Source organism: Centropristis striata, chromosome 18 (genome assembly GCF_030273125.1).
Source record: "Centropristis striata isolate RG_2023a ecotype Rhode Island chromosome 18, C.striata_1.0, whole genome shotgun sequence".
In the NCBI taxonomy this organism is placed as follows: Eukaryota; Metazoa; Chordata; class Actinopteri; order Perciformes; family Serranidae; genus Centropristis; species Centropristis striata.
The window spans coordinates 1,285,487-1,357,500 of record NC_081534.1 but is presented as its reverse complement, the minus strand read 5'-3'; the positions used below and the strand labels follow the sequence as shown (position 1 = coordinate 1,357,500).

Below are 72,014 nucleotides of genomic sequence, written 5' to 3'. Positions count from 1 at the left end.
AAAAAACATATAAAGTGCATAAAAAACACATAAAGTGCATAATGACGGTATGTAATGAACCAGGCTATTTGTTATTGTACAGTGTGATGGCATGTGGCAGGAAAGACTTTTTATTTTTATTTTATTATTATTATTTTTTTATAATATATATTATAAGATATATATATATATAATATATATATTATATTATATAATATATATTTATAATATAATTTTTTTTAATATGCATTGCTCAACCGTCTCACGACTGCAAATATCTATATTTTTATTTATATTTTAGCAGCGAGGTTGTAAGAATGTTGGTTATTTCAACTGGTGCGTGGGCTTATTTAATTTTGGACACACTCTTCACATGTTGGCTTTGCTCCCTTATATTAAGTATGAAGTGTGAGATAAAATAAAAGTAGGAACAATAGTGTGAATTAGTAGTTGAAATTAGTGGGCTGGCAAGCATAATTATGGCACAGGTTTCAAGAGATGGATTGTCTTTGAGTAGGCTCTATGAAGCCTGGCGAAGCTTCATAGAGCTGATTAGTCGTTCAACAGAAAAAATATTGCCAAATATTTAAGCAGAATATGATGTTTTTAGCCTCTCAAATATGGAGATTTTCTGATTTTCTCTGTTTCATATCACATCAAACTTAACATCTTTGGGGTTTGGACTGAATAAACAAGACATTTAAAGTGGACTTTGACTATATACCAAACAATTTATTGAGAAAAAAATGTAGCATAATTAAAATTTAATTTAAATTAAAATACTTTTTTTCTGTGCAGCCTTAGTTTTGTAGGTGTTGCAAGATTTGTTTATCGGTACTAAGTCTTCACACCATTTCTTTTTCTGAGCAATAATTTTATTTATTATTTAATTATTTATAGAATTTCAGCAGAATTCTAAAGTTATTAATATATTTTTGTTTATCATATCATAAAATCGCTGCAAGCTGTGATTAAAAATGACCAAACATAGCTGGTTAATTGTAAATCTTGAATGAAGTCAAGATCTTTTTTGCAAGAGACACATCTGAGAATAAATTACCTATACACATCACAACCAGACAAATCAAGAAAAAAAACATACAAAAACACTAATTATTTTAATAAATTGTTGTTTAAGTATGTTTTACACATATAAAACCCTAGTCCAACAGTGCGATAATTGCTCTGAATCACTTATTTATACTTGATATTTTCCATAGTAATCAATATTGTTGCACTGCTTTTACTTTTTTATTACTCTAATTTATGTTACACTTGCAAAACCTGTACTTAGGGCTGGGCGATATATCGTTATAAAAGATATATCAATGTATTTTAAAATGTGATGTGGAATTAGACCATATCGCATATATCGATATAGCTCAATTTTTTTTCTTTCTTTATATATGAATGCTGCTCTTACTAGGGTTTGTCATATTTAGTTCTTTTGTAATGTTCATTATTATTTTCTCATATAAATAAATTTATTTCAGCAAAAGATTGGCCTATTTTATTTCATAGCCTATTTTTATTCAAGATATGTTTTTTTATTTAAATGTGCAGTTTATGGAGCTTTTTTTTAAAAAGGTTCTCCTGTTGTTATACAGTATTTATGTTCACTTAAATAAACAAGTTTAATAAAACTACTTGTGACATGTCATATTTGACTTTGACTTTGACTGAACATTTGCTCTCACTTTGCGATAAAAATATCAGGATATAAATCGTATAGGGCTGGGCGATATGGACCAAAAGTCATATCCCGATATATTTAGGCTGAATATCGATATATACGATATATATTCTGATGTTTTTATCGCAAAGTGAGAGCAAATGTTCAGTCAAAGGCAAATATGACATGTCACAAGTAGTTTTATTGAAACCTTTTATGTAAGTAAACATAAATACTATAACAACAGAAGTACCTTTATTTATATGAGAAAAAATAATGAACATTACAAAATAACCAAGTATGACAAACCCTAGTAAGGGCAGAATTTATATATAAAGAAAGAAAAAACATTGAACTATATCAATATATGTGATATGGTCTAATTCCATATCACATTTAAAAATATATCAATATATATTTTTATATTGATATATCCCCCAGCCCTAAAATCGTATATCAATATTTTGCCTAAATATATCTGGATATGACTTTTGGTCCATATCGCCCAGCCCTATGTGTCATATGTATTTAATTTTCCCTCAGGATCAATAAAATATCTATCTTCCCTCCATCTATCTGTTGTTGTATGTGGTGCATACATTTGCCATATTGTGATATATAGCTTACTGATACAGGATAATATCCTTAATAATGATGATTTCAAACCTAACCCAATAGATGAAAATCTATTCCAGCTATTCAGTATTTGTTTACAGTGTGTTTCAAGCTACTTGCATTGATTAAAATGCAGAGCTGCAACAATTAATCGAACAATAATCGATCATTAAATTAATCGTCAACTATTTTGATAATCAAATAATTGTTTTTTATAAGACAATAAGTCAAAATCCTTTGATTTCAGCTTCTTCAATGTGAATATTTCTGGTTTCTTTGTTCCTTTATGACAATAAACTGAATATCTCTTTGGTTTGTGGACAAAACAAGAGATTTGAGGATTTGAGTCTAGATGAAAATCAATTCCAGCTATCCAGTATTTGTTTACAGTGTGTTTCAAGCTACTTGCATTGATTAAAATGTATTTTCGAAAACCTAAATATATTGGGATATGACTTTTGGTCCATATCGCCCAGCCCTATGTGTCATATGTATTTAATTTTCCCTCAGGATCAATAAAGTATCTATCTTTCCTCCATCTATCTGTTGTTGTATGTGCATTCATTTGCCATATCGTGATATATAGCTTACTAATACAGGATAATATCCTTAATAATGATGATTTCAAACCTAACTAAATACATAGTCTAGATGAAAATCAATTCCAGCTATTCAGTATTTGTTTACAGTGTGTTTCAAGCTACTTGCATTGATTAAAATGCAGAGCTGCAACAATTAATCGAACAATAATCGATCATTAAATTAATCGTCAACTATTTTGATAATCAAATAATTGTTTTTTTTAAGACAATAAGTCAAAATCCTTTGATTTCAGCTTCTTCTATGTGAATATTTCTGGTTTCTTTGTTCCTTTATGACAATAAACTGAATATCTCTTTGGTTTGTGGACAAAACAAGAGATTTGAGGATTTGAGTCTAGATGAAAATCAACTCCAGCTATTCAGTATTTGTTTACAGTGTGTTCCAAGCTACTTGCATCGATTAAAATGTATTTTTTTAGTCTTTAAAGGACTTTTTTCCCCATGCTGTGTAGTGTAGGTGTGATGTAGCAGGCTGTTATTCTGGGTGTAGCCCTTACTACACCCTCTTCTGTCTGGGGGAAAGTGACATAGCAGACCATGAGACTATAAGCACTGTGGCAGACTGGACATTAAAGCAGCTTTAAGTAGTCTTTTTTTTTAATAAAGTGGTGTAAACTTACCTATTTCTGGAGTCACTTTATGAGACTTCCGGTCGTAAAGTTCAGTTAAAGGCACTTTCTCACTTCACGTTAACTTACAGTATCCTGACCTCACACCTCCTGCTGATGAAACTCTGTCAAAAATACAACACCAGACTCATTTAAGATGCCTTAAGAACTCTCGGAGAAAAAATAAAATAAAGTTAGAGCGGTAAAAGCCTTTCTGTTGCTGTTATTTTAACGCTATCTTCTTATTTAGTGGCTCCTGCCTCCAGTTCCCGTGTAGCGGCTTTATCATCTAGTGGAAGATGTGGCACACAGCTCGGTTTTCATCCGACCCGCCCAACTCACAACTAAAGGGGTTTCTGTTCTGTTTAAAAGCGATTAAACAAACTCCGTTTCGATACCAGTGAAATAAACACGGTTTTTAACTCGAAGCTAACCCCAATGCGTGTCACAAATAAATGTACTCGTTGTGTAAAATGTTTTTTATAACGATTTGTCGACTTGTTGTACTTGGAAACTCCCCCCCGCGCTCCGTGAATGGAACCGTCCACACTCGCTGCTTCCATCGTAGAAACAGTCGCAGCAGCGTCCTGTGGAAAATTATCACTGGAGACTATTATTAGCACAATATCTAAAATAAACGGTTCACATTTGAGGGAAAATATACAAGCTAGGAGAAGTACTCTGCAACTGCACCAAACATACTTTTTTAAAAATGCAGAACCCCGTTAAAAAGAGCAATTGTGTGATCAGATTTAGATAAAACTACTCTAAAATAAGCATGACAAGATTTTTTTTGGTATATTCTTATTTATAAGAAACAATCAAGCAAGTACAGAAAGTGTTGGAGAAGTGTTAATATCATACCTCCTTGGTGGACAGTCTTTTTTTTAATTACAACCTATAAACACCAGCATCAGCATGTGTTATGATAAATAAATGTATTTAATCCACCACTCTATTGTTGTGGTACAAGCTGCACTATGCATGTGTTAGCATATACTTTTGATATTATCCGTAGCAATCAATATTTTTGCACTGCTTTTACTTTTTTATTACTTTATCTTACACTTGCAAAACCTGCAAATCATCATAAATTTGCACTACCTCCTACCTTTTTTTGGTCATTTTGTGTATTTTTTTGGTCATTTTGTCTCTTTTTGATAATTTAAGGGGTTTTTTTTTGGTCATTTTGTGTCTTTTCTGGTCATTTTGTGTCTCTTTTTGATAACTTTGTGTCTTTTTTGGTCATTTTGTCTCCTTTTTGTGGTAATTTTGTGTCTTTTTTGGTCATTTTGTTTCTTTTTTGGGTCATTTTGTGTCTTTTTTTTGGTCATTTTGTGTCTTTTTTGGTCAATTTGTTTCTTTTTTTGGTCATTTTGTGTCTTTATTGGGTCATTTTGTGTCTTTTTTTGGTCATTTTGTGTCTTTTTTGGTCATTTTGTGTCTTTTCTTGGTCATTTTGTGTCTTTTTTGGTTATTTTGTGTCTTTTTTTGGTCATTTTGTGTCTTTTTTGGTTATTTTGTGTCTTTTTTTGGTCATTTTGTGTCTTTTTTTGGTTATTTTGTGTCTTTTTTGGTCATTTTGTTTCCCTTTTTTGGTCATTTTGTTTCTTTTTTGTATGATCTGAACTGTGCGTGTGAGATTGTGTTCAGTGAGCGGGGGTCGCGGACAACATGCATGTTAAATTGGAGGTCGTGACTCAAAAAGGTTGAGAACTACTGATCTAGACTGTCTTCACTGCTGTTTCCTTATTCTTATGGATATCGATATAGCTCAATTTTTGTCTTTCTTTCTATATAAATGCTGCCCTTACTAGGGTTTGTCATATTTAGTTCTTTTGTAATGTTCATTCTTATTTTCTCATTTCTCATTCTCAACAATCAAACAAGTACAGAAAGTGTTGGAGTAGTTGTTTTTTTTTTAATTAAAACCTATAAACACCAGCATGTGTTATGATAATTAAACGTATTTATTCCACCACTCTGTTGTTGTGCTACAAGCTGCACTAGAAAGCAGTGGTATTACATAATTTAAACATGACATAAGGATAAAGTTATAACCTAATTTCATCTTTCCCTCAGCTTGTGTGGAGACGTAGACTGGTCCATCAGTAACTATGACAGTAACCTCTCTTGTGTAGGCTAAAGTGACACTGCAGGCAGGGCGGTGTGTATGTCAGCATTTCAGTAAGTGGATAAATAATTAACTGTGTGTGTATGTGTGTGTGCGTGTGTGTCTTCCTGAAGCCTGACACCTGTTTCTATAAGCACATGGAGTGTTTATCTTGACCTAAGAGTGAGTACAATACAGACGGTGGGGGGTTTGAGGCACTGATAAACTAGTCTGAGGTTGCTTTTGTTGCTATTGCCAGTTTGTAACTTAACCCTTTGATGCACAACATGGTCTAAGTCAGTAGTTCTCAAGCTTTGTGAGTCGCGACCCCAAATTTAACATGCATGTTGTCCACGACCCCCGCTCACTGAACACAATCTCACATGCACAGTTCAGATCACCCAAAAAAGAAACAAAATGACCAAAAAAAGGAAACAAAATGACCAAGAAAAGACACAAAATGACCAAGAAAAGACACAAAATGACAAAAAAAGACACAAAATGACACAAAAAAGAAACAAAATGACCAAAAAAAAGACACAAATTGACAAAATAAGACACAAAATGACCAAAAAAGACACAAAATGACCAAAAAAAGGAAACAAAATGACCAAAAAACACACAAAATGACGAGAAAAGACACAAAATGACACAAAAAAGAAACAAAATGGCCAAAAAAAGGAAACAAAATGACCAAAAATGACCAAAAAAGACACAAAATGATCAAAAAAAGACATAAAAAGACCAAAAAAGAGACAAAATGACCAAAAAAAGACACACCATGACCAAAAAAGACACAAAGTGACCAAAAAGACTAAAACACATTAACACATGAACACTTTAACACAGTGGAGACAGAGCTGACTTCCAAAATGATTTGGCGACCCCCAGAAATCATCTCGCGACCCCAATTGGGGTCGGGACCCCAAGGTTGAGAACAGCTGGTCTAAGTGACCTGACTGAGTTTTTATGTTCTATATCTTTGCTATGAATTAATTTCATCATTCAGTCTTCCAGGTTTTCCTCAATCAGCTTGTTATCAATCATCACACATCCTACTTATTGTTATTGTTGGCGTTTTATTTTTAAAATGTATATTACTATTTTTCTTTTTTTGTGTGTTGTGGTGTATGTGTACTTATGTGTTTACTTCTTCTTTGTAATCTCTTCTTACCGATGTGTCTTTTTTTGGTCATTTTGTGTCTTTTTTTAGTCATTTTGTGTCTTTTTTGGGTCATTTTGTGTCTTTTTTTAGTCATTTTGTGTCTTTTTTTGGTCATTTTGTGTCTTTTTTTAGTCCTTTAGTCCAACATAAAATGTGATTTTGAATCTTTTTTTTACTTTCAAAACACTATCATGCTCAATAAAGAATTTTAAATGTTGCAAATGTGCATTAATTTCAGAGTACACTGAGACATTAAACTGCATCATTTTCAATTAAATTCTGGAAAAGTTGGTGTGTTCTAAAACTTTTGACCAGTAGTGTATATAAATATTATTGTTGTTATATAACTGAATATAGTAAATTAACATAGGGAGAAGGGGTTTAATAAGCTTTGACTCCTTTTGAACACAAATAAGTGTTGAGTCTTGTTGTTGTTTCATTTTGTGTTGTTGTCTTGTATTTATTGTTGTTCGTTTGTTTTTTATTGTTCATCTTTTATTTTGTGTTCAAATAAATTCTCAATCAAAATCAAATTTTTGGTTTTTGTTTCTTACTTTTTGAGTAAAAACCCTTTTTGTATCACTACGTTTCTAATGCACAACATGGGTCAAAATTTTCATAATGGAGAATAATTAATTCACTCAATTTTGGAATAAGGCTGTAATATAACAAAATGTGGAAAAAGCGCTCTGAAAACCTTCCAGATCCACTGTATGTGTGACAAAATGATACATAAACATGCTAAATATATTAAATATATGAGTGTTTGGTCCCTCTTACTGCTAAAGTAACTATTTGAAACAAATTAGTATTATTATAGTATTAGGTCATTTAATTTTAAATCAAATTTGGATGAATGAGTCATTTTTGACCCATGACCCATAAATAAATGAATAAATGATAAAAAAAAATAATAATAATAATATATTTTTTTACTCTATAAATGTACTAAAAATATATATAAAAAACAATATTAACCATATTCAAGCTTATGATGTGATGAATAATGTTTTGGGAAACAATTAGAAAGATGGGCATGGCATTTACATTTTTATATATTATTATACATGATATCTTATAATAATATACACATATAAATAATTCTAATTATATAATAATAATAATTAGAATTAATATGTATTATATTTATTTTAGTTACATACAGTTACATTTTTCCTCCTGAAGAGGCACCGTTGTACAATCTATTTTGTCTTCTCCAGAATTAAATGCTCACCAGGAAAGTGCCAATTAAATTGAGGTGATGAAAATTGTTTTATGTTACAAGTAACATGGAGATACTTTTATATTTTAAATCTTATACATTAGCAGTGGCACCAGGTTGCTGCACTAATCCAGAAAATAAATTTAAATTATATATTATAAATTGTGGCCCTCGTGAGGATATTTTGTGGCCCCCACCTTGATATGAAAGTTTAATGTGAGTTTTATATGAATGGCACTTTACTGTGTTGTGTGTGGAAATCTTTTTTGGTACTTTTGTTCCTTTTTTAAGTAATTTTGTGTCTTTTTAAAATAACTTTGTGCATTTTTAAAAATAATTTTGTGTCTTTTTTGGTCATTTTGTGTCTTTTTTGGTAATTCTGTGTCTTTTTTTTGGTAAATTTGTGTCTTTTTAAAAATAATTTTGTGTCTTTTTTAGTAATTTTATGTCTTTTTTGCCAATTTTGTGTCTTTTTTAATAATTTTGTGTCTTTTTTGGTAATTCTGTCTTTGGTCATTTTGTTTCTTTTTCACATAATTTAGTTTTTTTACCCTGTCATTTTGTGTCTTTTTTGTAATTTTGCGTCTTATATATATATATATATATATATATATATATATATATATATATATATATATATATATATATATATATATATAATTTTGTTTCTTTTTTGGTAATTCTGTGTATTTTTTGGTCATTTTGTGTCTTTTTAAAATAATTTTGTGTATTTTTTAAATAATTTTGTGTCTTTTTTGGTAATTCTGTGTATTTTTTGGTCATTTTGTGTCTTTTTTGTAATTTTGTGTCTTTTTTTGGTAATTTTGTGTCTTTTTTTGGCAATTTTGTGTCTTTCTTAGTAATTTTGTGTCTTCTTTTGGTCATTTTGATACTGCCTTCAGCGGCCCCCAGGTAATTTGAGTTTGAGACCCCTGATCTATACTCATGTACTCTTTTTTTGAATGGATCCTCAAGGACTGTGCTGTCCTGCAGTAACACAATGCTCCAGTAGAGGGCGCTGCCAGCCTCCAGCCTGCTGGTAGCCAGGTCTGTCCTGCAGCCTGAGCACAGCTGATGGGTGGGCTTTACTGGACCACCAGGCAGGCCTGCTGTTTGTCGTAGGGGTGTTTACAGCCACAGTCTTCTTCCAGCCAATAACTAGAGAGTATTCCATGTTTGGATGCAGTGGTGCCATGTTGTGTCATTTATCTCACCGTTTGTTTTTAGTAGGACATGTTGCAACTAAAAGAACATATCACGCTTTTATCCACAAAGATATCTTCATGCATACACAAACTCAAAGATTAGTTAAACCACATAACCACAATTCAGGTCTAATAGCTATAATATATTATGTTTCTTTTTTGGTAATTCTGTGTATTTTTTGGTCATTTTTTGTGTCTTTTTTGTAATTTTGTGTCTTTTTAAAATAATTTTGTGTATTTTTTAAAATAATTCTGTGTCTTTTTTCTTAGTAATTTTGTGTCTTTTTTTGTTTTTTTAGCAATTTTGTGTCTTTTTTAATAATTTATAATTTATTTATTTATTTTTATTCATGTGGACATAGAGTATGTTTTCCACTCAGGTGGCTTGGGGACATTTAAGTTGATACGACGTATTTTGGACAAATAATGAAGCAGACAACAACTAAAAACAGTCAGTTTCAAGCCAGAGACTCCTTGTAAAGTTATAACATGCTACTTTGGCATTTGTCAGAAAAGACACAAAATTACCCAAAAAAGAATCAAATTGACCACAAAATGACACAAAATGACCAAAAAAGACACAAAATGACCAAAAAAAGACACAAAATGGTCCAAAAAAAGACACGAAATAACCAAAAAAGACACAAAATGGCCCAAAAAAAAAAAAAAAATGACAAAAAAAGACACAAAATGACCAAAAAAAGACACGAAATAACCAAAAAAGACACAAAATGGCCCAAAAAAAGAAACAAAAATGACAAAAAAAGACACAAAATAGCCCAAAAAAAGAAAACAAAAATGAAAAAAAAAGACACAAAATTACCCAAAAAAGAATCAAATTGACCACAAAATGACACAAAATGATCAAAAAAAGACACAAAGTGACCAAAAAAGACACAAAATGATCAAAAAAAGACACAAAGTGACCAAAAAAGACACAAAGTGACCAAAAAAGACACAAAATTACCAAAAAGACACAAAATTACCCAAAAAAGAATCAAATTGACCACAAAATGACACAAAATCATCAAAAAAAGACACAAAGTGACCAAAAAAGACACAAAATGGCCCAAAAAAAGACACAAAATGACAAAAAAAGACACGAAATTACTATAAAAAGACACAAAATGACAAAAAAAAAGGATAATAAATGACCAAAAAGACTAAAACACATGAACACTTTAACACAGTGGAGACAGAGCTGACTTCCAAAATGATTTGGCGACCCCCAGAAATCATCTCGAGACCCCAATTGGGTTGAGAACCACTGCTTTAGACCATCATGGGTCTTTCTCCTTCAGTCTGAGTTAGTCTTATATACAGTAGCAGGTTGCTGTGTTGTAATGGAGCCAGCAGCGTTTCATACTGTCCTGATGTGGGAAGATTAGATTAACTGTTCAAGTTCACACGTGTTGCAAAATGGTGAGACATTTCTTTTTTTTTAAAAACTTGTTGAACTTCTGTTCTTCCTCGACGGCACACATGTTCCTCTAACCTTTCACATGATTAGCTACAAGCAGCAGACACTCCTCAAATATTGATTTATCTGTCTTTACATTAAACAGAGTGAGGGGCAATGCTCCGTCTGTCAATATTAAGGGAACATGTTGGACTGAAATCAGGGTTAACTTGATATTAAGGCAGAATAACTTGTTAATTTTCAATCTGTGTCAAGTATTCAGCTCCTTTACTTAAGTAAAAGTACTACTACCACACTGTGAAATGACTCCACTACAAGTAAAAGTCCTGCATTCAAAACTCACTGAAGTAAAAGTACAAAAGTATCAGCATCAAAATGCACTTAAAGTATCAAAAGTAAAAGTACTCGTTATTCAGAATGAAGCACTCAGATTCTTTTATATGTTCTAAACATATTACTAAATTATTTGCACTGATGCATTTAAGTAAGTAGCATTTTACTGTTGTCCAGGTAGGGCATATTTTAACTATTTAATATACTTTTATGTGGTTTAATTTATAAACATGCATATTCACTTTAAATTGATCATGTTTTTATGTTAAATCTTGACCTGAAAAGTAACTAAAGCTGTCAGCTAAATGTAGTGGAGTAAAAAGTACAATATTTGCCTCTAAAATGTAGTGGAGTAGAAGTATAAAGTTACATATGTGGAAATACTCAAGTAAAGTACAAGTACCAGAAATTTTTACTTAAGTACAGTACTTGAGTAAATGTACTTAGTTACATTTCACCACTGTCTGCAGCCGACAGTAAACATTTTGCATTTTAGACATTTCTGTGACTGTCATCTTGGTAATAATCTAGTTTGGTGATGAAAATGATTTCTAAATTATTGATTATGAACTTCTAAACATGTGCAAGTTCTTTTTGTGACTGAAAGGACCTGATAAAGCTGCAGACAGGAGAATCATGTGGACTCACTGATATACTGATAAGCTCCATGTGCTGTAAAACCTGCAGCATACTTATCATATTTGCACTAGTTTTTATTGCACTGTGTTGATAGTGGCAATGCTGAGTAGACTTTCCTAGAAGTTTCCATACGTAGACAGCATGACTTGAACATATCACTGTATATTACTGCACATCACACAAAAATAACTTCTAAAAAATGCCTATATTTCAACTTCTCTTTATTGGGTTTTTCTTCTTTCGTTAACATACAAAAATATTTAAATGTTTAAATTTAACTTAACCCTTTTTTTATTTTTTCTTAGGTTATCAAGTTTACTGATATACTGTGTGTTTTATGTGGTAATTATGTTTGATGTATGTTTGTGTCTTGTTTTAGTTTTGATGTGTTAAGGTTCTTGTTTATTATTGTGGTTTTACTTATTTATTTGGGTTGGTTTTGTGATTTTGTTGTTGTTGTGTTTTTTGTTTTGTTCTTGTTTTTCTCTGTTTGTTCATTGGTGGTTTGTGTTGTGTTTTGTCTAAATTAATAAAAAAATAAAAATAAAAAAAAACATACAAAAATAAAGAAGAAGAAGAAGAATTTATGCTTGAAATCAACACGAAAGAACAGAATGATAGCAGAAAAAAAATAAAATTAAAATAAAAAAAATAAAAAACCTAGGTGGAGTCAAATCAAATATCAAAACAATATTAATAAGGTTTACAAATACATTTTTCAACTTATCTTCATTGGGTTTTTCTTCTTTCGTTAACATACAAAAATAAAGAAGAAGAAGAATAATTTATGCTTGAAATCAACACGAAAGAACAGAATGATAGCAGAAAAAAAATAAAATTAAAATAAAAAAAATAAAAAACCTAGGTGGAGTCAAATCAAATATCAAAACAATATTAATAAGGTTTACAAATACATTTTTCAACTTCTCTTTATTGGGTTTTTCTTCTTTCGTTAACATACAAAAATAAAGAAGATAGATGTTAATTTATGCTTGAAATCAACAAAAAGAACAGAATGAAAGCAGAAAAATTTAAATAAAAAAATAAAAAAAAACCTAGGTGGAGTCAAATCAAATATTTAAAACAATATTAATAAGGTTTACAAATACATTTTTCAACTTCTTTTTATTGGGTTTTTCTTCTTTCGTTAACATACAAAAATAAAGACGAAGAAAAATTTATGCTTGAAGTCAACACGAAAGAACAGAATGATAGCAGAAAAATTAAAAAAATAAAATTAAAAACTTAAAAAAACCAAGGTGGAGTCAAATCAAATATTTAAAACAATATTAATAAGGTTTACAAATAAATTTTTCAACTTGTCTTCATTGGGTTTTTCTTCTTTCGTTAACATACAAAAATGAAGAAGATACATGTTAATTTATGCTTGAAATCAACACGAAAGAACAGAATGATAGCAGGAAAAAAAAATTAATAATATTTTACAATATTAATAAGGTTTAAAAATAAAAGATAGAGATTTAAATAGTAATAATACAACTTGGAGGATGTCAAGTGTTCTAAAATTTACAGTTGTTAATTTTTCATGGGATTATATTTAGTATAATAGTCCATAAATGGCTGCCATGTTGTGTAAAAGGTATTTATCTTACCTCTCAGGGTGAATTTTATTTTCCTGTGTTAGTATAATAATATTATATCATATTATATCATATCTTGTGTATATATACACTACCGGTCAAAAGTTTTAGAACACCCCAATTTTTCCATTTTTTTATTGAAATTCAAGCAGTTCAAGTCAAATGAACAGCTTGAAAGGGTCCAAAGGTAAGTGGTGAACTGCCAGAGGTAAATAAAAAAAGGTAAGCTTAACCAAAACTGGAAAATAATGTACATTTCAGAATTATACAAGTAGGCCTTTTTCAGGGAACAAGAAATGGGTTAACAACTTAACTCTATGGAGTCTTGGGCTATTTTGTCCATTTTTGAATTCTTTTCATGGGTTTGTAAGTCATTTTGTGTCTTTTTTTTAGTCATTTTGTGTCTTTTGGTGTCTTTTTTGGTCATTTTGTGTCTTTTTTTGGTCATTTTGTTTCTTTTTTTAGTCATTTTGTGTCTTTTTTTGTCATTTTGGTGTCTTTTTTTGTCATTTTGTGTCTTTTTTTAGTCATTTTGTGTCTTTTTGTGTCTTTTTGTGTCTTTTTTTTTGTCATTTTGTGTCTTTTTTTGTCATTTTGTCTTTTTATTGGTCATTTTGTCTTTTTTGGTCATTTTGTGTCTTTTTTTTAGTCATTTTGTCTTTTTTTTTTGGTCATTTTGTGTCTTTTTTGGTCATTTTGTCTTTTTTTGTCATTTTGTCTTTTTTTTTGGTCATTTTGTGTCTTTTTTTGGTCATTTTGTCTTTTTTGGTCATTTTGTGTCTTTTTTTGGTCATTTTGTCTTTTTTTGTCATTTTGTGTCTTTGTTTGGTCATTTTGTGTCTTTTTTTAGTCCTTTAGTCCAACATAAAATGTGATTTTGAATCTTTTTTTACTTTCAAAACACTATCATGCTCAATAAAGAATTTTAAATGTTGCAAATGTGCATTAATTTCAGAGTACACTGAGACATTAAACTGCATCATTTTCAATTAAATTCTGGAAAAGTTGGTGTGTTCTAAAACTTTTGACCGGTAGTGTATACCATACCAAAACATAAAAAAAGATAAAATCACAACTATATATTTGCCTGACATATCCTCAATACTTCATCCATGTATCAGCAATGCTTTGACTGTGGCAGCATGAAGTCAGTGAGGTCTTCAGACATACAGTAGAACAAAGGTTAAATCCAACACATTTTACCACTCAAAGTCCAACCACAATGTGTATTGATATATGTCTTTTGGAAGGACGCCAATGTATATGATGTACAGCACAATTTACTGCATGTTCTGTACAGATGGAGTGCTTATTGTGTGTATTGCAGGCATTAGGAAAGAGCTTTTTTATCTACACTGTAAAAAAACGGCAGCTGTGGTTGCCAGAACTTTACCATAATAAATACGGTGCAACTTTTTAAAAAAATACTACGGTAAAATGATATTAGCACTGTTGATTTCCCGTTTAAGATTTCCATTTTAGTCCATATTTTACCATAAAAAATAAAAAGTTTTTCCATCAAAAGAAACACTGTTCTGCCATATAATTGACAAGAAAATACGGTAACACTTTACAATAACCATCTAAGTGATGTTTATAGATGGTTTATAAACCAATTATTATTAACCATTTACAAAATTCTATACATATTTAATCTTTAAATGTTTTCAAGCAATTTCTTAAAGGTATACGAATCATTTTGAAATCATTTACATACTTAATATGGTGTTAAAAATGTTATAATGAGTGTAAAGCTATTAATAAACTAATAATTATGTTTGTTTATGGTAAAGTAATCTATTTGGCATTTATAAACTATAGTTCAACATTATTACATTTTCTATTCACCATTCTAAATGGCCTATATACGGTTTATAAATGATTATTAAACATTAATAAACTATCTGTTTACCATTTATAAATGGTCTATTTACCATCTATAAATGATGGTTATTGTAAAGTGTTACCAAAAATACTTTATAAATGCTGCATGCATTAAAGATTTTACCATTAACTATTACAGTATATTTCTGTTAGAGATATGGTGTTTAGTACATTTAACAGTGAGAAAAAGTATTTTTACAAAAAATAAATGCAAAAATGATGGCTTGTATATATATTAAAGTATATTTTTGCTACAAACATGGTCCCAGTGTATTTTACAGTGGAGTAATGTTGAGTAATGTTTTATGTAAAAAAATACTGTTTTGGCTGAAAGATAATGTACATTTCAGAATTATACAAGTAGGCCTTTTTCAGGGAACAAGAAATGGGTTAACAACTTAACTCTATGGAGTCTTGGGCTATTTTGTCCATTTTTGAATTCTTTTCATGTCTTTGAAAGTCATTTTGTGTCTTTTTTGGTCATTTTGTGTCTTTTTTTGTCATTTTGTGTCTTTTGGTGTCTTTTTTTTGTCTTTTTGTGTCTTTTTTTGGTCATTTTGTGTCTTTTTTTAGTCCTTTAGTCCAACATAAAATGTGATTTTGAATCTTTTTTTTACTTTCAAAACACTATCATGCTCAATAAAGACTTTTAAATGTTGCAAATGTGCATTAATTTCAGAGTACACTGAGACATTAAACTGCATTATTTTCAATTAAATTCTGGAAAAGTTGATGTGTTCTAAAACTTTTGACCAGTAGTATACATTTACAGTGTTTCATTGTTACTGAAACTGAATTAACTCATTTATCATTTTACGGTCTTTATTGTCATGGTTTAGCAGTTTTTCAATGTAAAATCTACATTTTTTACAGTGTAGGAAAGGTGCTAAAATGTAGTTGTTGAACTGCTGTGAACAATTCAGTCAACAACAGTTCTCATTCCTGAGGAGAGCTTTAAAGTATTGATATTTTGGTCATTTGCACAGAATGCTGTCCCTTTATTATCTCTGCCAACAAGGCTAAATGTCTGTTTGTCTACATGTGACCAACTCAAAAACGGCTGAGCAGATTAGAATTAGCTTTGCTATGCACAGGCATGCTTCATAAATAAAGCTAGATAAACCATGACACTTCAGATTATACTTTTTAAGACATGTATCCTCACCACTGATTTATGTGCACATTCATGCACAGGGTGTACTATATTTAGGGCTTTCTTTTTTGTATCTCTACAAAAATATTTTGGTAAAAGGGGTGGAAAAAATGACATAAATACCTGTGCAACGTAAGGTACTCTAATCCAAAATTCTAATTCTGCACAGACTGTTTACCTGCAGAGAGCCAAAGAAATCCTTCATGTGCAGATATGTTTATATAAATTAGTTTCATTTCAATTAAGTAGTTAAAATTGCAGCATAATTTCTCTGACTTATTGGTCCTCAAACTTTCTTAATATTTGAACATGGGAATTTAAGGATTCCTGCACACGTGCACCTTTTCTGCACGTATGTGTGATGCATGTATTCTCTATGCTGTGAGCTACGTGATAAACTTTGATCTGTCTTCATAGAACAATTACATCAGTGAAGTTTTATCATGTTTGGTCTCAGGTACTATCTCTCAGTTCCAGATAAAGCTAAGGAACAATATCACTTTGAGTGAACATGGTGCTTTATGACACAGCGATACCATGTGCATGACTTCATTGTGTCTGGACTTTCAGCTAATGTTTGCCCAACCAGATTGACTAATACTGTGGGTCAGTAAACTGTAGGTGAATATATTGCAAACTGTATTATGCATTCAACAGGGTTGCTCGTTAATATTTTTGTGCTAAAAGACTGTATTTTCTGAGAATGAAATGCAGAAATGCATGCTAACCAATGCTTATTCAGTAAACACATACTGGCAGACAATAATGTTGATTTTTGTATCGATATCCTTCAAAATGTGATTTCTTTACCAAAAAAAAGCTGTTAAAATTCTTTTATCTTGCCAGTTTATTTTCTTTAAATTTAAGTGTTCAAGAGACTCCCAGGTAAACTTCAATGCAGACACATTAAATGGGTATGAAATGCAGAAATGCATGTTAATCAATGCTTATTCAGTAAACACATACTAGTAGACAATGATGTTGATTTTTGTAGAATACATTTTAGAGAATATCTGAATCATTTATGGGTTATATAATATGGTTTTGTAGAATAATGAGTCATGCATCTTTTTAAGTGAGACGGACCCATGAAAACTGAGTTACAGTCATTAAATCTATCATTAAATCTATGTTTTTGCAACATTACCTGAAAGTCAAATGCCATAAAATTTTGCAGAATAGCATGGAGTGTATTTGTACATTTGTCCCCAAAATCTTGTTGCAACAACAAAATGCACTTCAGACTAGGGCTGCAACTAATGATTATTTTCATTATCGATTAATCCGTAGATTATTTAAACGATTAATCGATTAGTTGTTTTGCCAATAAAATGAAAAATATCAATCAGTGTTTCCAAACCACAAGATGACGTCCTCAAATCTCTTGTTTTGTCCACAAACCAAAGAGATATTCAGTTTAATGTCATAAAGGAACAAAGAAACCAGAAATATTCACATTGAAGAAGCTGAAATCACAGAATTTGGACTTATTGTCTTTAAAAAACTGCTCAAACAAATTATTTGATTATCAAAAAAGTTGACGATTAATTTAATAATCAGTTATTGTTCGATTAATCGAATAATTATTGCAGCTCCAATCTTAACCTCAAAAATTTTGCCAACATCGAGCCTAGTTTTGAGTTTTTCCTTAATTAATCGAATAATTGTTGCAGCTCTACTTGTGTAAAATGGGCCTCACCAGACTATGGCAACCAGTTATAGAAAAACCATGCAGGAAACCTTAAAAAGTTTTTATTAAGGGGACGCAAATAACAAATATATTCTATAACAAAGTTGGTGAAATTTGAAAGAAATTTTGACATGTGCCTTTAACCTTTTTTGTTAAACCTTTCTTGAACCATGACGAACATTGTAACCGTTTGGAGTTAGGTACAATAGTGCATCATCTGCGTAACATTTTATGTTTTTTAGATAGGATTCATTAATTATAAGTGCAGTCCATTTACCATTTAATACAGAGCCCAATTTTGTAATATTCCAATAGAATAAATAAGGAAGAATCAAGCTTTTGCCTTATCCACCAAGGAATATACCTTATTTATGCTACCATGAATTTATAGTGGCAATGAAAATGTTTTCACAAAGATATTAGTAGTCAGTGCTTTTATTTTGAAAAAAAATAGCAAACATTAGCATTAGCACTAGAGCAAACAAGCACTTTTACTATAGTTAAGACAACAAATATAGCCACTAATATATATGACAGAATAAAATAAACTTTAACAAACCTTGTGTCCTGTCAGTCAGCCACTATAGAAGCCTTTTGATACTTTATATAAACTTTATATGAATTACGACGCACTCGTTATTATTTACCGTTCGTTTTTTCATTTAACCGTTCTACCTGTTATTTCCTGTCACTACCTTTCAAAATGAAAGCACCCGTTTCACACTGGACGACACCTTTTCAAAATAAAAGCATTTTCTTACAATTTGAATATACACTGTAAAAAATGTCGATTTTATAGTGAAAAACTGCTAAACCATGACAATAAAAGACCGTAAAATGATAAATGGGTTAATTCGGTTTCAGTAACAATGAAACAAATGTAAAATGTATATATAATTAAATGTATATATCAGCCAAAACAGAATTTTTTACATAAAAAAAAAATGCATTACTCCACTGTAAAATTCACTGGCACCGTGTTTGTAGCAAAAATATACTGTAATATATATACAAGTCGTCATTTTTGCATTTATTTTTTGTAAAAATACTTTTTGTCACTGTTAAATGTACTAAACACCATATCTCTAACAGAAATATACTGTAATATTTAATGGTAAAATCTTTAATTCATGCAGCATTTATTATTAAGTATTTTCTTGTCAATCATATGGCAGAATAGCATTTCTTTTGATGGAAATACTTTATTTTTACGGCAAAATATGGAATAAAATGGCAATTTTGAATGCAATTTTGAAAAAGTTGCACCGTATTTATTACAGTAAAGTTCTGGCAACCAGCTGCGGTTTTTTTAAACGTTTTTTTTTTTTTAAAAACAACAGTTTTCTTTTACCGTGTGACATTCAAAATATATTTTTTGTTTGTGAATTAAAGGGCTACAGATGTAGAAGACGTCAGCAGTCAAAGTGATCTTTGGCCCACTTGATCATTTTTGATAATCTTGGTTAAAGCACTCAAAGCTTATGTGATGACAGAGCTGGTGTTTGCAACTTTAGCATAGTACTCAGCACAAAAATCTATAGTGAGGGGTTGGGAAACGTGATTAAGAAGACAAGCAAAGCATTCAGCCAATACGGTCTCTATCTCAAACTGTCACAAGTTAATGTTATCATGCAGCTTGATCATGCACTGTCAGGATGCCAAATGTACTTTTCAAACTACAGTCATTAAATATATCATATTTTTGCAACATTGCCTTAAAGCAGAGGTCTCAAACTCGCGGCCCGCGGGCCAATTGCGGCCCTCAAGACGATATTTTGTGGCCCCCACCTTGATATGAAAGTTTAATGTGGAAGGTCCCTTTAATTACTTATTTTGGTAATTTTGTGTGTCTTTTTTTGGCATTTGTGTCTTTTTTAATAATTTTGTGTCTTTTTTTGGTAATTCTGTGTCTTTCTTTGGTCATTTTGTGTCTTTTTTAAATCATTTTGTGTCTTTTTTTTATAATTTTGTGGGGTTTTTTGGTCATTTTGTGTCTTTTTTTCTAATTTTGTGGGGTTTTTTGGTAATTCTGTGTCTTTTCTGGGTCATTTTGTGTCTTTTTTTAAATCGTTTTGTGTCTTTTTTCCAATTTTGTAGGGTTTTTTGGTCATTTTGTGTCTTTTTTGGGTCATTTTGTGTCTTTTTTGGTAATTCTATGTATTTTTTCGTCATTTCGTGTCTTTGCGGCCCCCAGGTAATTTGAGTTTGAGACCCCTGCCTTAAAGTCAAATGCCATAAAATTTTGCAGAATAGCATGAAGTATATTTGTGCATTTGTCCCCAAAATCTTGTTGCAATAGCATAATGCACGTGTAAAATGCAACCTTAGCAACCAGTTATAGAAAAACCCTGCAGGAAACCTTCCAGCAAATTAAAAAGTTTTTGTTAAGGGGACGCAAACAAATATATTCTGTAACAAAGTTGGTGAAATTTGAAAGAAATTCACCATTGATGAATAATGCTTCTTGATCAAGCTATATCTTTTGTGTGTAGAAAGACCATTGTTTGTGCACATCTGAGGTAGGGGTGGGCGATATGGGCAAAAAAAAGAATCTCTATTATTTTTTAAATTTTCCGATAACGATAATCTGACGATATCCTTCAAAATGTGATTCCTTTACCAAAAAAAAAAAGCTGTTAAGATTCTTCTATCTTACCAATTTATTTTCTTTAAATTAAAATGTTCAAGAGACTCCCAGGTAAACCAATGCTTATTCAGTAAACACATACTGGTAGACAATGATGTTGATTCCTGTAGAACACATTTTAGAGAATATCTGAATCATTTATGGGTTATATAATATGGTTTTGTAAAATAATGACAGGATGCCAAATGTACTTTTCAAACTACATTTTAACAGCAAGAAAGAAAGAAAGTTGAACAGTACTTAGATAATAAAATCGATGTTCTCTTTGGATTAAATAAAGTTGAACTTTATGCCTAATGATTGATTAGGCAAGAGTGCCTAGAGCTGCTCTGCACATGTCTGTCTCCTGTGATGCAGGTCACAGAGTTTATAATCACTATCAGGGGCACGATGAGACGATTCGCCACTTCTTCATGTCTCATGATGAAAATAAGGGACTGATATGATCAGCTCACTGTCTCCTGGTGTCTTTGACTTCCTTTTGGAAGTTTTTAAATCCTCCTTAAAAACACACTTTTTCTCCCTGGCTTTTAAGTTAAGTTAAGTTTAAGTGGACATCTTGCAAAAACAAAATTTCATTTACATTTTTAATGTATTTGGTTATATTTTTAATTTATTTTATTCTATTGTTGCACTGTGTTTATGTATTTTAGTTTTTTAGTTTTTACCGTATTTCCTGCAACTGTGATATCTGCACAGCACTTTGGTCAACCCCGGTTGTTTTAAATGTGCTTTATAAATAAAGTTTGACTTGACTTGACTTGACTGACCCTTTTGTTCACACTTTATGCACTAAAGTAAAGTGAGGTTGCAGGTGATGTAGTGATGAATGCTGCTAAATGATCTGATGCATGCACTGTATGATTCAATGTTCCAATTCAATGAGTGCTGGCAATTATTTTTAGACGTTTTCCTTCAAAGTATCCTTTGAGATCACTGAGAGAATAGAGATGCATTGCTCAATGGACTGTAGCCGATATCTTCCACTGACTTTAAGCAAAAAATATTGTTTTTAAAGCTAAATCTACATGAATATAAATATATGGAACTCATGCATGAAGGATTAAAATGTCGGCTAAATGCCAAAAGAGGCTCAGGCCCCCTTTGGACTCTATCTGTGTACATGTCTGTCAGTGCAAACACTGTCAGTATCTGACAAACCTCTAAAAAAAAGGTCCTGATTGGGATATATTGCAACAGACCATTTCACAATGTTCCAATTGAGTTATGTGATCGATGTAGGAAAAAAAATTATTCCAACAATTTCAACTGCACTTGGCACATACTAATACATCCAAGTTATTACATAAAATCACGTTTTTTATTGAAATTCAAGCAGTTCAAGTCAAATGAACAGCTTGAAAGGGTCCAAAGGTAAGTGGTGAACTGCCAGAGGTAAATAAAAAAAGGTAAGCTGAACCAAAACTGGAAAATAATGTACATTTCAGAATTATACAAGTAGGCCTTTTTCAGGGAACAAGAAATGGGTTAACAACTTAACTCTATGGAGTCTTGGGCTATTTTGTCCATTTTTGAATTCTTTTCATGTCTTTGTAAGTCATTTTGTGTCTTTTTTTGGTCATTTTGTGTCTTTTTTCAGTCATTTTGTGTCTTTTGGTGTCTTTTTTTGCCATTTTGAATCTTTTTTTTACTTTCAAAACACTATCATGCTCAATAAAGAATTTTAAATGTTGCAAATGTGCATTAATTTCAGAGTACACTGAGACATTAAACTGCATCATTTTCAATTAAAATCTGGTAAAGTTGGTGTGTTCTAAAACTTTTGACCAGTAGTGTAAGAGAAAATAGTTTAGAAACCAGATAATGCTGTATGTTTGTACTGCCCTAAAAAGTCTAACTGCAGTAACTATGCATAAGGTAAAACTGAGAAAAACCGCTTTAAAGCCAAATGTGTTATAGGTAGGTCAGTGATATGACACTTATTTCTACATGTATTGATGATGTAATTTTAATGCTGAAAAATCATGATGATTTATTTGACCTTTGACCCCAAAAACGTTGTTACTGTACTCTGGTTTTGCTGTAAAAGGTTCTAATAGTAATGATAAACAGAGAGCAGTAACAACAATGTTGTCGTCTTCTTTCAGCTTTTATATTTTGTTTTCAGTGAATAAACATTTTCAAATTGATTTTGTTATAAGTGTATTTAAAAGTGTTTAACAACTCTATTCAAAGATTTGCATATTTTAGACTTAATATTACAAAGTAATGTTATATTTTAATCTTAATATCATTTTATCTCACTTTTTTACTTCATCACTATCTAGATAATAATTTCCCTATCAAATAAACTCATAATTTCTATTATTTTTATGTTTAAATTAGTATATATATCCAAAGCAGACCGTGGTAACTGCTTGGTTTTGAGTTGGATTTTGTTGTTTTTTATATAATTATTTCTCTGAAAAAAAGCAACACTGAAATCTAAAACTTTATCAAAAGATAAAACAGACATCAATGAGTTCATATTTAGTTACAACTTAAGTTTGACCAAAAATGTAGTTACTGCAGTTAGACTTTGCAGGGCAGGAACTAGACTGCAGTCCCAATTTAAACAACAAATCAAATTCTGCATGAACCTTTGAGTATTTGTAGATCAAAGTTCATCATCTCACCCATAACCCATCTAAGTTTGGTAAATGTTTTCATGTTTTCATTCGGGCTTGTGGCAGTGGAAGCAGAACAACAAGCATCTAACTGTGTAACAAGGTACGATTCTGTAAGTAAACTACAATTACTTACACTGTAATGATTAGCCACATTTCTATTTAAAACATATAGTCCTTATGTGTGCTGTATCATGTTTAATAAATGTACTACCTCTTTAAATTCAAAGTAACTCTGCAGCACTTTTTGTATTAATGAGCACTATCTATGTAAAAAGCAGATAAAAATGCAACAACCAAGCAAATAATGTACATCACAAAGAAAATGATGCTTTGTGGTGTTGCTTTTCTTGTCGATAATGATTATCAACAGATAAAGCAGCTGATAAGTTTATCAAGTTTTTCGCATCAAGAGGGACTTTGTGTTTTGAGCACGCCTTGATCACTCAGTGTTCACTAATGAGTGTTTATCAGTGCCCCAATTCACACTGGAGCTCTTACCTTCTGTACGGACTTTGCATTTTTTTGACAGCAGAAGTTCAAGAAATGTCAATTACTGCAAGAATATAGACCTTTGAAACCATGCAACCAAAAACTTACTCCATCTGATATCAAATTATTTCTCACTAAGAATCCAGTGAACTGAAACATCTTAATATCTAACCCGTAAATCATAGTAACAGTGACAGGAAATCACAGTAAATATACTCATTGTCATATAAATAAATGGCTTATTTTGCTCTTTATTCAAAAATGGACAGCACAGAGAAATGGGAAAAATCATGGTGACCATACAACTGCTTTTTATGAATATATGAATTATATTAGACATAGTAATCAGTATTATAAAACTACCAGTATCTGATAAGGCTAAGCTGTTATATTCTTCAATTAAAATATCTCATCTGAAGTCCTATGTGCGTATAATTTAAGATGAAATAAAATGCGACTTCCGTGCCGTTAACAGAGGAAATTTTAGATAGACAGATAGATTACTTTATTCATCCCCGAAGGGAAATTCAGTTGTCACAGCAGTCCGGTATTCAAGTACAATAAAATGCAATAGAATAAAATACTGAGGTAGCATAAATAAAAACAATAGAACAATAGAAAAAAAACACAGAATAGAACAAGGACACTTAAGAAGTTAAAAAAAGAAGATCAGTTGGTAGGATGGTTGGCAAGATGATGGTAATAATTAAACTGGTGATATTTGAAGATTTAACAGAATTGATCAGTTTTGCAAGCTTGTGTGCTTTGAGCCTTGAGTACCTTTTGCCTTTGTCCCTCCACACAGGAGGGTGGGTTTGGACTTTGAGCGTTCAAAGCACCGTCAGAGCCTCCCGGCCCCCTGACAGAGCCCATCTGCTGCTATAAAAGCCCCGAGCTGAAGCTGAGAAATCAGTCTCGTCCGAGTACTCGCCAATACCAAGGGAGAGAGCTTCAACGAACCCAACATGGGGGACTCAAAGCTCTGCCTTTTGCTGCTCATCAGCACAACTGCCTTGGCTTGTAAGTACTTCTTAGAAAGCATTTGCTCTGAACATTAACTTAACACAGTATGTAGTTTAAGAATATGATTGTTATTTTCAATTTTGTGTACAGTCTCCTATTGTATTGCTGCAAATTGTTTAATCCTAAATTGTATTCTATTCTTTTTTTTTTTTTTTAAATCTTAAGAAACTAAACTTTAGAAACTAGAGAAGGCAACTTCTAAAAAAAAAATTGCATTGTGAATGCTTGGTGCTGAAATTGCTGGCTTTAAAAATGTAATAATATGAGTAATGTATGAGAGATGTAGATGATTTTTAATAGCTGAAAACTGATGCTAAACTGCATTGTTGGCTCTGATCTCTATCTATATTTAATATTTTATCTATTTGGTATCATTAGGATTTAAAAAAATGAATAATGCCCATATTGTATGAAAGCTGTGACATATTGTAAGATTCCAATGGCATTTTAAGCTGAAAGTATGAGAATGAATAAGTAAAAAAAAATCTTGATTGGCTTGATCCAGCTGCAATCAAAGGTTACTATATTTCAGGCTCACATAGTTAAATCTGTAAGCTAGATCATAGTCTGCTTGTTGAAATGTTTTAATGGGATTTACACCCTAAATGCATGAAACATGTTTGAATTTGAGTTTCTAGCTAAAATTATTAATGCAGAAACTGGTGAATGTTTCTAAAAGGAGGAAAGATATGAATGCTAAAAGTAAAAGCAATAATAATAAAGTAATAAGAATAATAATAAGGTCCTAATTGAGCTGAATGTATTGATGTTTGAATTAATTGTTGAAAAATGTGAAAGGGGTTAAGTTGCAAAAGAAGCAGCTGAAGTTTATTAAAGAATGCTGTAGAAGTAAATTATATATATGCTTCCAGCTTTCAAACCTAGTAACAAAGAGTTTGTCATAAAAAGTGAAATATTCCCCACTTATGTGTGGAGACATGCTGCAATAATAATTATGACAGAAGAGTGTAGTGTGCTATATTTTACCTTTATTTAACATCATGTCTTTAATTGAATTAGATTTACTAAAGAATACATTCTTTTTTTTTTCATAGTTGCCCAAGATGAACCAACCTGCCTATGTAAGTAACAAAAGCCTACTTGCTGTCAACAATTATTGACAATCATTTATTGAGTTTGAGTTTGAGTTTATTTTATTTAAAACAGGGACAATACATATTAATGAACATATACATGTAAATATGCAAGATTATAGCCAACAGCTAATTTCCATCTTTAGTCCCTTTGTGAAATTGCAAGTAAATAGATGACTTTTACGTACAAAATCCCTTCTTAAAGTATTTTTTTTTCTCTTCTAGTGGCCCAAAGATACAAGACCCTGCACAAGTACGAATACCAATATGAAGCTGAATCTCTGAACGCCATCAACGGAGCCTCACAGCTCAAGAACGGACCCAAGGGCTCTTGCAAGGTACGAGAAAGACCTTTCATAATAGAGGTTTTTCACTCTTCAAATTAAGTCCCTTTGGAAAGTGAGATTTAAAAAAAACTTACCTTTTTCACAGGTTGAAATTGAAGTGCCTCAGACTTGTAGTTACATCATCCGCACCACCGGCTGTAGCCTGAGTGAGGTGGTCGACATGGACGCAGCGGGAAACCCTGTGTTCGGTCCCGCCGCCGGCTCCGACGCCTTTGCTGCTGAGATGGAGAAGTAAGTTGCTCAATAAAAAAATCCATGAAGTAGAATATCTTTCATTTAAACTACATATAAAGTTCGTCATCAAGCATATCAGGTTACTGGAGTAAAATATCATACATTTTCTTTTAGGTATCCTCTGAAGGTTGTGGTTGAGGGTGTGTACGATGTCAAGCTGTACCCTGAAGACGGTGAGACTACAACCATCCTGAACATCAAGAGGGGTATCGTCTCCGCCCTGGCTGTGCCTCTGGTGGAAGAGGACAAGAACAAGAACATGGTACATTCATTAATCAAGAATATTCTTAACAACCTGCACACATTATTGCCACCTTCAAAGTCTACTATGCTGATATTTAGAGTTTTTATAAAATGTGTTTCACGTATTTCAGCCCACCATCCATGGCAAGTGCAAGACCTATTCCACTGTCAACGCTAGAGAGGACATTGTAACTGACGTCACCATCGAAAGGGATCTGTCCAGATGCGACAAATTTGTCCCAGTGAGAGATTACACCAGCCCACTGGCACTCATCTCTGGCATGGTAAGCTTTCCACTCGTCACAAAACATTTTCAGACAAATATTTAAGACTTGTATGCTCTAATATTAACCACATTGGGGCTATTTCCACTACGGGGCAATACCCGGAATGAGGCGGGTCTCACTCGCCGAAACAAACCTAAGTTGAATACGAGCAGTCTTGAGCCGGCTTTTGTCCGAATTTTTTTAGTCCTTGTAGAAGAGCAGGGCCTTTTTTCTCCCCTGAAAACAGCCTGGTTACTGATTGGATAGATCACTAACAACAACACGCCATTTGTAAAAGCTGGTGAAGCAGTGTTCCCAACTTAGCCACTTTGTTGCTAAATTTAGCGACTTTTCAGACCCCCTTAGCAACTATTTTTCAAGAAAGCTGGAGACTGGAGACAAATCCAGCGACTCCTTCTTACTCTTCTTAACGAGCCGCTAACAACCAGAGGCCGGCTTGTAAAGAAGAGCCGCCGTTAGCAGCAGTTAGCTACAGTTAGCTCTGTAGCAGTACAGTGTGTATGTGCTGCTGCAGGAGGTGTTCATTTAGCGATCTCTGTTTGTTTACAACAAGCACCAGACACTCTGTGCACAGTTAGTGATGCTGTTAATTCACAATCACTATGGTTATGATCAGAGGAGATGCTATGCATAATTAGCCATGCTGCTTCCAGCTGCTGATGTTGTGTACAGTTAGCGATGGCGAAAACCATCTCTAAATCCCTCTGGGGGCTAACTTTTGAGAGGGTGTGGCCTGAGAGTTTCCGAGTGGCCACACTTCCCCCTAGTTGAAACACGGTTATTTACTTTACTGAATTCCCCCTGATTCACAGGAAGAATGCTTATGTTTCTGAATATTTTTTATAAAATACGAAAAACAAGACATTGGTTAAGTTGACCTGAAGATTGTCATGTGATATCTGGGAAATGCAGGACAACTATTTGTCTCTTTAACTTTCACGGTTCCACTGCATTTATATGATTATTTGTCCACTTTCAGCACTACCCTCTTGCCCAGATGATCAGAAGCAGCCAGACCTGCAACTACAAGTTTGACAATGAGAAGAAACACATGACTTCTGGATCCTGTACAGAGAACCACATCCTCATTCCCTACTCTCACAAGTAAGGCCAACCTTGTATTAGACTATAAAATGCTCCGTTATGTCACTGCATACATTGATGTGTCTTATAGTCGAGATCAACAGTATTTTTAAGCATATCTTTTTATCCTACAGAGGAGAATATGGAGTTACCAATGTTGGAAAGCAGGAACTGACTTTGATTCAGGTTACTCCTCACAATGAAAGAGTCTTTGACCACAGTAAGTCCTTTGATTCTTTTGTATTCTTTTCATTTATAGTTGATTGTTTTAAAATGATTCACTTAAGGTATCATTATGTCATTGTAACCATTTGCTTGTGTGTCACAGGTGACATCGTCAAGGGTCTTCACATGGACGCCGTCGAGGACAAGAGTGTTGTCCAGGACAAAGATGGAGCTCTGACCCTCCTGAGAGAACTGGCCGCTCTGCCTGAGACCGAGGGTGAAAAGAGGGCCCGCCTCTTCCAAGTCCTTGTCTACCTTGTCCGTGCAATGAAGACTGAGACCCTGAGCCCTGCCGTTCCTGAAGCTCTTGCAGTGTCCCCTGTCCTGACCTACCAGGTCCTGGCCCAGTGCGGAACCCCTGAGTGCAGCAGTGCCATCATGCAGATCCTCAGGACTTTCGACACCTCTTCACTTGAGGTCGATGCTGGTGTTTTTGCTTTGGGACTCGTGTCCAATCCTTCTGCCCTCCTGATCAATGACATGCTGGAAATGGCCAAGTACAAGCCCAGCAAAGCCATCATGTTTGCCCTGAGCAATGTTGTTAAGAGGTGAGTTAAATAAACCACACATTTTTCAATCTGAATACAGATGCAGCAAACATTTTCCCTGTTTGACCAAATCCACATTATGCATATTTGATTTCTAAATATAGTTTTTTGTTTTCTTCCACAGGTTTTACAAAGCTGAGGGTAAAATGATCCCTGAGATTTTCGCTGTTGCCGAGTTCATGGGCACCCAGCTGGGTGACTGTACTGGAGACAAGGAAACCACTTTCATGACATTGAGAGTGAGTAACTTTCCCTAAAGATCAACATTTTAATTACTGCCAACTTCAATTAGCAGAATATTGATGTTTCCTTTGATTGCAGGTTATTGGAAACATGGCTCCAGCTATGGCAGCTGCTGGCCCCGCACTCAGAGCTGGTGTGATCCAGTGTGTGAACCAACCTGCTGCTTCCCCCGAAGTGCAACAGGCCGCCATCCAGGTCTTCAGGCTGACTCCCGTCCCAGAGGAGGCAAGTCAAATTATTTTAAAGATGTGACACATTACTGGAATTATTATTTCTTCTCTTAACTCATTTTATTTGTGTCTGTTGGTCACAGGGAAGAGAGGTTCTCATGCAGGTGCTTTTGGACGGCACCAGCCCTATGCAAAAGCGTGTTGCCGCATACCTGGTGCTTATGAAGGACCCACTGCCCACTGAACTGTCCCAGCTGGCTGACGCCTTGCCCAATGAGCAGGACAAACAAGCCAAGAGCTTTGTGATCTCCCACCTTACCAACATTCTGTCCTCAACTGAGCCAGAGACCGCAGAGTAAGTGAAAAACTGTCTCAGATTTGTATGTATATTCCTTTAATTAGGCCTGTTTCTCACTATGTGAGAAGTAGTGGTCCTAGTTTAATCACCATCAGGCATTCAATACCAGTATTTTTTCCTTTCCTACAGGCTGAGACAGAAGATCCGGGATGCCCTTCAGGGTAATGAGCTCGGACCCATCATGGACCCCACCAAGTTCTCTCGCAACTACAAGATGGGATCTGTTGAGGGAAACATGATCTTTGAAGATACCAGCTACCTGCCCAAGGAGGTCATGATTGAAATGACTCTGAAGGCATTCGGTTATGACATTGACATGATGGAGGTAAACATTCTGGGCTGTTTAAATCCAAATTGTACTTAATAAAATAATTTTTCAGTTAGCTTAAATGTTGAATATTTTTCACCTTTACAGATGGGTATGGAGGGCAAAGGATTTGAGCCAACTGTTGACGCCCTGTTTGGAGTGAACGGATTCTTCCCCGACACTGTCATGAAGACAATGTCCTTTGTGTCTGACAACATGCCACTCAGAGTCAATGAGATCCTGCAGAACATGCTCCCTGCTCTGAAGAAGGACAGGATGAAGAGACAGGTACTTCCACACGTCTGTTTTGTACACATGACCTAAACAGTTTTGATTGTGATGATTAAATTTCCCCTATGGTAAAAATGTGTAATTGAGTGTACACATCTATTTTTAGGCCTCCCAGAACCTGATGAGGGAGATCGGACGCAACCTCAACAAACTTGTGAGGGAAATGAAGGCAGCACAGTCTCCTGAAGCAATGGTTTATCTGAGACTTTTGGGAAATGAGCTTGGATATCTGAAGACCAATGAAATGGAGGAGATGGCCTACTCTGCTGCCATGATGATTGACAGCATGCTCAAGATGTTCCCAGTTGATGTAAGGGCATTTTTTTTAAATGCATTGGTGCTAATGACATTATGCATACATTTATAAATACCTTGTTTAGAATATAAATGTCCAAGTTTTATTTATTTATATTGATTATTTTTATCCCCATTATTTGCCACAGATCATGAAGGCTCTGATGACCAAGGCTGACAACTCAATCTTTGCCCACTACATCTTCATGGACAATGAATTCTTCCTGCCTACTGCCACTGGTGTGCCTCTCAGGATTGCGATGGCTGGTACTTTCACCCCTGGCATCAAGGGTGGACTTCAGATTGCTCGTGATATGGTAATTATCCATAAATGTGTTTAAACGCAAACAACATGATATGATAAACAGCAACAACATCACTCTTCATTTTTTTCTGTGTCTACACAGAGTGAAGTGACCTTCATGCCCTCCGCTGGCATTGAGATTGCAGCTCAGATTGGCTCCCACATCCCTGAATATGTCAACACTGGATTAGAGATGCGCACCAACTTTTTCCACGAGAGTGGGCTCAGTGCCAAGATCTCCATGGAGCCCAACAATGTCAAGCTGACCATCCCTGCTCCAAAAAATCCTACAAAGCTCATCCAAATCACGTGAGTCTCAGTAAAACCTAAATAAAAAAGCACCAGGCAGAAAGTGCACCTCTAGTTGTAATGTAACTGTTAAGATAGCTGACCCAAAGTATAAAGGGTATAAGTAGGTTTAAGTAGGTTAAAGATAGACCTGTTCATAATTCACATGTAAACAATTTATGCATTATATCTTTGGCCAAAAACGTTTTAAAATTTAGATTAAAACAGCCAAAGTTTCATTCTAACTGTTCTACATTTAACCATTTAGAAACACCCTGGTGGCAGTGACTGGATCAGAGGTTAAGACCATCCCCCCTATGGTGATGGACAAGGTTGATGCCAGTGAGTGCACTCCCTTCTTCGCTGGAATGAAATACTGCACTGCTCTGCAGTACACTGATGCTTTCTCTCAGGAGACAGCCCCCTACTTCCCCTTAACCGGAGACAGCAAGTGAGTCATCTTTCTATACCACGAAGCCTAATAAATTATCATGTTTTTAAAAACTGCCTACTAATATTGGCTAATTATTGAATTATCTGAATAGATTTGCCGTGGAGCTCCAACCCACTGGTGAAGTCACTGAGTACACAGCCACAATTGCCTACGAGCTCCTGAGGGAAGGAGAAGAGGGCCGGCAGAAGGTTGACTCTGTGAAGTTTGTTCTCAGGGCTGAAGGTAATATATTGAAAAGTCTCTCTGCTCTATCACTAGATCAATGTGAAAAAGCTCTGATGTTAAGTGGAATTAAGTGATATTAACCCATTGGTTGGTCAACAACAGGTGCAGAGCCCACTGAAGCTACAGCACTCGTGAAATATAACAGAAGAAAGAATGTCATCACAGCCGACATCCAGATCCCTGACTTTGATGTGGAGGCTGGACTCAGACTGGGTGTTGTTGATGGAAACACCAAGGGCAAAGGAACTCACTCCATCTCTCTTGACCTGATAAACAAGAACATTCCTCAGCTCTCCCTCGTTGGCCGCGCCAAGTAAGAAATCAACCACAAATACTCATGAAAAGACATTGATGTCACCCTCATCAACAATACCATGATAACTCACTGACATCATTTTTCAGGCTGATGGCCATGAAGGAAGGTATGCTGCAAGTCCAACTTCTCATCCCCTCTATCAACGCTGATGCCACTGTCACAGCCAACATGAAACGTGAAGAAGAACTGGAATTGGAGCTCAAGAGTGAAATCAAGCTCATGGATGCCACCTCTGAGCAGACAATCGCAATGAAATATGGTAATGTTATTTTCCAATTACCCTACCCTTAGTTAAGAAAATGCATTTTTCCAGCTTTAATCCTTTAATCTCTGTGTTAATTAATTATCTCTGGTTTTGTGCCAAATATGTAAAAAGAAATCAGTATCAGTATTTTACATCCGAATGTTTAAAGTTTTCCATTTCACTGAGAAACTAACTACCGTTTAACTGGCACTCTAATAGTTGCTTATTTCTTGCACATAAGCGTATAAAAGCGGGGTCATATCTTAAATGTAGCTATGTCAGTCATTGTCAGAATGCCAGTTGAAATTGGGGCTGTTTCGCCTGAAGAAGTTCCAAATTTAATGTTGTGAAGAGTACATTTACTCTCAGTTGAACTGTGACCTGGGGATAAGATGAATATTTACTCATGTTTCAAGATACAAATGATTGCTCTATATTGTTACAGATGACAACAAGCTTGAGGCTGAATTCAAGTCTGATGTGAAAGCTGAGACCGCCAACTTACCATATGCTGAGTTGTTCGACAAGTATGGCAACCAAGTTCTCGACATGGAGGTTATGCAGACTGACATGAAAGTCCGTCACATCTTCTTGAAGTTTGTGGAGGTATGCATGTTTGATTTTACAGTGATCACTTTTTCCTCTAGTACAAATGTGGAGCACAAATAAAACCCTGGTTGTTGTTTTCTTAGGCTGCAAACAACTACATGGAAAAATATGGTGCTGATCTGCCTTACATTCAGAACTTCAGAATGCCTAATATGCCTGAGATTTCCCTGCCTGAGACACTGTTCATGAAGACGTAAGTGTAAACAACTCTGTGGTAAATGTTTAAGTTATTTTCCCCCGCAAAACATTCATGCAATTTATAATTGTTTTTATTACAGCGAGGGAAAGGCTGTCTACTACTTCAACAATGAGCGCTTCACTATTGCTCTTCCTCTCCCTCTTGGAGGAAAGTCAACTGAGGAGCTTAACTTCCCACCAGCATTGTCCACACCTAGTGTGTCTCTACCCCAGTTTGGACTGGAGATTGTCTCCATGGAAATTCCCATCCCAGAGCTTGTTGTCCCTGAGAGCCTGACTCTGTCCATTCCTCTTTTCGGCAAAGCTGAGGTTTCAACTGTGATGAAGAGCAACATTTATGACATGGAGGCTTCAATGGCTGCCGGCAAAGATGTTGTTGAGACATCAAGCTACTCAGCTAAGTTTGATGTGAAAGGAACCAGCCCAATTGACATCCTCTCAGTTACGATGGAAGGTATAACACAGTTAATATAATTAATACATTTAGGAATTGTAATTTTTTCAACTTCCACTGGTGTGAAACAATGTCATTTAATTATTAGTTACACTATGACAGTATTCCCTGATAAAATGTCCCTATCAAGCTATCAATCATCTTATCTTCTTTTGTGTCTTATTTAGGATCTGGAAGTTTGGCCACCACTGATTCCCTCAAGGCCACTCTGAAAAGCTCTTTGGCCCACAAATTCCTTGAAGCCAGTGTTAGTATTGTTGAGGATGCAATCATCACAGACAAAATCAATTTGAAATCAAGCAGCAAGATTGAAGCCACAAGCCCATTCGGTCTCAAGATTGTGCTCGAGCACAATGGGATGACTGGAATCAACACTGAAGAAATCTCTGCAGATAGCAAATTTGAGGGAATGTTCACTGCTGGGCCCATGTATGGCAAGACCATTTCAAACCAGGCATTTGCCATCTTCCCATTCAGGCCAGAAGCAAAGATTGATTCTTCTGTTCAGATTGACTCCACCATTGTTAGGGCCCAGAACACAATTGCAGCAACTCTTGCCAATGGTGAATTCTCAGTTGTGTCCAACACCAATGCCTTTGAAGACATCTTGACCAATGTTGCTGAGCTTTCCTTCAAAGACAGCAAGCTGTCACTGAAATGTGACACAAATGCCCTTGCTCTTGGCATGAAGATCCGCAACCAGGCTGAAGCCGCTGCTGGTGCCGGTGAAGTCGCCATGAGAATGGAGACAAATGCAGACCACACTGAAAACCGTGTTTACTCTCTGCTGACTGCCTCTCTTGATGTCAATGGTCTGGCTGTTAACAGCGATGCCACCTTCAAACTCCTTGAGAATGTAGCTACTCACAAGGCTACTCTGAAAATGAACAAGGACGGTTTGACCACAAGTGGAACAAACACCCTCCAGAGCCCCCTGTCCCTTGAAAACACCTTTGATGCTGGGCTTGATGCTTCAAAGGCTTCTCTGTCCATTATCAACAAGGCCGCAATCTTTGACATCAAGGTCGATAATACCAACACTCTGACCATTACTCCCTCTAGCTTTGACTTCAACTCCAAGGCTGAAGCCATCGGCAGCGAGTATGCCTCTTACACTCATGATATCACCCTCGACCTGAAACCCTACACTGCTTCTGCAAATGTCAATAACAACCTGAAAGTTCTGGCAGCCAACTTCATTAATGAGGCACAGTTGCAGGCAGAGCTTTACAAGATTGACCTGACTGGAAGCATGAAAGCAATTTATGGTGAGGAAGAGATCAAGCACATTTATCAGGTAAATTATGCTGATATGATAGCTAATGCCAAGTGCAGCACCACTGGAAAACTCTTTGGAACTCACACAAACCAGAACACTGAGCTTGAGATTACCGGTCTTGCTGTCAGGATCTCCAACGATGCCCGCTTCAACTCACAGCCAATGCGCTTTGACCACACCATCCGTTGCAGCATTGTGCCTTTTGATTTCAACCTTGATGCCGTTTTTAACGGTGATGGAGACATGACCATGTATGGAAAGCACAGTGCCCAGCTGTATGGCAAGTTCCTCCTTAAAGCACAACCCCTAGCTTTTGCTAGCTCACATGAATGCAGAGCATCAGTAAACCAGCAGCTCGATAACGGTTTTGCTCTTGAGACCACATTTGACAACAAGATGGATACTGTTCTGTCACTCCAAGAGCAGAAGACCAGTTTCAGAATGAAGTCTAAAATGAATGAGCATGCCTTTAATCAGGACCTGAGTGTTTACAACACTGCTGAGAGAACTGGAATTGAGGTTTCTGGCACCATCCTCACCAACATGCTAAATGCAGACTCCGCAGACAACCAGGAATTCACCATCGCTTCCTTCATCAAGTATGACAAGAAAACAGACTGCCAAATAGTTCAGCTCCCTCTATTCGAAAATCTACCTGCCATCTTGGAAAGCATCAAAGGCATGGTTGTGAGTGTTGCAGAGACACTGCAAGACTGCCTCAACAATGAGAGGATAAGGGCTAAACTTGAGGCTCTTCCCCAGTATGCTAACGAGTTTGTTTCTCAACTGAATGTAGAAGGCAAGCTCATTCAGCTGAAGGAGTATTTCAATGATATTACCCAAGAATATGTCATCACAATGGAGGATGTGGAAGCTGCTATTATGAACCTGCGAAATAATGTTAGAAAACTGCTGGTTGACCTCTCTCTGTACATCCAAAGCTTTGCTGAGATGGTGCAACAGATTATTGTTAGTGGCACCCTCCCTGAAACCCTCATTCAGAAGTTCCAGGAACAGCTGAATGCCTTTAATGCAGAGTATGACATCCAGGCTATGATCATGTATGTGATTGATACCATGGGGGATATGATCCAGCAGATCGACCTAGAAAAACTGAAGGGGAGCAGCATCGCATTCCTGAGTGACATTGATGCCAAGTATGAAATCAAGGCTAATCTTCAGTCAAACATGCGTGATATTAAACAAGTAATTGAGAACTTGGACATGCAAAAAATGTTTGTTGAACTGAAGGAGTTCATTTCTGATTTGCACTTAAGAAGTCTCGTTGATTTCTTCGTGAATACGATTCCCTCTGAAATCTTCCAGGATATGACAGATAAAATAAAGGACATGATTCAGGACCTTGACATCCCAACTAAGATTAATATATTCTTTGCCAAGATGAGAGAACTGATTGTGAAGTTCGAGGCTGACAAAAAGGTTCAGGCTCTCTTGGAAAAGGCTGTTGAGCTCGTCCAGCAGTTCAAAATTGAAGAAACTATCAGAGCTGTAGCTAACATGGTGAAGGATGCAGACATCCCTACCAAATTCATGGAAGCCTTCCAGGGTGCACTTGACTATTTGAAAGCAACAGAGGTTAAGGATATCATTGAGCAGCTCAATATGTATATTGACACTATTGTGCAAAAACTGAGGTCATTGGAATATAATGCCTTTGTGGATTATGTCAATCAAATTATTGCTGAGTGCACCGTTTATGTGAACGAGTTGATCAAGACTCTTGAAATCCCCCAGAAACTTGAGGCTACTAGAGACTTTGTCAACCTCGTCTTAACCTATGGCAGAGGCTTGTTGGAAAGCCTGAGAGAAATCAAAGTTGCAGAAATGATTAAATCTGTAAAGGATTTTGTTGACCAGGTTGTGCTTGAAAACCTTAGGTCATTTGCTGACTATATCAAAGTGAGAATAACAAATCTGGATGTCAGTGCTGCAATTAACTCTAAATTCGACTATGTGAGATCAAACTACAGAGCTGCCATCAGAATTGTCTCTCGTATTTTCACCAATATGCTTGACTTTATGAACACTGTGGTACCAGACCAAAAAATCTTCAGCGAGATTCGGCAGATCTTTGAAGGGCTCCGTACTGAACTTAAGAAACTTGAGCTGAGCACACCATCCTTCATCATTCCTTTCACTGATCTTGCTGTGCCTTCAGTGAAGATCAGTATGAATAATCAGCTCGAAATCCCAACACAGCTGGATATCCCTGAGTTCACCATTTTGGGCTCCTACACTGTGCCAGCCACCACAATTTCCATTGATGACATCAAGCAGAAAATAATGGAACTCATTGATTTCATTAAAAGCTTTGAGATCAAAATGATTGATGTTGATGCTTTCTTCGGAGATCTGACCATCAACTACCTTCCTTCCATGCCTGAGATGACCTTCCCAGAAATCAACCTTCCTGAGTTCTCATTCCCCTCCATCCCCCACGTTAATGTAGAAAGGTTGGTCAAGTCTCTTCAGATTCCTGAGTTCACACTGCCCACCATTCCAGATCAGATGATGGTCCCATGCTTTGGTAAACTCTATGGTGAGATCAAATTCCAAACTCCCATATACATCGTGAAGACTTCTGCTGAGCTCCAGAACTCCACTGAGAATGAAATGACACCTCAATTTACTGCATTCCTGAATTCCCAGGCCACATCTCCAAGTTTTGAAGTTCTTAACTACAAACTTGACTCCACTGCCCGTGTTGCAATTCCAAAAATGAGCCGTGTTGTCCTTGCAGAGACTCTTAAGTTCAATCATCTTGCTCTTGGAGTTGAACACCAGGCATCTGTCACTCTCTATGGTCTATCAGCCCAGGCCCAAGGCAAAACTACCATTAAGGTTAGCACTACACCTTTCACTGCTGACTTTATGAACACAGCCTTTATTGCTATGGAAGAGGGAATGTCTGCCTCTCTGGATTCAACTTACAGTCAAATTGTGGACCTCCCAATGTTCAGCTTCAGAAGTGAAGCCACTGTAACCCAGAAAGCAGTTGCTCGCCAAGATGGCTACACCATCATTCTAACAGCTGAGAATACAGGCAATGGCAAAGTCAATGCTCATGAGGGATCCCACAAGAGCAACATGGAGATGACACTCACTCCCAGCACTATGAAACTGACTTTCTCTGGTGACACAGACTCTACCATCTTAAAGATGAAACAGCAAATAGCTGCAGAATCTGGCATCTTCTCCTACTGCAAGTTCAACATGCGCAATGAGGCAGAGGCACCAGTCATTAAGAACAGTCTTGTTGTGGTATCTGGAGACTTCAATCTTTATGACATGAAGGCTGAGGTGAAAGCAAACCATGACACAGAACTGTATGGTGCAGTCAGTGGAGTCCTGTCCAATGGAATCAACATTGTTGTCCGTCCTGTTGAGATTGTCTTTGAATTCCAAAACAAAGGAAATGCCAAGGTTAACGTCATTGAAAGTCTGACTGCCAAGATTGATCTGCAGAATGATTACTTCGCCACCATCAAACCCAACAGCCAACAGATGAACACAGTAGCCCTGGCTCGTCTTAATCAGTACAAAATGTTCTACAACTTCACGGTTGACAATAATGAAAATCAGGCTGCCATCTTTGTCGCTATGGATGGTGAGGCCAATCTTGACTTCCTGACATCCCCCATCAGCATTCCTGAGATTGACCTGCCTTTTGTTGACTTCCGTACTCCAGCTATCAGTGACCTGAACGTGTATGAACAGACTGGATTGAAGAACATTTTGACAACCACTGAGCAGTCTGTGGACATGGATGCCAAGATTGTTTACAAGAAAAGCCAGGCTGCCCCCATTGTTGACGTGATGGGTCCAATCCAGATTCCTTCTTTGGGTAACCTGATCACAGAGATGTCCGTCAAGTCTGCTATCATTAATCTGAATGTCAATGCTGGACTGTATACTGAAGATGATCTTGTGTTCCGCCTGGGAGCTTCCACAGCCTCTGTGTTTGAGAGTCTGAAAGCCAAACTTGATGGAACCACAAGCCTGACAACCAAGAGAGGAATCAAGTTGGCCAATTCCCTGTCCCTTGAAAATCCGCACATTGAAGGCACTCATGACAGCACCATCAGCATGAGTACTGAGACTTTGGAAACTGCTATCTCTGTGGCTACTGTTGCAAAGATTTCCCTGCCTATTCTCAACCTGGAAGCAAACCAAAATTTGGTTGCAGACACCAAAGCCAAAGCAAATGCTGTCTCCACCTTGACCATGAAGGGTGATTTCAATATCCCTGTGATCAAGGCTGTTGGAAAGGCCGAGGCAGAACACAGCCTGAAGCTGGAGGGAAGCTTTGACTATGTTTCCATGGAGTCAGCTGCTAAGGCAAACATGGATGGCACAGTGCTTGAAGACTATCTACTTTTGGGAGTCCTGGATAATGACATGAATATGTACCTGAATAACGATGGCCTGCGCTCCACCTCCAAGGTTATTGCCGATGCCAAGCTCAACCAAGGCAACAACAAAGTCATTGGCATGGATGTAAATGAGAACCTTGCTGTTGAAGCCTCCCTGAGCCGTGTGTATGCAGTGCTGAAGTTCACTGGAAACAATGAGGCAAATGTTTTCAATTTCAATACCCGTGGAAAACAAGTTGTCCAGGCAACCATCGATCTTGCCCCAACCTCTTCTTTGACTGCTGATATTGAGATTGACATTTCTCAGCCAAGCAACCTGGGTGACCTCAGCATCTATGAGAAGACTGTTGCTGAAGTGACACCTGCCACACAGAAGATCTCTGCCAATGGCAAGTTTGTGAGCCCACTGTACACCACAAACCTGGCAGTCGAAGTTGAGGGCAGTGTTCCTGTCTTCAAAGTCATCTTGAAGTCCTCTGCCACCTCTGTTATTGTGCTCTTGGAATATGACATTGATGGTGAGTTGATCAGATTCCCTTAACACATCAACCTGTTTTATGTTGCAAGCATTGTTGAGCATTAAATCTAACAATATGTTTCTTTTGTTAGCCTCCTCTACTGTGAACTTTGAGAATGAAGCCCTGAACATGGTCAACAGAGCTCTTTTCAACCATGCTGAAATGACCATTGATTTCAACCATGCCATTACCCAAGCCTTGAGGTAACGTTCAGCATTTGTTTTACAATACATTTTGAATGACTAGTCAAAGTATACAGTAAATAATGCCTTTTTTCACATTTTAGGAGAAAGCGACAGGCTGATGACAGGTAAATATTGTGATTTTTTTCCTACATTTTCATCTTGACCATTTATCTTAATGTATATGAATTGGACTTCTTCTTATAAAATATCAAGTCAAGAATTATTTGGGTGTTTTTTATTTAAAATGCATTATTTTCTCTTCCAGTTCTTCTCGCCACACCCTGAATGTGGACATCACCAGCCCTACATTCACTGATGCAAACCTTCGTTATGCTGCTCGCAGCGATGGTATCAGTGCCTCTGTGTCTACTCCAACCACTGGCTTCGTGGGCCTTCAGTTCAATGGCAGAGTCCCATCTCAGATGATGGCAAGACTCTATGGTCGTTATCCTGTGAGTATCACTAACATTGCCATTTTGAAATGAAGGAAAAACATATATTAAAATACAAATAAAGCTAAAATAATATTTTATTTTCTTCAACAGTCTGCCCCAGATGCTGATGTTGAGGCCTTGGTCATCAGATCATCTGCTAAGGATGCCGATAAGATGAACCTGCAGATTGCCTACAACATGGAGGTACTCAAAGCAGTGCTCTCTGAAATCAAGCTCAGGCTCCCTTCCATGATCTCTACATTCACAAATTTTGCTGACAAGTACCAAATCACAGGCAAAATGGAAGAGATGAAGAACACCGTTGTTAACCGCATCAGCGAGGCCTACAATGTTGCAATCAACTATGATGCTCAGTTGAGCCAGCTGTCAATCTTCTTCAGAAACATCATTGTCCAGTACCAGCAGACTGTCCAGGTATTTCTGGATGCTGTTGTCAAGGTCTTGAGGGAAACCCAGTTCAAACTGCCTGGGTCTGATGAGATGACCACTCTCCCTGAGGCCCTGAAGATGCTGACCAGCAGCATTGCTGCTTTTCTGGAGACAACCCTCCACACCATCTATGACAACACTGAGGTCTACTATAATGCCTTTGTTGAGATGATCAGCAGTGTGAAATTGCGCATGCCAGTTGGTGATGCAATCTCTGGAGGCCAGATCTTGGATCAGGTCAAGAGAACATACAAGTACATCTTTGATGAACTGGTGGACTTTGTGAAAAATATGGAGAGCCTTGACACAATGCTAGTGAAGATGGGCGAGACCCTTAAGGCTATTGTTGAGAAATCTCAGGAGTTTGTTGACTCTGTCAAGTCTGATTATTTAGATGCAGTGTTCGTCAACATCAATGTCCTCTATGTTAACTTTGTCACAGTCTTAAAGAATGTTGTAGACCAGATGTCTGCCCTAAATATGGAGCAGCTCAACAGTTCATTTGAGTACATTATGGACATGCTCATCTATGCAGTGGACCAGTTCAATGTCACCGTTAATGGTCTCCTGCAGCAGGCTTCAGAGGAAGTTCAAACCTACATGAAAGTTAGTGAAGGGAGGCTTGAGATTTCCCTGCCATTTTACTTCCAGCAGTAAGGATCCCTCACAGACTGAGGCCTAAGTCCTTATGAAACACTACCATCTGTTCAAAATACATGCTTGGAAGGACTATGGACAATTTGCTCTTTAACCATATTTATAACAACAAGTTTAACAGAAACACCTGTTGTACCATTTTCACTTGAATGGTTTATTGCATTTAACATTGAAAATGTAACATTCTACTGAAACTCATCCCCCTGAAAAGGGTGAAAAGCATCAATAAAATATGTTAACGCAATTTATAAATGTCTGATGTCTTGCTTTGTGAAGTTTTTTTTTAATTAACATCCGAACTGTTAAATCAAACTACACAGAAAAGGGTATCACTTAGTGTTATAACACAGTTTAAATGTCACTGAATTTATTTAGAGCCTTAATTCAAGAATTGATGGGTACTTTTGAGAAAACTAAAGATCTGTACAACTGGTCAATTAACTGATTGAACTAGATAAAGAAGTTAAAAAAAAAAAATAGTTACACTAGTGCAAATTTAAATTCTTGTAGATTGTTTTCTTGTATGTTTAGGTTTTGTTGTTTTTATTAACCAGTGTAATATAATGTACGGTCTTCATCTAAACATTTTCTATATCATCAAACTTCCAGAAAAGTATTAATGCTACATAACCTCATTTTACCACAAGAGGTTTCACTATACAATACACAAATACACTGTGAAGGTTAAGGTCATTTCAAAACCAACAAAATAATACAACACCAACAACATTTTTGAAATCAGAGCAGACAATGACACAAAACTCAGTTCAGCAGTGATATCGATGTAAAGGCAAATAGGTTTTTGGTTACTCAAAAAACAAAGAGATTTGAAGACAGCACACAAATGCCTCTTCAAGATTTAGGACACTCAAACCCAACCTCAAAGAACTAATACCAACAAAGGGAATCTGGTCACACTTTCAATGTCTCATCTTGCTACAAAAAGACTTATCTTAACATCAGACCATCACGCAAATACAGTATGGTCTAAAACTGTCAGAAAGGGGCATAATGACACTCACTGAAGAGTCAGTGTGTCACTTATACTAGAATAACTGCAATGCTACATTTACCTGTGAATAATAACAGTCCTATTAGCCTCTGCATAACTTTACACACTCTGTCCAGCGGACCACTCTACAGGTTTCAGGACTGACTATGTTAGCTAGTCAAAGCTACACAATACTGCCAAGTATTGCTGATTCTGAAATTCCTTACAGTTTCCACCATTTTTTTTCCACATCTACTTTCAGTGCTGTCAAGCACATCTACATTCACACAATACAGCAGCAACACACACAGATTGGTGGGCATCATGAAGGAGAAGGGGCCTCCATTAAACAACAAAGCCAGTTGAGCTTGCATTGCAGAATCACATTTCACAAAAAGCAGCATGAAAAAATAATTAAGTTCAGTCGATGTTTTTTTATAGCACATTAAAAAAATAACTGGATGATGATGACCCAAAGTGCTGCTGCAAGAACCTGCTGCAATACAGTTACCCACATTCAATCTACTGCTGTCATTATTTAACTGGCTCTAAATTAAGCTGAATATTCACACAGTCTAAAATGGCAAATTTACTGCTTCCAAATTTAAAGTTGGGTCACGGATAGCAGATATTGAACCATTTTTGAGCTTAGGTTTTTTTAAGTGAACCCTGCTGTCTACTGACCCTCATTGTGAAAGAGTTTTGCAGTTGTTGAGGGGACATTTCATTACAAAAATACAGCTAATCCACTGGGTCTGCACATCCTCAGATGATGGCAGTACATTAATGCTTTTTTGTTGGTCGTTGCTGCAAGTAACAAGTAGCGTGCTTTACTCCTGCTGTTTTAGCAGGTCTGTGATGGTAAGGAAAGTTAGGCAGATTCACAAGGTACTCTTCTTTGTTTTCATTGGCCAATCGCAAACCAGGTGCGTAGCGCCCCAACAGGTCCTCTGTGAGCAGGGACAGTCACTCTGCAGCAAAGCAACCCTCATGCTGTCACATGCAGCATCAAATAGATCAGACTAGATCATAGTTACTGTCACACTGCGGTGAGGTGGTGTTTTATTTTGTCTTCTGGTCTTGATATTTCCTGTTTTATTTTGAAATAGTAACTCCTCTCTCATTTCAGGTTACTTGCCCTTCCCCGTGTGTCATCTGTGATGTGATGTGTACCTTACTGGCCAACTTGAGAGTTTAAGGGGAGACATCTTTGAGGGGCTGCATAGGCCATAATTCATTCTTCCCTCTCACATGCTCAAAAAATACCACTCACATTCACAATTTTACCTCTCACATTAACATAATATGTGTGTATTTGAGAGGTAGAATTGTGAATGTGAGAGGGAAGAATGATTTATGGCCTTTACGGCCCCTCATTGACACCACATGTGAACCTGGTAAACATTTGAATTAATAGATATCACCAGGAAAGTGTCACACTGAGGTGAGGTGGTGTTTTATTTTGTGTTCTGGTCTTGTTATTTCCTGTTTTATTGTGAAATAGTAACTCTCCTCTCGCCCACACTTGCCCTTCCCCGTGTGTCATCTGTCTGATTGTCTCCCTCTTTTTCTTTGTAATTTATTAGTGTAGCGCAGTTTTTTAGTTTCATAGCTTTTCGAGTCAGCCATTTTGTTTTCCCCCCTTTGGAGTGATTATGTGTTCTTTATTGTTTTTCCTCCTTTAGTCCTGATCCAGGTTTTCATCGTGCTTTTGTAGAATCTTTTATTTTTTCCTATCAGCCTTTGTACCTGTCTTTTGGAGCGCCTTTTGTTAGTAGAAGTTATTATTTAATTATATTCCCCTTGAGAGTTCCCCCCTTATCTGAGATTAGGATTATCTATTTAGTTATTTAGTGTAGATAGCTTTCTGTGTTTTTCCTCCTTTGGAGCGACTTTTATTTGTTAGATTAGATATTTTGTCAGGAGTTTCATAGCTCTTTTCTTTCACTCTGTGAGGTTTTCTTTGTGCATTTTTTTTAATAAAGAGACTTTTAATTCACCTGCTCTGCATCTGAGTCCTGACTTGAGCCTGGCTTGACAGTTACACACATTTTCTGATAAATGTAACAGGAGACAAAGAGAGAGGATGGTCTTTTTATTTCTTTTTTCATGCTGTATTGAAGAAGACTTTAAACTAGTGATCAAGACCATAAACTCATTGGCCCTCATTTATCAAACGAGCGTAGAAACAAGCGCAGATCTGAGTGTGTATTTGCATTTAAATGTCACACCCTAATATATATAATATATATTTAATATATACCTGAATCAGAAGGCTCGCCTCCAGAGTTTATGACACGGAAGGGCGCAATACGGCCAAAAGGAGGATTTTTCCCCCTAAAGTCAACTTTATTAGCAAAGTGCACCGTTATAAATAACAACAGATAACAACGAAATAAACATATTACAGAAATACACAGCGACGGAGGTTTATGAAAGTACTTATAGTTATAAACTCAAACAAGTTCTGTGAATATTTTACATTTAGAGCTCAAAGTTTTCACAGCTTTTTGGTTGAAGGAAGTAAACAATGTTTTAAAGTAAGTTTTAATTCCAAAAGAAGAGGAATTTCTCAGAGTCAGAAAGTGAAACGCTGACGTCCAACAGCTGCAACAACAAACTGGTTTAGTTTGGCAGCTTAAAAAGTGAAAAGGAAGGAAGTCAGTGGTGCTGTCAGCAGAGTAGCAGTGGAGCATTAAACCCCTGGTGAGGTTGGAATATTTCATTTATACATTGTGATATATAAAGCCTAATAATCTATATAATATCCAAATATTATTATTACTATTATGATGATGGAGAGATATTATTCACTTCTTTACATTTAGTAATAATTCTGTCCCAGTCAGAGGAGCGTGTGGCTGATTGGAAATGTTTCTATTGGGTCAGAACCGCTGGTGTCCAGCAGGATAACGGTAAACATTTAATTGCAGAAGACAACAACATTTAATAGCCTCGGCTAGTATTCTGGTTAAAGAATTTCACTGCCGCAGGGTGTATTTATTTTTAATCAGGTTTTTAGTGAAAAAATAATATAGCCTTTACATCAGGGGTCTCAAACTCAAATTACCCGGGGGCCGCTGGAGGCAGTATCAAAATGACCAAAAATAGACACAAAATTACAAAAAAATAAATTAAAAAAAAGACCACAAAATGACAAAAAAGACACAAAATGACTGAAAAAGACACAAAATTACTTACAAAAGACACAAAATGACAAAAAATACACAGAATTAACAAAAAAGACACACAATTATTTTTTAAAAAGACACAAAATGACAGAAAAATAACTAAATTACTTAAAAAAGAAACAAACTGACCAAAAAAGGACACAAAATTATTTTAAAATGACACAAAATGAGACAAAAAAAGACACAAAATGACCAAAAGACACAAAATTACTAAAAAAGACACAAAATTACCCCAAAAAAAAGACACAATTATTAAAAAACGACACACAATTATTAAAAAAAGACACAAAATTACCTAAAAAACATAATCAAAGGGACCTTCCACACACAACACGGTAAAGGGCCATTCATTTAAAACTCACATTAAACTTTCACATCAAGGTGAGGGCCACAAAATATCGTCACGAGGGCCACAATTGCCCCGCGGGCCGCAAGTTTGAGACCCCTGCTTTACATGCTTTGGTTTGTCATCATAAAAAAAAACATGGCAGAGTTATATCAGCTCCAGGCATCGTTACAATAGTCTAAGATCAATTCTCAGAGCAGACTGAGATCTGATCGTACTCTCCGCTCACGTCCACATTGATAAATGCCGAATCTTGAGTAGAAATGATCGTACGCCCACTTTACGCTCACTTTCTGTCGTACGCTCGTTTGATGAATGAGGGCCAATGTGAGAATGTTTACTGAGTTAGTAAATCAAGTGAGAATTAGGGTCGTTTTCCTATTGACTAACATATAAATGGACTTCTGTTTGCAACCAGTGGTGTTACCCCTTGCTGGCTATTAGGAAGAATGCAGGTTAACCCTCTAGAGTCCACGAGATCGCCAGAACACGACTTCTTCATGACGTCACGATGAGAAAACGAAGCAGCATGGAGCCCTGCTGTCAGCTTTTCTCTAAAGTTTTGGCTTTTCCAGAAGTTTCCATGTCCAATTTAATGCATCAACTCTTTTTCAGCAAAGGTAAAAAAAACAACTTGACCAAGTGTAGTAGTTTTTGCAGAGATTTTTCTAATTTTGCAGTGTGCATTCAGCATTTTTTGTGTTGACTGTTTTTTTTTGTTATTTCTTTGTGTTTTAGTGTGTTTTTATCTGTTTTTTTGTGTGTGTGTTTTTGTTTTTTTGTGTTTTTTATGTGTTTTTGGTATTTTGAAAAAAAAATTTATGTTTTTTGTGTGTTTTGAGTGCATTTTTTGTATATTTTGTGTTTTTATATGTTTTTTTGTCATTTTGTGTGTTTAATGTGTTGTTTATTGTAATTATTTTTGTGTGTTTTTTGTGTTCAAAATGTTGATCTAGTAAGTCAAAATGAAAAAAATAATAATCAGGTCATATAGGTGAGGTTGTGCTGAAAACAATGATAACAACACGTCATGGTAAAGAAGTCCAGAACCAACAAAATTGCCCAAAACTCCAAAGAGTTAAGGCCTCACTGTTCAGGCCCAGGGATTGCTGCTTGACTATAATAGACAAAGCACAGACAGAAATCATTGATTTCACTGCCATCTAGTGGTTGAGTAATTATATGGGCTCAGCCTGACATGATAAGCCTTCTTTGATTAGATATTAAAAGCTTTCACAACTACCAGATAAGTAGGACACAAAGATTTTATCTGAGCAGTCAAATCAGATATTTGAGGCCTGCCTGTTGGTTTATTACAAGTGTCTGAACACAGCGACAGTGCAGTAAAAGTTCATTTCTAAATGTCTTTGAAGAGTGTATTGTACATGTTAACTCTTAGTTATATCAGTATCTACAGTATCTATTGTATCCAATAATGCATATTCATGATAAATACTCTTTAACAAAGTTATTTGTTTAGGAAATCTGCCTTCTGAATGTACCTAGATTCATTTCAAAAGTGTATTTACTGTTGACGGATGGAACTTCAACGTCATGGTTGATTAAAATCTAGGGAGAGATGGTTTGGTCAGAATTATGTAAAAAAAAAAATAGACATACACTACTGGTCAAAAGTTTTAGAACACACCAACTTTTCCAGAATTTAATTGAAAATGATGCAGTTTAATGTCTCAGTGTACTCTGAAATTAATGCACATTTGCAACATTTAAAATTCTTTATTGAGCATATCACATATTAAATCTTATCTTGTAAATTTTTTTAGATTAATTCTTCAATTACTTGTACGAGGAGAACTCGACTATGACGGCATATTAGGGCTAAATATGAATAAAAATAAAAATACAAACCGGGTGGGAGGGTGGTTGTAATATTTTGAGAAAAAAGTTGCAAATTTACTAGATTAAAGTGGCAAATCTACAAGAAAAAAAGTTGCAGATTGAAGAGATTTAAAGTGGCAAATCTGCTTAAAAAGTCGCAGATATACGAGAAAAAAGCAACTTTTTTCTCGCAGATTCAACACTTTAAATCTCATAAATCTGCAAATTTTTTTCTTGTAGATTTGCCACTTTAACCTCGTAAACTTTTTTGTCTCAAAATATTACCCCCCTCCCCCGGGTCCTTATGTTTTTTTTTACACATTCTGGCAGTTTGTAATATCCTCCAATATTCTGTAGGGTTGAAATATTGAATTTGCAAGTATTTCAATGAGTGTCCTATTATTAAGGGTATAACCCTATTGTATTAAGGGTTAAGAATATAATTAAAATGACCCAAATCCTACAAATAATATTTTGTTCTTATCTTTTGAAGGATTTGTGATATATATGTGGCACAGCATTACCTCAAGATCATTTCAGCCATGCAGTTGATACGCCCTCTGAAAGGTTATGTTAAAAGGTATTTATATCCAGAAGAGATAACCAGTTGAAAGCTAATTGACTGTGTGTCATGTCTACACAGAGGACAGAGACTTCAGAACAACCTGTTCAAGTTCAGTGTTACAACTCCTTATCAGTCACTAGGGGCGTAACTGGCAGTTTCTGGATTACGCCTTTGAGTAATAGTTGAAACTGTAGGTTTATGTAATGAATGTGAGGTTCTCGCACTTCAATATTGGTCAATTATTATAATGACAGCTACATGTTTAGCATGGAAATTATTGTAAGAAGCCATAATATGACGAGAGTGTAGAGTATCTCATGCAAAATAATAACTTACTGGTTAATAGAAAAGACATTTCCTGATGCAGATGCAGTTTTGAAACAAACCTATTCTGCCCTACAAAGTCTAACTGCAGTAACTGCAAAAGGTAAAACTGAGAAAAACTGCTTTAAAGTGTTTTTTAACATGTTTTAACTGGCCAGCCAAAATGTGTTATAGGTAGGTTAGTGATATGACACTTATTTCTACATGTATTGATGATGTATGCAAAAAAACATGATGATTTATTTGACCTTTGACCCCAAAAATGTAGTTACTGCACTCTGGTTTTGCTGTAAAAGGTTCTAATAGTAATGCAAAAACAGAGTGCAGTAACAACAATGTTGTTGTCTTCTTTCAGCTTTTATATTTTGTTTTCAGTGAATAAAAATGTTCAAACTGATTGTGTTATAAGTGTATTTAAAAGTGTTTAACAACTATATTCAAAGATGTGCATATTTTAGACTTAATATTATAAAGTAATGTTATATTTTAGTCTTAATATCATTTAATTTCACTTTTTTACTTTTACTTTCCAATAAACTTATAATTTCTATTATTTTTATGTTTAAATTAATGCAAAAGTGCAATTACTGCTTGGTTTTCAGTTGGATTTTGTGTTTTTTATGTAATTATTTCTCTGAAATAAAGCAAATTTTTAATCTAAAACTTTGTCACAAGATAAAACAGACATCAAGGAGTTCATTTTTAGTTATAAATCAATTTTGACCAAAAATGTAGTTACTGCAGTTAGACTCAGTATACAAAAGTGTCTCTTTAGCATTTATTGTAATGAGACATTTTTAATAAAAAATGTAAGAAACTCACAACTTCACATTTATGTTTAACCCAAGAACAAAAACAGGATATTACTGGTGTTATATCATAATCTCATATATCTGACTGAGAAGTCATTATATACATTTAGTGTGTAAATTATATATAAAGATAAAGCTATTCTGCTTATTTGTGACTTTAAATGATCTTTTTTGTGCTCAACACAAAACACAGACACTTAGCTATCATATTCAAGGAAATCCTTATGAAACTAGTTGCCTTTGTCCCTCCACACGTATGTATTGAGTGGACTTTGGAGCTCAGACAGCACTGTATGTAATTCCCACCTATCCCCCATAAAGAACCACTTGGGTATAAAAGGCTGATGAGGACACGGAGGCCTCAGTCTCGTCTGAGAACTCGCCAAAGGAGCCACAAGGGGAGTTTCTGAGAGTCCATCATGGGGGACTCAAAACTCTGTCTGTCCCTACTTCTGACCACACTTACCTTGGCTTGTAAGTCTTTTTAAAATATTTTTATCATGTTGCTGTTGATTGTGAAGTCCATTGAAATAATATAACAGCATTCAAGCAAACAATCCAAAGTGAAAATGCCGATCTGTGTTTGTAGTAAAATTGTTTTCTTGCAAGAGTTTTAAATCTAATTTTCTTATGATTGTGTTGCCAGATGCCCAAAGGACGGCGGGAAACTGCCCGAGTAAGTTCCACTATTTGAATATGTCATTTAAAAAAAAGTTAAATCATCATTTCTTTTGGTTTAAAGCAAGGTTATTATAGTTCATGAAAACGAAAACTAGAATTGAAAAAAACATTTTTGTTAACTGAAATGAAAAATAAAAACGATAACTAACTGAAACTGTATTTTGTGGTTACAAAACGAACTAAAATTATAGTGAAAATGTCCTTCGTTTTCGTCTTTGTCAACTTTTTTCATACGTAAACTTTTTTGGTTGATATGAAATCTATTTAATCTATCTGGTTTTATGATTTAATAAACTTATTGGGGCTGAGATGGATCAGACAAAAGAAATAAAGGAAACATTTATTGTGACCTCATTGAATCTGGCACCCAACAAATAGCCCATTACAAAAAAACTAAAACTAATAAAAATTAAACTAAAACTAAGCACCCCCCCCCAAAAAAAAAACAACTAATTAAAACTAGCAAACTCACTCTAAAAACGAATTAAAACTAACTGATTTGGAGAACAAAAATTGACAACGAAATTAAAACTAAAACTAATGAAAATCCAAAACTATTATAACCTTGGTTCACAGTTTACAGTAAAATGTAAAAATTCCTTAAATTTCAACAAAACTATGTTTTTTGCTAACTGAAAGGAGAATGAATACATTTCACTGTCTTTAGATGGAGTTTATATTTAAAAAGTGTCTAAAAGAATTAAAAGATTTTCTTTGGGTGTAATAATGGATAAAAAACTGACATGGAAGTCTCAAATAGCTTGTGTAAAAACAAAAGTGTCCAAGAATATTTTTTGTTTTGAACGAAGCAAAGTATGTGTTAGATTACAAAGCAATGAGCAATCTGTACTGTTCATGGAATTTAATCATTATTTACTGTGTAGAAGTTAGGGACTGTTTATATTACAAGAGTATTCATAAAGTGGATTGAAGAGAAACTTTGATTAAGTCAGAAATATTTAACTTAAAGATTGAGTTAGAGAAATGATTAGTTATGTAAAGACAAACAACAGAAACATGTTGAAAGTTGTTTGTTTTTAGTTCAGAGGTTGAGGAACATACAACGCAATTTCATTTTAAGCATCAGAATGCACAAACTACTTTAAAGCTGTGAAACTGTGGAATTCACAACAGAAAAATGTAAATGGTTTAATAAAAAGTTATCGTTCAAGATAACATATAAAGAAAGAATAAGACTTGGAGATTATTTTCCCTGTTCCTTTTCAGTCATGGAATGTGTAAACAGAGTTGCATATTGATTGTGAATCACATTTTTAAATTTTCTCTATTTATATGATTTTGGCGCTATGCATTACAATGAGCAGTGCTGAATTGTTAAGGCAAACTGCTTTATCAGAGTACTTCCAACACACTGAAATCTAATCAATCAAAATCAATATCTCCTCTGCCAGTAAACCAAAGGTATGAAGCCAACCACAAGTATGAGTACTTGTACGAAGCCGAGTCCTTGAATGCTATTAACGGTGCTTCACAGCAGAGGAATGGACCTAAAGCCACCTGCAAGGTACATGCCACTGTGTCTTAACAGCTACATTTATTTATTATAGAACAGGGGTGTCAAACTCTGGCCCGCGGGCCAAATTTGGCCCGCAGTGTAATTTTGTGTCTTTTTTAAATAATTTTGTGTCTTTTTTTGGTCATTTTGTATCTTTTTTGGTCATTTTGTGTCTTTTTTGGTCATTTTGTGTCTTTTTTGGTCATTTTGTTTCTTTTTCAAGTAATTTCGTGTTTTTTCAGTCATTTTGTGTCTTTTTTTTTGTAATTTTGTGTCTTTTTTTGGTCATTTTGTGTCTTTTTTTGGTCATTTTGTGTCTTTTTTGGTCATTTTGTTTCTTTTTCAAGTAATTTCGTGTTTTTTCAGTCATTTTGTGTCTTTTTTTTGTAATTTTGTGTCTTATTTTAGTAATTTTGTGTCTTTTTTTGTACTTTTGTGTCTTTTTTGGTAATTTTGTGTCTTTTTTTGGTCATTTTGTGTCTTTTTTGGTAATTTTGTGTCTTTTTTTTGGTCATTTTGTGTCTTTTTTTGGTCATTTTGTGTCTTTTTTGGTCATTTTGTGTCTTATTTTAGTAATTTTGTGTCTTTTTTTGGTCATTTTGTGTCTTATTTTAGTAATTTTGTGTCTTTTTTTGGTCATTTTGTGTCTTTTTTGGTCAATTTGTGTCTTTTTTTGGTCAATTTGATACTGCCTCCAGCGGCCCACAGGTAATTAGAGTTTGAGACCCCTGCTTTATACTCATGCACTCTTTTTTGAATGGATCCTCAAGGACTCTTGTTCTTAAACTACGCTACAAAACTCAATAAAATATATTGTTGAAAAAAAAGATTCAGTTGAAAGTTTTTCTGAAAACGGTACATAATAACTGCTGTGAGGACTTAATATTATATGGGATTAGTGCAGGGGTGTCAAACTCTAACGCGAGGCAATACCAAATTATTATATTATTATTGTACTATAAAAGCTGACCCGCCGGTATAATACAGCACATTTACAGCTAATAGTAGATTTATTATTGGTATTTTATTTTTAAATGTATTAACCTGTTGAAAAACTGTATTTTGATATTTAAATCAGAAGGATGCAAATAGAAAAGAGGCATACGATTTTTATTTAATTTTTATTTAATAAATTAATGACATTGATGTGTTTTTTATTTGAAATTTGATTTTGCATGTCTGCACTATTTAGTTATATACTGTATGTTTATAAGCGTTGCTGGTTCCATATTTAATGTTAAAGCAAAACATGTTTGGTATATATTAAAAGGTTTATTTGTTCAATGTTGGCCCGCGATTTTATTCAAGTTTTAAATTTTGGCCCATTGTGTATTTGAGTTTGACACCCCTGTTCTAGAATCTATTGATCTATTTAATGTGTATCACTTTCTTTCTATACAATATGTATCACTGAAAATAATCTTTTAAAACAGGTTGAAATTGAAGTACCTCGGACTTGTAGTTTCATCGTCCGTACAACCGGCTGTAGCCTGAGTGAGGTGGTGGATGTCGATGCAGAGGGCAACCCTGTGTTCGGTCCTGCAGCCAGCTCTGAGAACTTTGCTGCTGAAATGGAGAGGTATGTGCAGCGTTACAGTACATGGAGTAAGCTGTGCACGTAAACATACTGACTGACTGAGTTATGACAACATGGCCTGCTCCAAAAGACACTTCAGACAGGGACAGGGTGTATACACAATACAGTACAGGCCTAGAAGCCCATAAGACAAGTATCCAAAACATATGGAAAACAAAAATGATAAAAAAATATGAACAAATATACTGTACGTGGCTCAGTGACAAATAAGGGTTGGCAATATGTCAAATGGTGTAACCACAAAAAAATCATAAATATTAAATTCTTCATCCACCTACACTGTATTTAAGTGGACTTATACATATAATTACTTAATTTTTAAAACAAATCAGTTGAATTTTTTTTTTTTGTATTTCTACATTTACACAATTCCTCAATATTGAGCAGAGCATATTCTAAATACAACCAATTTTTTGCAGAAGTTTTGGCAAATTATGTAAAAATTTGTTATATACCATTGTGTTGCAATGTAAACGTGGATTGTTTTCTTTTCTCATTTTAGTTCACATTTATTTCCCTGTATATAATCAGATTTTCATGGGAAAAAAATTACTGGTTACACCAACTGACACTGTGTTAGATCACGTCATTGACCCACATATGATGTAATACAGAATATATGATGGGTATTTAAATATAATAATACTTTAAATATAATAATATGAAGAATATTAATAAAATATTAATTATCGAGCCACGTGCACACATGTACTTACACTTACTTATATCCATACAATTAAATATGTATATATATACACACATATATATAGACGATGGCCCTTTTAATATAATAATAATACAGAATATATTCTATATTATTTAATATTTATTCATTATTATTTCATGCTGCTGCTTCTCACACTGTATCCTCTGACAGAGTCGTATGGAGCTTCACAAGATGGACCAAATGATTTTCATCTACAAAATAGGATAGCATAAATGAAAAATACAGTCATTGCAAACCTTTTGGGCTGGCTAAATCATATTGAATCATTGTTAAATGAGGCCTGATCATTTCGAAATTATTGCTTCAATATGATCACTGATAGACAGACTGCACAGGATTTAATACAGCCCCATATTCATAAACATAACATACAGTTTATGATTCACCATATCAGATCTTCTTAACAATACTTTTACTACACTTTTACCATACTTTAGGCTGTTTATTTTATTTTTATTATCACCTTTGTGTCTCACAGCAAGCCTGTCTCCTACAAATTATGTTTGTATATTACTGTTTAATAATTAGCCTCAGTTATGTGGTGATAAGGTAATCGCTGCCTGGATTATGTTCAGAGGCAACACTTTTTTGAGTGAATGAAACACTGATTTTCCTCATTATGTTAATAAATGTAATTTATAGGAGACAGTAGACACCTGAGACACACACCTGGCCTAACGTTACACACACAGCATTATTAGCTGCTTTCTTAGCCTGCTCTAGTGATTTTATTAGCCCTTACTAACAGAGAAAAAGAGGATTGTGTAGTTAAACTATAAGCACTTATCAATACAATATTCCATAGTTAACTCTGTCCAGTTATCAAAAGTTTTGCAATGTTCTCCTCACATTAATGCATCAATTTAAGCTAGCGATCTTTAGCCACTGTCTGACGTCATTCAGCCTTTGTCTGTGTGCCGCGAAAAACTTTCCGACAATGTTACGTTTAAGATCTTAAAAACTATACTTATCATTTGAATTTCAGATTAATGTTAACATTGTCTTAAAGCTGAGACTTCACTTATTCAGAAACATAAAACCCCCAAACAGCCCAAAATCATTTTTTTTTTCATGTTTAAACATGTTTTTCCAAGAACAGGCGGCTGCGACTTATTTTAATGGAACGGGTCACATTTGTAGATCACCATCTGTGCATTTACAGGTATTAATGAGACAAATTTAAGCCCATATATCGAGTATATCCAGTAATATGGGCGCACATTTAAGGCAATTAAACACAATTGACCGTTTGCAAAACTCCTCCCCCAAACGCTCCTTGTCCAATCATACCGTAGCAACTGTTACTAAGAGGAGAAGGTCCGACAAGCTTTGAGCTCTGAGCAACATGGTGAAATGGTGTTCAAACGGGATTAGTAAATCTGACACCAGGTATCCGAAGAGTTTAGCAGGAGGCGTCGTTTTTTTCCCCTTTTCCAAAACTAAAAAAATAAGAGAAGCATTGCTGGCTTCTCCCATTTTAATATCACAAAGATCAACAGACACATAAATGTCTGCTCCAAGTTGAGCTACTAGCTAGCAAACATGAGCTAACGGCTGTCTAGCTATAGCACATGCTACATCACTCTGTGCTATGGATGATTTACCATCTGGGCACCTTTTGGATTGGTATGTAACTATAGTTACATACCATAGTAACTATAGTTACATACCAACTATAGTTACATACCAATGATAGAAAATTGGTGGATTCTGATACAAAACTACCAACCTCTGTAGCACCAGTGCTAGCAATATAAATGTTGAACATAATGTTAAAATCTTTGTAGCATTTTGTGAATGGGCAGCCTACGTATTACGACGTATTACTCCAAAAACACTCGTTACGCTGAAGGTACTGGAAGCTTGACAAGCATAGCAACAGTAACTAAGGGGGCGGAGCTTTTGCAAACGGTGCTATAAGACTGAATGGTAAAAGTCTGACATTTTCTGCAGGTATCCTCTGAAGGTTGTGGTTGGTGACATGTACGATGTGAAGCTGTACCCCGAGAACGGTGAGACCACAACCATCCTGAACATCAAACGGGGTATCATCTCTGCCCTGGCTGTGCCTCTGGTGGAAGAGGACAAGAACAACAACATGGTAAGTCTCTTACTACAGTGAGAACTGTTTCCTTAAGCCTTTGATGCACAACATATTGACACCCCTTCTAATGCACAACATGGGTCAAAAATGACCCACATTCACTTCCCATGTTATTTAATGCTTGCTGTGTGTTTCTGTGCTCTATCTTTTGATAACAACTTATTTTATGATTGAATATTACAAGAAGTATTTAAATATCTTATTTTTTATAACAACAGGTCATCATTTCCATTTTGCTTCTAATACTTTATGAAGAAAAAAAAAGGTTTTTGTATTATTACATAGCTAACTACTTGGCTAAGTAGCTTGCTAAGCTAACTACTTTGCCAAGAAGAAGTTAGCTAAGTAGTTAGTTTAACAAGCTACTTAGCTAACTACTTAGCCAAGAAGTTTGCAAAGTAGTTAGTTTAGCAAGCTACTTAGCTAAATACTTAGCCAAGAAGTTAGCTAAGCAGTTAGTTTAGAAAGCTACTTAGCTAAATACTTAGCCAAGAAGTTAGCTAAGTAGTTAGCTGAACAAGCTACTTAGCTGAAAAATGGATATGGGCTATTTTTGACCCATGTTGTGCATTAGAAGGGTAGTGACACAAAAAGGTATTTTATTCAAAATTTTATAAAGGAAAACATAAAAATTAGGATGTATGATGATCAAAAACAAACTAATTGAGGGAAACCTGGAATACTGAATTATGACAATAATTTATTGCAAAGATATAGAACATAGAAACTCTGTCGGGTCACTTTAGACCCATGTTGTGCGTCAAAGGGTAAACATAATAAAAAAGGATGTGATGGCAATTTAATATCCATATCTCTCTTATCACCCACTTTAGCCCACTGTCCATGGCATATGCAAGACTACTTATACTGTCAACGCAAGAGAGGATATTGCAACTGACATCAGCCTCACCAGGGATCTGTCCAGATGTGACAAATTTAGCCCCATGAGAGATCATACCAGTCCCTTGGCACTTATCTCTGGCATGGTAAGATATCTAAGCAACATACTGTATGGGCGGGTCTGGTTAGAAATGCGGACATATTACATTTTTGCTTATATGACTCAAAAATCATGTCATCAAGTTGTGCATGTAATGTCTCTGTAGAGCAAAATTGAAATGGTATCTTTAGCTTATACAGTGTTGTTAACGTCACTGGACAAGAATCTTACAGATAAGTTACGTTCTTTGTCTTTCAGCACTACCCTCTCGCCCAGATGATCAGAAGCACTCAGAACTGCAACTACAAGTTTGACAATGAGAAGAAACACATGACTTCTGGATCCTGTACAGAGAACCACATCCTCATTCCCTTCTCTCACAAGTAAGTCCAACCGTACTCTCCACTTTTTACTGTGCTCCATTATGTATGGACAGATATGTCTTGCCCAAGGATTCTACACTGTACTTATCAACTATGTGTTGTCTCCACAGGGGAGAATATGGAGTTACCAATGTTGGAAAGCAGGAACTAACTCTGATGGACGTCTCTCCTCACAATGAAGAAGTCTTTTACATCAGTAAGTTCGTCTTCTTGTCTGTTGTTTTTTATTGATTGAAAATGGAATTAAAGGTATGAACAACTCTTTCATAACTTTCACTTGTGTATCGCAGCTAACAACATCAAGGGTCTTCACATGGATGCTGTCGAGGATAAGAGTGTTGTCCAGGATAAAGATGCAGGTCTGAACCTCCTGAGAGAACTGGCCGCTCTGCCAGAAACTGAGGGTGATAAGAGGGCCCACCTTTTCCACAAGCTTGTCACCATGGTCCGTGCAATGAAGACTGAGACCCTGAGCCCCGCCGTTCCTGAAGCTCTTGCAGTGTCCCCTGTCCTGACCTACCAGGTCCTGGCCCAGTGCGGAACCCCTGAGTGCAGCAGTGCCATCATGCAGATCCTCAGGACTTTCGACACCTCTTCACTTGAGGTCGATGCTGGTGTTTTTGCTTTGGGACTCGTGTCCAATCCTTCTGCCCTCCTGATCAATGACATGCTGGAGATGGCCAAGTACAAGCCCAGCAAAGCCATCATGTTTGCCCTGAGCAATGTTGTTAAGAGGTGAGTTAAATAAACCACACCTTTTTCAATCAGATTACTGATGCAGCAAACATTTTCCCTGTTTGACCTAATTCACATTATGCATATTTGATTTCTAAATATAGTTTTTTATTTTCTTCAACAGGTTTTACAAAGCTGAGGGTAAAATGATCCCTGAGATTTTCGCTGTTGCCGAGTTCATGGGCACCCAATTGGGTGACTGTACTGGAGACAAGGAAACCACTTTCATGACATTGAGAGTGAGTAACCTTCCCTAAAGATCAACATTTTAATTACTGCCAACTTCAATTAGCAGAATATTGATGTTTCCTTTGATTGCAGGTTATAGGAAACATGGCTCCAGCTATGGCAGCTGCTGGCCCCGCACTCAGAGCTGGTGTGATCCAGTGTGTGAACCAACCTGCTGCTTCCCCCGAAGTGCAACAGGCCGCCATCCAGGTCTTCAGGCTGACTCCCGTCCCAGAGGAGGCAAGTCAAATTATTTTAAAGATGTGACACATTACTGGAATTATTATTTCTTCTCTTAACTCATTTTATTTGTGTCTGTTGGTCACAGGGAAGAGAGGTTCTCATGCAGGTGCTTTTGGACGGCGCCAGCCCTATGCAAAAGCGTGTTGCCGCATACCTGGTGCTTATGAAGGACCCACTGCCCACTGAACTGTCCCAGCTGGCTGACGCCTTGCCCAATGAGCAGGACAAACAAGCCAAGAGCTTTGTGATCTCCCACCTTACCAACATTCTGTCCTCAACTGAGCCAGAGACCGCAGAGTAAGTGAAAAACTGTCTCAGATTTATAAGTATATTCCTTTAATTAGGCCTGTTTCTCACTATGTGAGGAGTAGTGGTCCTAGTTTAATCACCATCAGGCATTCAATACCAGTATTTTTTCCTTTCCTACAGGCTGAGACAGAAGATCCGGGATGCCCTTCAGGGTAATGAGCTCGGACCCATCATGGACCCCGCCAAGTTCTCTCGCAACTACAAGATGGGATCTGTTGAGGGAAACATGATCTTTGAAGATACCAGCTACCTGCCCAAGGAGGTCATGATTGAAATGACTCTGAAGGCATTCGGTTATGACATTGACATGATGGAGGTAAACATTCTGGGCTGTTTAAATCCAAATTGTACTTTGACATAATTTTTCAGTTAGCTTAATTTTTGAATATTTTTCACCTTTACAGATGGGTATGGAGGGCAAAGGATTTGAGCCAACTGTTGACGCCCTGTTTGGAGTGAACGGATTCTTCCCCGACACTGTCATGAAGACAATGTCCTTTGTGTCTGACAACATGCCACTCAGAGTCAATGAGATCCTGCAGAACATGCTCCCTGCTCTGAAGAACAGGATGAAGAGACAGGTACTTCCACACGTCTGTTTTGTACACACGACCTAAACAGTTTTGATTGTGATGATTAAATTTCCCCTATGGTAAAAATGTGTAATTGAGTGTACACATCTATTTTTAGACCTCCCAGAACCTGATGAGGGAGATCGGATGCAACCTCAACAAACTTGTGAGGGAAATGAAGGCAGCACAGTCTCCTGAAGCAATGGTTTATCTGAGACTTTTGGGAAATGAGCTTGGATATCTGAAGACCAATGAAATGGAGGAGATGGCCTACTCTGCTGCCATGATGATTGACAGCATGCTCAAGATGTTCCCAACTGATGTAAGGGCATTTTTTAAAAAGCATTGGTGCCAATGACATTATGCATACATTTATAAATATCTTGTTTAGAATATAAATATCCAAGTTTTATTTATTTATATTGATTATTTTTATCCCCATTATTTGCCACAGATCATGAAGGCTCTGATGACCAAGGTTGACAACTCAATCTTTGCCCACTACATCTTCATGGACAATGAATTCTTCCTGCCTACTGCCACTGGTGTGCCTCTCAGGATTGCACTGTCTGGTACTTTCACCCCTGGCATCAAGGGTGGACTTCAGATTGCTCGTGACATGGTAATTATCCATAAGGGTGTTTAAAAGCAAACAACATGATATGATAAACAGCAACAACATCACTCTTCATTTTTTTTCTGTGTCTACACAGAGTGAAGTGACCTTCATGCCCTCCTCTGGCATTGAGTTTGTAACTCAGATTGGCTCCCACATCCCTGAATATGTCAACACTGGATTAGAGATGCGCACCAACCTTTTCCACGAGAGTGGACTCAGTGCCAAGATCTCCATGGAGCCCAACAATGTCAAGCTGACCATCCCTGCTCCAAAAAATCCTACAAAGCTCATCCAAATCACGTGAGTCTCAGTAAAACCTAAACAAAAAAGCAACAGGCAAAAAGTGCACCTTTAGTTGTAATGGAACTGCTAAGATAGCTGACCTGAAGTATAAAGGGTGCATTGTTGTTTAAGTAGGTTAAAGGAAGACCTGTTATGGCCTTATACAAACAATTTATGCATTATATCTTTGGCCAACAACTTTTTAAAATTTAGATTAAAACAGCCAAAGTTTCATTCTAACTGTTCTACATTTAACCATTTAGAAACACCCTGGTGGCAGTGACTGGATCAGAGGTTAAGACCATCCCCCCTATGGTGATGGACAAGGTTGATGCCAGTGAGTGCACTCCCTTCTTCGCTGGAATGAAATACTGCACTGCTCTGCAGTACACTGATGCTTTCTCTCAGGAGACAGCCCCCTACTTCCCCTTCACCGGAGACAGCAAGTGAGTAATCTTTCTATACCACGAAGCCTAATAAATTGTTATTTTTTAAAAAGCTGCCTATTAATATTGGCTAATTATTGAATTATCTGAATAGATTTGCTGTGGAGCTCCAACCCACTGGTGAAGTCACTGAGTACACAGCCACAATTGCCTACGAGCTCCTGAGGGAGGGAGAAGAGGGCCGGCAGAAGGTTGACTCTGTGAAGTTTGTTCTCAGGGCTGAAGGTAATATATTGAAAAATCTCTCTTTTCCATCACTAGATCATTGTGAAAAAGCTCTGATGTTAAGTGGAATTAAGTGATATTAACCCATTGGTTGGTCAACAACAGGTGCAGAGCCCACTGAAGCTACAGCACTTGTGAAATATAACAGAAGAAAGAATGTCATCACAGCCGACATCCAGATCCCTGACTTTGATGTGGAGGCTGGACTCAGACTGGGTGTTGTTGATGGAAACACCAAGGGCAAAGGAACTCACTCCATCTCTCTTGACCTGATAAACAAGAACATTCCTCAGCTCTCCCTTGTTGGCCGCGCCAAGTAAGACATCAACTACAAATACTCATGAAATAACATTGATGTCACCCTCATCAACAATACCATGACAACTCACTGGCATCATTTTTCAGGCTGATGGCCATGAAGGAAGGTATGCTGCAAGTCCAACTTCTCATCCCCTCTATCAACGCTGATGCCACTGTCACAGCCAACATGAAACGTGAAGAAGAACTGGAGTTGGAGCTCAAGAGTGAAATCAAGCTCATGGATGCCACCTCTGAGCAGACAATCGCAATGAAATACGGTACTACAAGTTTCATTCATCATTTTTCCAAAGGTGTAATAAGGTGACAATCACCTTCATATTTCTAATGTTTGGGCATCCTTTCCAACTTTTTATTTACAGATGCCAGCAAGATTGAAGTTGAATTAAAGTCGGATGTGAACTCTGAGCTCCCAGACATCCTTCCATACACTGACAAGATTAAAAAACATGGTAATGATATTCTTGACATGCGGGTAGGGGAGTCTGACATGACAGTCCTTCAGTTCTTCAAGGCATTTGTGGAGGTAAATATTTTATTTTACATTTATTTTGACTGAAGGATCTTTGATTTGTTTTTTTGGTGGCCAAAGTATAAAACATAAACTCCTTCTTCTTTAGGCTACTAACAACCACATGGAAATGTATGGTGTGGATATCCCTTACATTAAAAGCTTCAGAGTGCCTGAAATTCCTGAGCTTTCACTGCCAGAGACACTATTCCTCAATTCGTAAGTCTAAAATAACTCAGTGGTCAACATCATAACTTTCAGATGATGTTGCTATTGAATGTTTTTTGATTTTCATCTTTCTTGTCATAACAGTGAGGCGAAGGTTGTCTACTACTTCAACAGTGAGCACTTGACTATTGCTCTTCCTCTCCCTCTTGGAGGAAAGTCAACAGAAGAGCTTAACTTCCCACCAGCATTGACCACACCTAGTGTGTCTCTACCCCAGTTTGGACTGGAGATTGTCTCCATGGAAATTCCCATCCCAGAACTTTTTGTCCCTGAGAGCCTGACTCTGTCCATTCCTCTTTTCGGCAAAGCTGAGGTTTCAACTCTGATGAAAAGCAACATATATGACATGGAGGCTTCAATGGCTGTCGGCAAAGATGTTGTTGAGACACCAAGCTACTCAGCTAAGTTTGATGTGAAAGGAACCAGCCCACTTGACATCCTCTCAATAAACATTGAAGGTATTGTTATAGTAAATGTTATTCAAGAATTAAAAATGTGTTACAATATTCTTTAAATAACAGTTACAAAGGTGTGCTGTTTACTCTTAATAGAACAGTTTTCAGTTACAGTTTTCTACTTCCACAGTAAAAAAAAACCCAACTGTGTTCTGTTAATTATACTTTAGTCTACAAGCAAATGTATTTCAAGTTCTGTCTGAAGTTAATCACAGTATCTATGCAGGTATAACTTAATTTTCTTTTGTTGTCTTTAATTCAGGATCTGGAAGTTTGGCCACCACTGATTCCCTCAAGGCCACTCTGAAAAGCTCTTTGTCCCACAAATTCCTTGAAGCCAGTGTTAGTATTGTTGAGGATGCAATCATCACAGACAAAATCAGTTTGAAATCAAGCAGCAAGATTGAAGCCACAAGCCCATTTGATCTCAAGATTGTGCTTGAGCACAATGGGATGACTGGAATCAACGCTGAAGAAATCTCTGCTGATAGCAAATTTGAGGGAATGTTCACTGCTGGGCCCATGTATGGCAAGACCATTTCAAACCAGGCATTTGCCATCTTCCCATTCAGGCCAGAAGCAAAGATTGATTCTACTGTTCAGATTGACTCCACCATTGTTAGGGCCCAGAACACAATTGCAGCAACTCTTGCCAATGGTGAATTCTCAGTTGTGTCCAACACCAATGCCTTTGAAGACATCTTGACCAATGTTGCTGAGCTTTCCTTCAAAGACAGCAAGCTGTCACTGAAATGTGACACAAATGCCCTTGCTCTTGGCATGAAGATCCGCAACCAGGCTGAAGCCGCTGCTGGTGCCGGTGAAGTCGCCATGAGAATGGAGACAAATGCAGACCACACTGAAAACCGTGTTTACTCTCTGCTGACTGCCTCTCTTGATGTCAATGGTCTGGCTGTTAACAGCGATGCCACCTTCAAACTCCTTGAGAACGAAGCTACTCACAAGGCTACTCTGAAAATGAACAAGGACGGTTTGACCACAAGTGGAACAAACACCCTCCAGAGCCCCCTGTCCTTTGAAAACACCTTTGATGCTGGGCTTGATGCTTCAAAGGCTTCTCTGTCCATTATCAACAAGGCCGCAATGCGTGACATCAAGGTCGATAATACCAACACTCTGACCATTACTCCCTCTAGCTTTGACTTCAACTCCAAGGCTGAAGCCATCGGTAGCGAGTATGCCTCTTACACTCATGATATCACCCTCGACCTGAAACCCTACACTGCTTCTGCAAATGTCAATAACAACCTGAAAGTTCTGGCAGCCAACTTTATTAATGAGGCACAGCTGCAGGCAGAGCTTTACAAGATTGACCTGACTGGAAGCATGAAAGCAATTTATGGTGAGGAAGAGATCAAGCACACTTATCAGGTAAATTATGCTGATATGACAGCTAATGCCAAGTGCAGCACCACTGGAAAACTCTTTGGAACTCACACAAACCAGAACACTGAGCTTGAGATTGTCGGTCTTGCTGCCAGGATCACCAACGATGCCCGCTTCAACTCACAGCCAATGCGCTTTGACCACTCCATCCGTTGCAGCATTGTGCCTTTTGATTTCAACCTTGATGCCGTTTTTAACGGTGATGGAGACATGACCATGTATGGAAAGCACAGTGCCCAGCTCTATGGCAAGTTCCTCCTTAAAGCACAACCCCTGGCTTTTGCTAGCTCACATGAATGCAGAGCATCAGTAAACCAGCAGCTAGATAACGGTTTTGCTCTTGAGACAACATTTGACAACAAAATGGATACTGTTGTTTCACCCCAAGAGCAGAAGACCAGTTTTAGAACTAAGTCTAAGTTTAATGACCAAATTCTCAGTCAGGACTTGAGTGTTTACAACACTGCTGAGAGAACTGGAATTGAAGTTTCTGGCACCATCCTCACAAATATCCTCAACACAGACTCCACAGAGAACCAGGAATTTACTATCTCTGGCTTCCTCAAGTATGACAAGAGCACAAATTCTCACATCATTCAGTTCCCTCTAATTGAAAGTATTCCTTTGTTCTTGGAAAGCATCAAAGGCATGTTTGTGAGTGTTGCAGAGACACTGCAAGACTACCTCAACAATGAGGAGCTAAGGGCTCAACTTGAGGCTCTTCCCCAGTATGTTGATGACTTTGTTTCTCAGCTGAATGTTGAAGACAAGGTTTTTCAGCTCAAGCAGTATTTCAATGATTTTACTGAAGAGTATTTCATCTCGATGGAGGATGTGGAAGCTTCTTTGAGAAACCTGAAGATTACTGTTGAGAACCTGCTGGCTGAACTCACTCTTTACATCCAAAGCTTTGCTAGTATGGTAAAAGAGATAATTGTTAGTGGCACCCTCCCTGAAACCCTCATTCAGAAGTTCCAGGAACAGCTGGATGCCTTTAATGAGGAGTTTGACATCCAGGCTATGGTCATGTATGTGATTGATACCATGACAGAGATAATCCATCAGATCGACCTGGAAAAACTGAAGGGGAGCAGCATCGCATTCCTGAGTGACATTGATGCTAAGTATGAAATCAAGGCTAAACTTCAGTCAATCATGGGTGATATTAAACAAGTAATTGAGAACTTGGACATGCAAAAGTTAGTTGTTGAGCTGAAAGAGTACATTGAGTCCATCAACTTTAAATATTACATTGATGAACTAGTGACTCTGATTCCCACAGGCGTCTTCAGTGATGTATCAGATTACATTAGGGAAACGGTTCAGGACCTTGACATCCTAGGTAAAATCAACACAATTTATGCCAAGATGAGAGAACTGGTTGTAAAGTTTGAGGCTGACAAAAAGGTTCAGGCTGTCTTGGAAAAGTTTGCGGAGCTAATCAAGCAGTACAGAGTTGAGGAAACTATCAGAACTGCAGTCAACATGGTTAAGGATGCAGACATCCCTACCAAATGTATGCAAGCCTTCCAGAGTGCTATAGACTACTTGAAAACAACTGAGATTAAGGATATTATTTCACAGTTGAATATATATATTGGCATTATTGAGGAGAAATTTAATTCATTTGATTATAATCACTTTGTAGATCAGACCAATCAAATGATGGCTAAGTACACTGCTCATATCAATGACCTGATCAGGTCTCTTGAAATACCCGAGAAAGTTGAGGCAACAAGAAATTTTGCTAACTTTGTCCTAACATCTGTTCAGGATTTGGTGGAGCAAGTGAGAGAAATTAAAATTGCAGAAGTTGTAGGAAATGTGAAGGATATCTTTGACCAGGTTGTGTTAAATAATGTTAGGGGATTTGTTGAATTTATAAAGCATGAAATTTCAGAAATGGATGTCAACGCTGACATTACCTCTTATCTGCAGTTGGCAAAGAAGTGCTTTACTGATTTCATGACCACTGCTACTGGTGTGTTCACCAGAATGGTGGAGATCATTAAGGAGATGGCACCCCAGCAAAAAATTGTCAGTGAGATATTGCAGATGATTGAGGGCCTGATGACTGAACTGAAGAAAGCCGAGCTGATCATACCATCTTTTACCATCCCTCTCACTGATCTCGTTGTGCCTTCCATGAAGTTTAGCATGGATGAGCTTCACCAGTTTGAAATTCCACCACAACTGGACATCCCTGAATTCATTATTTTGGGCCGCCATACCGTGCAAGCCACTACCATCTCAACCACTGACATTAAACAGAGAATCATTGACTTCATTGATTTAATTCTCAACTTCGAGATGAAGATGTTTGATATTGGTGCTGTCTTTGGAGACATGACTATTGACTTCCTTCCTGCCCTCCCTGAGTTTTCACTTCCTGAGATTTCAGTACCTGAGTTCTCATTTCCCACTCTTTCTCAAGTTCCAGCAGAGAAACTTGTAAAGACTCTCGAACTCCCCACATTTAAGCTGCCAGTCATTCCCAGTGAGATTACGATTCCAGCATTTGGCAGACTGAGTTATGAGATAAAGGTCAACTCCCCTATTTACACCATTAGGAATGCTGCTGAAGTCCAGAGCTCTCTTGATGTTGATGACACTCCTCAACTGACAGCTTTTCTGACTTCCCAAGGGTCATCTCTCAGTTTTGAAATCCTTAACTTCAACCTTGATTCCACTGCTCGTATCGCTGTTCCCAATGGAGAGCGTGTGATTGCTGCTGAGACCCTTAAGTTCACTCACAATTTCCTTGCATTGGACCACCATGCATCTGTGAAATTTTATGACTTCTCAGCCCAGGCCTCAGCCAAGACCATTGTGAAGGCCACCACAGCACCTTACAATGCTGAGCTTTCAAATGAAGCTTTCATAGCTACCAAGGGTGGTTTATCTGCCACTATTGAAACTTCCTATAAGCATGTGCTCAACCTCCCCATCATGGGCCTTACTGGTGAGACATCTGCAACTCAAAAAACTGTGGCCCGCCAGGAGGCTACCTCTATAACAATAACTCTTGCAAATCAGGGTACTACCACCTTTAACTCTCATGACAGTACCCACAAGAGTGACTTGCAAGTTACTGTCAATCCAAGCACAGTCAAGATGACATTGATGAGTGAAACAGATACAGTCTTATTGAAGATGAGACAGACCCTAAGTGCCGACTTTGACATTTTCAGCCATTTCAAGTTTGATATTCGCTCTGAGGCAGGAGGTCCCACAATCAAAAATAACCTCTTAGTGGGATCAGTAAATGCCAATCTGCGTGACATGGAGCTTGAGCTGAAGGCAAGTCATAGCACAGATTTAATTGGTGTTGTCAATGGAGCACTGTACAATGTTATAGATGTTGCTCTGAGTCCCAGAGAGATTGTGTTCAGCTTTCAGAATAGAGGAAACACCAAAGTCATTTTCAATGATGTTTTTACTGCTAAAATTGACCTGCAGAATGATTACTCCGCAACATTCAAGTCTGACATGCAAAATATCAACACCGTAGCTCTGGCCCGTATTAATCAGCAAAAACTGTTCTGGAACTTCACTTTAGACAACAATGAGGGGGAGGCTGCCATTCTTGCTGTTGTTGAAGGAGAAGCAAATCTTGATCTTCTGACTAGACCCATCAGCATTCCTGAGATTTATATTCCAATTGTTGACCGGTATACCCCAGCTATTAGTGATCTTGACTTGTATGACCAAACTGGGCTGAAAAACATTTTTACTACCGCTGAGCAGGCTGTTAATGTTGATGCCAAGATTGTTTACAAGAAAAGCCAGGCTGCCCCCATTGTTGACATGATGGGTCCAATCCAGATTCCCTCTATGGGTAACCTGATCACAGAAGTGTCCGTCAAGTCTGCCATCATTAGTCTGAATGTCAATGCTGGACTGTACACTGAAGATGATCTTGTGTTCCGCCTGGGAGCTTCCACAGCCTCTGTGTTTGAGAGTCTGAAAGCCAAACTTGATGGAACCACAAGCCTGACAACCAAGAGAGGAATCAAGTTGGCCAATTCCCTGTCCCTTGAAAATCCGCACATTGAAGGCACTCATGACAGCACCATCAGCATGAGTACTGAGACTTTGGAAACTGCTATCTCTGTGGCTACTGTTGCAAAGATTTCCCTGCCTATTCTCAACCTGGAAGCAAACCAAAATTTGGTTGCAGACACCAAAGCCAAAGCAAATGCTGTCTCCACCTTGAGCATGAAGGGTGATTTCAATATCCCTGTGATCAAGGCTGTTGGAAAGGCCGAGGCAGAACACAGCCTGAAGCTGGAGGGAAGCTTTGACTATGTTTCCATGGAGTCAGCTGCTAAGGCAAACATGGATGGCACAGTGCTTGAAGACTATCTACTTTTGGGAGTCCTGGATACTGACATGAATATGTACCTGAATAACGATGGCCTGCGCTCCACCTCCAAGGTTATTGCCGATGCCAAGCTCAACCAAGGCACCAACAAAGTCATTGGCATGGATGTAAATGAGAACCTTGCTGTTGAAGCCTCCCTGAGCCGTGTGTATGCAGTGCTGAAGTTCACTGGAAACAATGAGGCAAACATGTTCAATTTCAATACCCGTGGAAAACAAGTTGTCCAGACAACCATCGATCTTGCCCCAACCTCTTCTTTGACTGCTGATATTTTGATTGACATTACTCAGCCAAGCAACCTGGGTGACTTCACCATCTTCCAGAAGACTGTTGCTGAAGTGACAGCTGCCACACAGAAGATCTCTGCCAATGGCAAGTTTGTGAGCCCACTGTACACCACAAACCTGGCAGTCGAAGTCGAGGGCAGCGCTCCTGTCTTCAATGTCATCTTGAAGTCCTCTGCCACCTCTGTTATTGTCTTCCTGGCATATGACCTGGACTGTAAGTTTATTTTGTCAGTAGCATATAACATTTACATTTTAAATTGAAAGTATTATTATCTATTTACTTTTTTATAACTAACATCATTGTCCTTCAACAGCTTTCATTACCATAAACTTTGAAAATGCTGGCATAAACCTGACTGGAAGGGCACTTTTCACCCATACCGATCTGACAGTGGACTTTCAACCCGTTCTTTCCCATACTCCGAGGTAACAGTTTGAATCAGGATTGTGTGTGATATATTTTGGAATTCACAATTGTGCTTTGAGTTATTATTCCAGATAAAGCACATTTTTACTTATGCTTATTATATGCTATATAATGAAATATATTTGAAATTATGACCTGTTCAATGGTTTGGTGTCTGACAAAACTGACAAATTCCTGCCTTTCTTTGCAGTGACTCCAGTCTCACCCTGAATATGGACATGAACAGCCCTGAATTTACTGACATGAACTTCCGTTATGCTGTCCGCAAAGATGGAATCAGTGCCACAATTTCTATCCCATCTACTGGATTTCTGGGTCTTCAGCTCCGTGGCAGGATCCCAGCTCAGATGAATGCCAGGCTTTATGGTCGTTATGCTGTAAGGAGTTAACCCTGCTATTATATCTGCACAATTACAGTGATCAGAAGTTGTGCATCGCATTTAATGTTTTTTCTCCTGTTTAACAGTCTGATCCTGGAAAGGATGTTGATGTCTTCACTGTCAGAGCTTCTGCCAAGGATGTTGATAAAATGAGTCTGAAGATGGTCATCAACATGGACGCCCCGGACATCATTCTCAGTGGAGTACAGGAAAAGCTCCCTGCCATCATCTCCTGTTTGTCTAGCTTTGCTGAGAAATACCAGCTGTTCAAACATGCTGCTCAGTTGAAGAATATTGTTATTTATTATACTGAGGAAGCCCATAACATTGCAAACGACCATGCCCCACATCTGAGCCAGGTGTCTATCCTCTTTAGGAATACTGTTGCTCAGTACCAGAAGATCTTTCAGCTCTTCCTGAATGATGCCATCAAGGTCCTGAGGGAGACCCAGGTCTCACTGTATGGCTCTGGGGAAACAATCCCTCTCATTGAATTGATCAATAAGCTAACCACCAGCTTTACAAGTATGCTGGAGAGGGCAATGCACCTGGTGTCCGTTAATGTAGAATCTTTTTTCAGTGCCATGTTGGACATGACCAGAAAGATCCAGGTCACAATGCCCATTGGTGATGTCATGGCTGGAGCTAAAATAATTGACAAGATTAAGGCTTGGTTTAAGACTATGCCCAATCCTATTGTAGATCTTCTGAAGAACTTGGAGAGTCTAGATGTCTTCCTAGAGAAACTGGGTGACACCTTAAAATTCTTTGTAGAAAAAGCTCAAGACTTTGTTGACAACTCCCTAAAGTCTGATTTCCTTGATGCCATTGCTGTCTACATCAATACTTTCTATGACAAGTATGTAAGCTTAATGAAAACCATCACCAACTATGCAAACACAGCTGTGGACACTGCGTCTATAAATGGAGCCATTGATTACATTCTGGAGGTTTTCAGATCTGTAGTGAATCAATTTTACCACACCGTTACTAACTATCTGCAGCAGGCTCCTGCTGAATTCAGGCCTTATGTACAAGTTAAGGGTAGAAAGCTCGAGATTAATCTGTGAGATTAATCTGCGATTCAACCTTCAACAATAAGATCAAATATTTAAATACTACTCCTTGAATTGCTTCAGTATTCTCTTGTTCAATACATAAAAAAACAAGATAGATGGAAAAAATACCTGACTAAGTTAAGTTATCATGTTAGTTTTATTTAAAAAATGGATGGGAAAATAATAGATGAGCAAATACTATTGTCATGTAACAATGGTGCACACAACTACCTGTATACCATATGTGTTGCAAGTCTACTTTTTCTGTCTTTGTGTTCAATAGTAATGTGAAATAAAGTGTGTTTACTGAATATTGTTGTACAGCAATTCTTTATTTTACTCAATGTTTGAAGATACTATCATAGTTTTCTTTCGACATCTGGACATGAACAACTAATTTCTCATGCCTATAAATCACAATGGATACGCAAACAATTACTAGTTAAACATGGTTAGCTGGTAGCATTTTCTTGGAAGGACAAGCCTGTATTTGATAAAATGACTGGTTTTATTCACATTTAAGTTGGCGGGATGCAAGCAGCCAGATCTATTTTTAAGATCTGGTTATTTTTTATGCAAGGAAGTTAATCTTTTTATGGCTTCATGCACCACTGAGCAGCAAAGTCCCGCCTCCAGCACTGAGTCCAGTTTTCTTTAAACATTAATTCTTTAGTATTAAAATAACACTTTCTATTACCACATCAAACAGTTGCTTAGTCGGGTAAAATGTTTAATAAATGTCTTTTTTTCACTTCATGCATTGCTCTCTTTACACACATAAATCAATAAATCATCAAACACTCCAGAATGTGATAGAGGTAATTACAGATCCTTCTCTGTTCACTATCATCACTACACTACCATCTGTACATATTCTTCCCTCTCATATTCACAATTTTACCTTTCAAATACACACATTTTATGTTAACCCTCTGTGGTATGCATTATGATGCCAGTTAGGAAAAAAATGTTTGGAGTGCTTTTTGTCTTAAAATAGACTAAATAAACATAATCTGAAGAAGTTTCATAAAAAGTTTTTGGGGTTTGTTGTCCATAGGCAACATTGTAACATGCACAAGTGAAAAAGAAAGTTTTTAATATTAATTTTAACATAATTTATTTAATAAAAATGTGCAAAAGATTCAGTAGCTTCAACAGGATACAATACATAACATTTTAAATTTAAAAACATTATAAAAGAAACTTTTATACCCGGTTTCTTGTCTGAATGTTGCCTGTAGACATTGTACCACTGAACCAACAACACATTGAAATTAATGTCTTGAACAGTCTAAGTGTATGAAACTATCATAAATGAAGGTTTACTCACCTATCAGTAGGAATATGTTTTTTTTCCAGATGGAAAAAGGGCCAGAAAATGACGTTTTGAGTGATTTGAATTGAATTGTGGCGCAAAATGGCAAAGATGTTTCCTTATGGTTATGGTTATGCTTATGGTAT

General features: G+C 36.5%; 3 protein-coding genes and 1 long non-coding RNA gene across 4 annotated transcripts in view; 3 read left to right on the top strand and 1 right to left on the bottom strand.

Moving 5' to 3' along the window:
- Positions 1-3,758, bottom strand: part of hpcal1 (hippocalcin-like 1) — a 31,136-nt gene extending 27,378 nt beyond the window's left edge. The window contains exon 1 of the mRNA XM_059356598.1: positions 3,489-3,758. The gene's annotated coding sequence lies outside the window, so the exon portion shown is untranslated. The remainder of the gene's footprint in view (positions 1-3,488) is intronic.
- A 9,654-nt stretch (positions 3,759-13,412) lies between these two features.
- LOC131991263 (uncharacterized) lies at positions 13,413-22,120 on the top strand. The gene is made up of 2 exons (XR_009396119.1): positions 13,413-13,445; positions 22,022-22,120. It is a non-coding gene; the product is annotated as an uncharacterized LOC131991263 (long non-coding RNA).
- A 1,128-nt stretch (positions 22,121-23,248) lies between these two features.
- apobb.1 (apolipoprotein Bb, tandem duplicate 1) lies at positions 23,249-41,686 on the top strand. The gene is made up of 30 exons (XM_059356582.1): positions 23,249-23,288; positions 24,473-24,687; positions 25,746-25,772; positions 26,010-26,122; positions 26,217-26,362; positions 26,480-26,627; positions 26,740-26,892; positions 27,875-27,999; positions 28,113-28,198; positions 28,307-28,751; positions 28,876-28,990; positions 29,073-29,219; positions 29,308-29,519; positions 29,652-29,847; positions 29,938-30,117; positions 30,227-30,430; positions 30,564-30,731; positions 30,822-31,027; positions 31,275-31,457; positions 31,552-31,682; positions 31,788-31,998; positions 32,088-32,260; positions 32,691-32,851; positions 32,938-33,047; positions 33,133-33,506; positions 33,674-39,697; positions 39,789-39,900; positions 39,984-40,007; positions 40,148-40,334; positions 40,428-41,686. The coding sequence occupies exons 2-30, from the start codon at positions 24,633-24,635 to the stop codon at positions 41,421-41,423; spliced, it is 11,412 nt and encodes a 3,803-aa protein (XP_059212565.1). The 5' UTR covers positions 23,249-23,288; positions 24,473-24,632; the 3' UTR covers positions 41,424-41,686.
- Positions 41,687-49,910: 8,224 nt separating this feature from the next.
- Positions 49,911-70,810, top strand: LOC131991435 (apolipoprotein B-100-like). Its single transcript, XM_059356892.1, has 28 exons — positions 49,911-49,965; positions 50,138-50,167; positions 51,585-51,697; positions 53,122-53,267; positions 55,966-56,113; positions 56,950-57,102; positions 57,315-57,439; positions 57,550-57,635; positions 57,730-58,174; positions 58,299-58,413; positions 58,496-58,642; positions 58,731-58,942; positions 59,075-59,270; positions 59,359-59,535; positions 59,645-59,848; positions 59,981-60,148; positions 60,240-60,445; positions 60,691-60,873; positions 60,968-61,098; positions 61,204-61,414; positions 61,504-61,676; positions 61,779-61,942; positions 62,037-62,146; positions 62,240-62,613; positions 62,873-68,902; positions 69,003-69,114; positions 69,306-69,492; positions 69,582-70,810. The coding sequence occupies exons 1-28, from the start codon at positions 49,911-49,913 to the stop codon at positions 70,563-70,565; spliced, it is 11,385 nt and encodes a 3,794-aa protein (XP_059212875.1). The 3' UTR covers positions 70,566-70,810.
- Positions 70,811-72,014: the final 1,204 nt, after the last annotated feature.

Excerpts from the sequence above, each read along its gene's own strand:
- apobb.1 (XM_059356582.1), top strand. The coding sequence starts at position 24,633 with ATGGGGGACTCAAAGCTCTGCCTTTTGCTGCTCATCAGCACAACTGCC. Across the intron at positions 30,118-30,226 it reads AGGACAGGATGAAGAGACAG|GCCTCCCAGAACCTGATGAG; the intron begins GTACTTCCACAC and ends ATCTATTTTTAG. Across the intron at positions 31,458-31,551 it reads CCCTTAACCGGAGACAGCAA|ATTTGCCGTGGAGCTCCAAC; the intron begins GTGAGTCATCTT and ends TTATCTGAATAG.
- LOC131991435 (XM_059356892.1), top strand. The coding sequence starts at position 49,911 with ATGGGGGACTCAAAACTCTGTCTGTCCCTACTTCTGACCACACTTACC. Across the intron at positions 58,414-58,495 it reads CCACTTTCATGACATTGAGA|GTTATAGGAAACATGGCTCC; the intron begins GTGAGTAACCTT and ends CTTTGATTGCAG. Across the intron at positions 62,147-62,239 it reads GAGACACTATTCCTCAATTC|TGAGGCGAAGGTTGTCTACT; the intron begins GTAAGTCTAAAA and ends TTGTCATAACAG.